Source organism: Phragmites australis, chromosome 10 (assembly GCF_958298935.1).
Source record: "Phragmites australis chromosome 10, lpPhrAust1.1, whole genome shotgun sequence".
Classification (NCBI taxonomy): domain Eukaryota; kingdom Viridiplantae; phylum Streptophyta; class Magnoliopsida; order Poales; family Poaceae; genus Phragmites; species Phragmites australis.
Window position 1 is genome coordinate 7,340,305 of NC_084930.1, and position 71,129 is coordinate 7,411,433.

A 71,129-nucleotide genomic window follows, 5' to 3' on the forward strand; every position below is an offset into this window, starting at 1 on the left:
AGAGGCAGTGCTTTCTATATGCATCAATTTGTTTAATAACAGCAACAGGAACTTTGAGTGTGCACATATAGAAAGTTGGAAGAGCAAAAAGAACAGAGTTCACCATTTGTAATTTTCCAGCCTGACTGAGGAAAATGGAGGTGCTAATTAGTCTTTTTTCAGCTCTCTTGATAATAGGCATGAATTCTGCAAGTTTAGGCTTAGTGAGACCAAGAGGTAGACCAAGATATGTGAAAGGTAGAGATCCCTTTTGACATTGAAAAGTATTTGCAAGAATGTCCATTTTATAATCTGGCACATTAATTGGAACCATGACAGATTTACTATAATTGACTCTCAGCCCAGTACAGTCTGCAAAGGTATTGAGAAGTGCCTTAAGTAAGAATAGCTGCCTGGGACAAGCTTGCATCACAAGAAGGGTATCATCAGCATACTGTACAATTAGAAAATCTTGGTCAGCTGCAATCTGAAGAGGAATGTGAATAAGCCCTTGATCTTTAGCCTTATTGAGAACAGATTGAAGCAGGTCAGCAACAAGGACAAAAAGAAGGGGGGAGAGAGGATCTCCCTGACGAACACCTCTTTTACAATGAAAAACCTTTCCTGCCACTCCATTCAAAAGGACAGCAGAGATTCCAGAACTTAGAATCTGAGAAACCCAAGAAATCCATTTTTGTCCAAAGCCTTTATGTTGGAGAATTTCCAGAATGACCTGATGTTCTACCTTGTCAAAAGCCTTTTCAAAGTCAAGCTTGAGAAGAACTATTTCCTTCTTAGATTGATGACAAAGAAAAAGATATTCAAAAGACCAAGCCAAACAATCTTGAATTGATCTGCTTTTGATGAACCCATACTGATTAGAATGAACTAACTTTGTAATGACCTGCTGAAGCCTATTTGCCAAAAGCTTTGTAATCAGCTTGATAGAAGAATTAAGGAGAGAGATAGGCCTGTAATCTCCCACAAGAGTAGGGCTATCTTTCTTAGGTACTAAAGTGATATAAGACCCATTAATGCTTTGTGTATTGACTGCCCCATCAAAAAAAGCAGCACATAAATCATAGAAATCTTCTCTAATAAATGACCAACATTTCTTTAAAAAATCTCCATTGAATCCATCCGGTCCAGGGGATTTATTGGAAGGAAGGGCAAAGATAACCTTATCAATCTCCTCATTGCTAAAAGCAAGATCAAGCCAATCCAAATCATCTCTAGAAACCAGGAGCTCTGACAGATTAAAGTACATTTCAGTGTACTCAGAAGTTCCCATTCTATTCTTATAGACTTCCCAAAGTAAAGTAGCTTTATCATCATGAGAAGAAAAGGTGTTACCCGAAACATCTTTAATGGTTAAGATAGAGTTCTTGTCACAATTATAACTGCAAACCAAACAATTACTTAAATTGTCAAACCTGTAACAAATGACAAAATGTGGCATTGTGGCTAGCCCTTGCTCTCTTTTTCAAAATGGTGCAAGCGTGGCTCATTACACGACAGGCGACAGGACAAGAAAAGAAGAGATTTTCTTCAGTAAATTTTTTTTGCCTGTTCTACACGGATAACAAGACAATACACAAACAAACCACATGAAATTTATACATATCGAACACGACACCCAACAAAAGGTAAGAGCTTATTATTGGAACATCGATGATTAAGCTAGCTAATCGACGATCTCCTTCAGCCAGCGACGAGGGCTTCGCTCTAAGCCCGGCGAGCCTGCTGGTCGTGCCCGCTCCGCTTCCCCCCGAACATGAAGTAGCCGAGGGCACCGACAACGAGGAGGCCACCGGCGGCCAGGGTCGTCGGGTTGTAGCGCCGCAGCGGGTCGTCGGCCATGGACGCCCACGCCTTCACCTTCTCCGGCCACATGACGCTCGATGCTCCTCCTGATGGTTATCTCCAGTACGGACTTGGAAGCTTTCTGTGTTGCTGCTATGTGCTGAAATGTGTTACGAGGTCCTAGAAGCAGCTTTATGGTGGCATGTTAAGCGGCAAAAAGACATGCATGGAGGGACACGTGACCTCTATTGCCACGTAGCGGTGCTCAGCCTCAGGTCATCCAGAATTCCAGATACAGTCTCAGGAATGAACTACCAGAATGTCATGAGTAGCACTTCCAGTGGAACAGAATTTAACTCCTCTTAAATTATTTTGAACAGAATTTAACTCCTTTTAAAATTATTTTGGTGAAGCCATCCTCTCTTGAAGAACCAGAACTGAACCGGAATGCTAAGAAACAATAGTACAGCAACTTCTTGGAGGTAGAACTGATTAATATTATTTACAGGAATAAGTTCATTTTTCTCTCTAGAATTATCAGGTTTGTCCGGATAACCTCTGAACTTTTAAACCGTTTATTTTACTCTCTCGAACTATCAATACTGTCAATTTTACTTCCAAGTGATTTTTCTCGGTAGTTTTAATAATGTGGTGGCTATTTCACCACGTGATAGTCCTAGTCAGCGTGTCCAGCGTTGTGCAGTAATTCGACTGTTCTAAGGAAAAATAATTCATGAAAATAGATTATTCCGAAAAATAGGTTTTATGTTTAGAAGAAAAATCCAAAAAATATAAATGATTTAGATAAATGTTTTAATATTCCTTTTACTACTCTGTTTTTATTTCTGTAAATAATATTTAATGTTTTTCTAGTATAAAAATTATTCAAAAATGCTAGAATAAATGTTTTAATTTGAAAACTAGTTTTAGAAAATATAGATTAATTCTGATAAAGTTTAAAAATATTTTCTTTGATAAAAAATATTTTTAATATGTTTTGTTGTATATAAAATTAATTTTAATTCTAGAAAAAATAGGTTTAATTTCAAAAAAATAGGTTTCTTCATTTTTAGTCGTAGTTTTCGCGTCGTTTCTAGCCGTTTAAAATTAGTTTAGCCGTACTTTTTGACACATTTGAGCACATTTTGAGCATATTTTGGCACATTTGGACACATTTGGTCATATTTTAATCACATTTGGTACATTTGGGGCACATTTGGCCACATTTTGATATATTTTAGCCATATTTTGTCACATTTGGGTACATTTTGGGCACATTTGGGTCCATTTTAAACACATTTTGAGCACATTTTTGATACATTTTTGCTAAATTTGGGCACATTTTAGGCATATTTGACCACATTTGGGCATATTTTAGCCACATTTGGGCACATTTTGAGCATATTTTAGGCACATTTAGACAAAATATGGCCAAATGTGCCCAAATATACCAAAATGTACCAAATGTGCTCAAATATGTCCAAAATATGGCCAAATGTACCCAAAATATGCCTAAATATGGCCAAATGTGCCAAAATGTGTCTAAATGTGCTAACAATGTACCCAAATATAACCAAAATGTGCCATATGACCAAATGTGATCAAAATATACCCAAATAGGATCAAAATGTGGTAAATGTGCCCAAAATATACCAAAAATGTGCTCAAATGTGCTCAAATATGCCCAAAATATGCACAAAAGTAAGGCTAAACGAATTTTAAACGGCTAGAAATGACGCGAAACTACGACTAAAAATGACGAAAACTATTTTTCTAGATTTAAACCTAATTTTTCTAGAATTAAAACTAATTTCATCTGCAACAAAACATATTAAAAGCATTTATTTTATCAAAGAATATATTTTAAACTTTATCAGAATTAATCTATATTTAAAACTATTTTCCAAATTAAAATATTTATTCTAACATTTTTGGAATAATTTTTACACTAGAAAAATATTAAATATTATTTACAAAAATAAAAACAGAGCTAAAAACACATTAAAACATTTATCTAAATCATTATATATTTTTTGGATTTTTTTCTAAATATAAAACCTATTTTTCGGAATAATATATTTTTATGAATTATTTTTTAAAGAAATATCAAATTACTACGCAATGCAAATGTCAGCATGCTGACCGAACACGCTGAGTAGGACTGTCACGTGACGAAACAGCCACCACGTCAGTAAAACCACCGAGAAAAACCACTTTGAGAGGTAAAATGGACGGTATTTTTAGTTTAGAAAAGTAAAATAGGCGGTTTAAAAGTTCAGAAGGTTATCCAGACAAATGTGATACATGTGATACAGACAAACGTAATAGTTCGAGCAAGTAAAATGAACTTATTCTTTATTTCTATAAACTGTAAAATTCCCTTAAACAGCACATGCATCATATTAGGAAAAATACATTTTCATCCGAATCCTCGGTAGGTATGCCGTAAATCTCTAAAAGAATGGTAAATTTACAGATTATAAGGTTGAGAGACGATCAATTGATTCATTGGTCCTATGGAAGGTATGTACTCTATAGAGGCATCAGTCTCTTGTACTTGAAGAACCAAAGGAAGCAGCAGAAGATGAAAGCACCGACCACTCCAGTAATGATGAGAACCCACTGGAATGCGTTCTGTATCTTGAAAACTGAAGACTCGAAGTTCATCCCAAATATCCCCGCGACCACTCCAAAAATAGCCACAACAAATGTTGCCGTCGTTAGCAGCAACTCAAACTGGATCAGCTGATTCCGCACATTGTCCTGGGAGCACATGAAATTCATGGCAAATCAGTAACCATTGAGCCGAATGTGAGAAACACAAAACTCCAATGTGCCGATATCTTGAATGAGAGTATCAAATATGTTGATGTACCAGCTGAATGTTGATAAAATCTTCAGTGTCGTCAATGTACTCCTTCAGCTGAAAGAAGGAAAATGGATCAGACCCCTTTACGCCTAGTACTGAAAATAACTAGATATATTGAAGGAGTGCAGAGTTTTATATCCAGGTGTCCCAGCGTCTCCATTAACGACTGGGCAATTTGTCTACAGGACACTAAAAAAAAACTCAACCCAAGCGGAGAGACATCTCAAAGGCATTACATTAAGATCAAGAAAAGACCTTGAAAGCCGGCTACAACCTGCACGCTATCGCTAAGCGACCGTGCCACGACCACGGAGAACACAAAGCGAGAGACCTTTTTTTACGAGAACCAAGGTTCGAACTCTGACCGGTAACCTCACACATAGAGATCTTACTACCGTGCTATTCGCACGTTCTCTACAGGACACTAATAAAATGTGGCTTGGTCTGTAGGACACTGTTGGTGTGATAAAAAAACGAGTGTTCTACAGACGAGATAATTTTTAACAGTGTCCTACAGACAAATTCACAAAAAAATAGTGTCCCCCTAGACAAATTTTCCTTAGCGAATTCAGCATGTTGAAATGTTTCGCAAATTCGTCAAAAAATCATGTATGGTGTACCTGTAAAGTTAAGTAAGAATGCAAAAAAATCAATTTCAAATTCATCCTAGATGTCAAAAAACAAAATAGATGAAACCGACGTTGTTCATCATGTGCTAACAGTACCACTGGTCATTTTTGAATCTCAATATCAGAGATGAATCTTAATTGAATTTCTGCACATTTGCTTATGTTTATGTGTACTACATATATGATTTTTTTATGGAACTTTTTAAACATTTCAACATCTTGGATTAGTCGTATTTTTGTGAAAAGGGGACGCCAAATCCCCTGAGCACCAACCAATTTCCCCTATTGAAGATAGGTGGCTCATTACCGAAGTCAGCTTGTTGAGAGTGCTGTCAATAACAACAAAATATGCTTCCAGCAACATCTCCAGCTCTTGAATATGTTCTGTCATTGTGTTATCTGAGCTCTTCACACTGTCATGCCTACTTCTACACAAGCTGAAAGCTTTCTCCAGCTTCCGTGATTCTGTGGGTGACGAGACTGGAGATACAGGAGCCGAAACTGATGTCCCAGCGGCTGCTGAACTGTATCCCAACAAAGACTGATCACCAAAGACAGATGATTCCATCCTCATCTTTTTCTCGGTGAGATACATCTCGGCCATATCGCCATCATCATCCATTAGCTGTTCTATTTCATCCCTGACCTATTGCAGGACACAATGACAATTAGAAACATGATCAAAACTGATGATACGGAACAAGAAAGTAGGGTTCAGATTAGGATGTGATTTACCTTCTGAACTCTTCTTGTCAAAGCTACAAGTCTACTTTTTAATCGCCGGACACGTTCCAAATTTAGAGTACTGATTTTCGATGTCAGCTCATCCAACAATGGATATGCTTCAATTTCCAATTCTGCTGCCTGAAAAGCAGAAAATGCATATTTTACACATACTCCGATTTCAATTACTATCAGCGAGGCCAGCATCATTGTACACAAGACAATTTCAAATAGTTTGATCATGTACGAGTGGCTGCTTCAATCAGTCAGACATTAATGCATAAGATCAATAGCAACATAGCATTTTGATAGCTAAAACTCTATAGCCTATAGCCTAACATCAGTCATGAGTTTTTTCAGACAACATGAACTGAAAAACTACTTGTGACCTGTGTTACTTCGTGCTTGAGAAATAACTGCATGGTATTGACATAGTCATGTCCTGGTGATGTTTCTTGTTCGTAGCTTTTACAAACATAACAATGCCAACAGTAAAAGGCGTGGCTTGCTCGTCGCTGGATTCAGGACAATATTCGGTGCAGTCGACATACCAATGTTTCTTCTTGGCGGTGTCAGGTTTGAACCTTGGAAGCGCTTGTAGGAGACCTGGGCTCCACTACGGTGTAACTTTTTCCTGTGGTTGGAAGTTCAGAACTGATGTTGGACGGCAGACCGCCTAGCTCGTCGTGGTTTGCCGCACCCTGAACGATGCCTTCTTTGCGATCAAGATAATGAGACGGTGCAGCACCTGCTCACCTCGTGTGTCTTCTCTCGCCAAGTGTGGTTCAACATCCTCAACCGGGTGGGTCTTCCTCAAATTTCCCCACAACCGGCAGACGATTGTTTCAGCGAGTGGTGGCGATGAGCTGCTGACATAGTGCCCAAGGAGCGCAAGAGGGGTCTCAACATGATTTGGAAACATCGCAATGGATGTGTGTTCGAGGATGCAAGGCCGGATGTGAGAAGGTTGGAAGATGACATCTGGGATGAGGAAGCACTTTGGGTCACGGTGTGCACCAAGGGCTTGTTGGAGCTATTAGTGTAGTTTCTTTTGTGCTGGTCGTGTTCCTCCATGATGGTGGCGCTTGGGTGTGCTTAGTCTGTTGGACCGTGTGGTCCTTTTCTTTCTTCGGGTTTTTTCTGTGTCGTTTTATTTTTCTTTTGGCATTGTATGGACCTTTTGCTTTGTTTTTCTCTCTTCTTAATATAATGACAGGCAACTCTCCTACCGGTTAGAAAGAAAAAAATAGTAAAAGGCTATTTAAGCCCCTGTTGCCTCCGTGGTTGCTTTTCAAAAGAACTTTTACATCTATCATTGGATACATAACTAATTATGAACTGCTTTTCTCAAATCAAAAGCACAGCGACTAGACGGCAAATACTACACTGCACATAACTCATCCAAAACACAACCGAACACAGCAGACACAACCAGTCACTGTTTAATTGATGTGCTGGGCTATGGAATCAGGTTGTGATGAAAACTAACTACTACCACTTGTAAAATTTCACGGTTATGATTACAAAGGATGTGTTACGAATCAATTAATATGATAAAAATAGTAGGCTGAAAGTCCTACATTTTTTGGTGTTATATATTTATGTTGATTAAATACACTGTTATTTTTACCCACTTCTGAAAGAGTCCCGATCCTGTAAGTGACTCACTAAATGCATAAGTCAAATACCTCATTGCAAAGGGTTGAAACATAAAATAAAAGGTACCACTACATTTTCTGAGCACGAATTTGACTATTGTGCTTAGGATAATTAAAAAGTTAAATATCGATTAAGTAAATCCTATGAAGTTTTATAGAAGAAAGCATCAATTACTCAGTTACCAAGGGGAGAAGGCATCAAAGAAACTGCTTGGGTAAGAAAAGAATCTGCACATAAAAACTAGTTATGTTTTAGAGTAAACCCTTTGTATTTTCCTGTTAATGTTGTGTATGTCTAACTGTCCTTAACAAGTTAACATGCACCAAATTAGTTAAATCTCCTCTTAAAGAAACATCCAGCCTTTACACAGTCAGACAAACTACTTTAGCTCAGCACCAGGACATCAAACCTAAAGTAGCAAAAACCGCCTCAATGTTGCATCATCTAATAAGGCATCTAAATAAACCGTTTTTTGTTCAACATCTACATAATTTTTTCCCCTTTCAAAATCTATGCTGCTCATCTCAATTTCTAGCTTCAGATTCGAAATCAGATAGAACTACTACTACCTGAACTTATAATCATGGAAGAAATAGACTGATGCAACTGTTCATTATAATCTTAGTAGATATCAAAGAGGGGGAAAAACATAGTTGCTTATCTCTGTTAATCAGGAGAAATAACTGAAGAAAAAATGTCTTATTTATTTCATGTATTGACCTCAAATTCAGCCATTCTAATCATCGTACAAAAACTAGAACCAGCAGTGATCTCAGAAATTTTGATCCAACCATACCCAACATGATACCCCCCAAAAGGAAAGAAATAAACCTTTATTATCGCTAGGTACTACTTTATTTTCTAATTATAACCGATGTAACAACAAACAGTCGAGAAGAAAATACGAAACCAAAGAACAAAACCTTCGAACATGCACCTACAGAAGTCACGCCAGAATCATGGCCAAAGCTCAAAAACAGTGACCCAAAGGCGCAGTCACTCACCATGTAAGACTTAATTTGCACTAATCGGGTCAATTGAACCCGCTCTGATTGAACAATCGAACCAAAGCACAATAGTAATGACAATTGACACAGAATGGTATCATCGTACCATGGCCTAATCAATCCTCGCAAGAGTAATTTCGACGAAACCAAACAGCGCAAAATTTAGGAGTTTGATAGTCACCTGGGCGTCGAGGAAGGAGCAAGCAGCCTCGAGGGCGAGCTCGAGCGCGCGAAACTCGAAGGGGAGCTCGTCGCCCTCGGCGCGCTGGAGCAGGCGACGCTGGAGCTCGGCGGCGTACTGGAGGACGTAGCTGTCGAGGGAGTTGAGCAGGAGCACCTCGTCCGCGGTGATCACGCACCGGATCTGCTCCAGGTTGACGACGATGGCGCGCTCGCGGCCCAGGATCGTGGACGGGTACACGAAGAGCGGGTCGAGCAGGCGGAGGTCCCGCGCGGGGAGCTCGCAGCGCCGCATCATGGTGGCCTTGTCGATCTCGAGCGTCTGCACGGACGCCGAGGCGGCCTCGACGCGGATCCAGCTGCGCGTGCCGCCGCCGCGCTTCTTGAGGTTGGGGACGTCGAGGCCGCCCGGGAAGCGGCGGGCCGCGGCACCCCCGGGCGGGGCGGAGGGGAGGGAGGGCGACGAGGCGGAGGCGGCGCGGGACGGGTACGCGCGGTGGAGGAGCGGCTGCTTGACAGAGTCCGCGGCGGTGGCGGCGGCCATGGCGGGAGCGGCGCGCCGGCGAGTGTTGGCCGGCGAGTTGGTCTGTGTGGTCTTTTGCGGATGGCCCCCTCACGAATCTCGAATTTGGAGAGGGGTTGTGTGGGGTTAGTGGATTGATTGGCTATCAGGCTGCGTTCGCGCTGTCGGTTGTGGCCGTGGAGTAGAGGCGAGGAATTGGTCTGTTGGTGACTGTTGAGTGATACGAGCGGCGCAGGGGTACGTCAGGCATTTCGCACCTCTTTCAAGCGCTGCATCGTGCTGAAGTGGTGATCCTGTTAAAATAAAGTAATGTATTACGATCAAGAAAAATTATCGAATATCTAACTCTCTCTCTATATTTGTATAGTGATTATATCATATATTGATATGGCATATCATATATATATTTAACAACTCTAAATATTACAAACCTGAATACGTGGGACTCAGTATACTCGGCGATTTCAAAAACCTATACTAAGAAGGTCTTGATCGGGTTAACCGACTCGAGTACGACTAGTATCTAGATTAAATTTAGTTGCTTTCCCTTGGCCAATAAAACAAAAAACTTTCTATCAACTACGGCGGGACAACGTCAAGACCCTATATAAGATAGGGACTTAGAACCCTAAGAAGGGATCAACGCATATGCAACTCAACTTAAGCGGTAGTAAGACCATAGCCATCGGAGATACTCGACGACTTCAACTCTAAATTAGCTTAGATCTGATCTACTATATTGTAATATATCTAGTCACATTGCTTATACTTGAGACAATCAATATACAACAACATCCACACAGGACGTAGAGTATTACTCCAACCGGAGGCACAAACCTGTATATATCACGTGTCTTATTTCCTGCTCGATTCCTGATCTCGAAGGTACCCCTGTTTACTTACAGATATATTGTTAGCTGCTAATCTTCTACAGTTGATGTGCCAGGTAGGGGGCTTCATCTGTTTTTCAAGATTGATCATGTCTCAAGTGCATGTCCATGTCGGATTCTTCGACACCGGCTTCTATGATCACTTCGAGTCGGCGACAGTTATTGTCGGAGGGTTAACTCCTGTCGCAGGGATCCTGAGGGACCCCTTTTTAGAGATTCGGCCTGGGAGATGATCCTGAATAAGTTTGCCGGAGAAATAAATGGATATGAATGCGATAGCTGGCAGGGTGGAATGATCTAGTGCGGAATGAAGTAAATGCACTGGGGTTTAGACAGGTTCGGGCCACACGGAGGTGTAACACCCTACTCCTGTATGGATGCTATAAATGCCCTGAGAATGTCCCTCAAGAATGTTGCTGGTTACAAGAATGTGTCTATCTAGAGCCTGGGGCTCCTTGTTCTTCGATCTGTGTGTATCTGTTGGCTTTTGGGTGCTCTTGACCTTCTCGATCTTCTCTTATGTCTCGCCTCAACTTCAACTTCCACTTCCACTTGTCTTTGTCCGTGCTGCCGGCTGCTTTAAATACCCGTCGGCAGTAGCGTGCCCTGAATGGGAGGGCACGAGTTCCAAGGCACCATAAATGGAAAGGGCGTCATCATAGCCTCTGTGCGAAGTGACTGGGGGTTGAAAACGCACCCCGCGCCCGGTCATCTGTCGCTATAGTGGCACTGGCAACAGGCGCCGTGGAGAGGGCCCACCAGGCGGCCACAGAGCAGCCCAGCGTGCCCGCCCTGTCTTGTTCTCCTACCACAGCAACGCAGCAGATGGAACACCTCGGCCCTTGCGACGTTATCCCGAGGCGCGCCGGATGGCACGGGATGGGACCCGTGCATTTAATGTCCCCACGCCCTTCTGCCAGAATATGGTAGGAACTGACACCGAGCGTGGCGGGAGTAGTTGGAAGTGACAGGCCACGCGCGCTCTTAAATGCGGCATCGGGCCTTTGACTGGCTGACACCTCATCGCTGGACCCCTGTGGGGGTCACTGTCAGGGGGCTTCCTGGATCGTCGGGGAACCGAGTGCTCGGGGGTTACTGTTCACCTCCCCGAGCACTCTCTCCCGAGAGCGCCATTCCTTGGTCCTCGAGGAACCAAGTGCTCGGGGGCCACTGTTCACGGCCCGAGCACTCTCTCCCGGTCTTGGCTGTACGGATCCTCGGGGAACCGAGTGCTCGGGAGCTGTTGCACGTAGCCCCGAGCACTCTCTCTCGGAACTTCCTTCAGTGGGCCCTCGGGGTACTCAGGTGCCCGGGGGGTTACTGCTCGCAGTCCCGGGCACACCCCTCCCGGTACTTGGTTCTCCTGGTCGTGGGGGACTTGGGTGCTCGGGGGTCACCGTCTACCTCCCCGAGCACTTTCTTCCCGTCACTTAGTCTTCACAGATCATCGGGGAACCTGGGTACTCGGGGACCACTGACTATGGCCCCGAGCGCCCTCTCTAGGGACTTAGTCTTTTTTACCTCGCGGAGGTGACCCCGCGGGACGGCGCCACATGGCGGATTGTTGGCCTGGCCTCGGGATTCGAGGACCCCTGGTTTCTGATTCACCGACAGTTATCTTCACATCATCTCATATTGGCTCTGAGATCACCTTCAAAACTATGGTGTACCGTTGGGACGATCAAGGTGGACTGATCCACATTAGTATCCTTGAGGCCAGCCCATTGGATACAAACCGCGAGGTGGGACGTCTAGACTGGGATCCAAGGAGCCTAACGTTCTTCAGTTCATGGAAACTGACAACGACGGTGAAAGTCACGAGAGTGGCGATGAGGGCTCCATTGATGGCCAGAGTAGCCGAACAGATCGATTTGTAAACTGTTGTGCTGCTAGGCTATTAGGTTTCTGGGAGAAGACCCTTTTTGAGAGTGAAAATGACCTCCTAATTGAGATTGCTTAATGCACCTCATTTGTTTGCTCATTTCTGGTAGAATCTTAATTTGTTTGCTTTGTTGGAGTTATGTACCTCATTTCCCCTTGGTGATAGTCCTAGAAAGTGATCTCACCATTAGAAAAATGAAATGGTAGGGAGTTTGCAAACTGAGAAGATACACTTAAATTGTACATATATTTTCATCTTTCATTCAGCACTTGTGAATGTACTTAAAAGTGCCTAGAGGGGGGGGGGGGTGAATAGGCTTTTCTGAAAATTAAAACTAACCAGCGGATTAAACAGATGCCGGATACTCCGGTGAAGGTCGGATACTCCGGTCTGTCCGGAGTATTCGGTCTAGTCTGGAGTCTCCGGTCTATACAAGAGCTCGAGAACAACTAAAAATAACAAGAACAACTAGAGTCTAAAAGGTGATACTAAATCTAATAACAGCACAAAGCTTAAACAACAATAAACACTAGCAAGATTATCACAAAAACTAATTGTATGGGGGAAAATCCCAAAGCTACACAATTAAAAGAAATTGCACAAAAGATGAGACAAGGGATTATCCCGGAGTTCGGCCACCTCACAAAGAGGTGCCTACATCTCCGTTGAGGAGCTCACAAAGAGTCGGGTCTTCTCCAACCCTATCCTCTTCTAGCGATCACAAAGATCAAGCTAGAATTTCCTTACTCAAGTTGATGTCGATTACAAACTTCCCGTGGTACTCCACAATGATTGGGTGCTCTACGGGCGATGCCTTGCCATCTAGGAGCACAAGGCTCCAAGACAAATGATCACAGCGAATACTTGATGATGAACTCAATGCTCAAGTGTCTTAAATTCATTCCAAACACAATCTCACAAAATTAAAACAAAACTAAGCACTAGAGATGTTTGGAGGGCTTTTAAATGTTCTTGGAAGGCTTTGTGAATGTGGAGCTCAGCAGCAACAGCAAGCCTTTAATGTTTGGTGGTGTGAGAGTATATATATAGCTCACTCTTAAAAACTAGCCGTTACTGTTCTGACACACCTACCCCGGAGTATCCGGTGAACACTGAAGTCTCCAGCCTAAAATCCAAAACGACGTCAGAACGGTCACAAAATTGTGTCAGAACTAACCGTTACAATTCTGTTAAGTTGCCGGAGTCTTCGGTGAACACCGGAGTCTCCGGCCCAGACTTGGCTACCACACAGACAAGGTCCGGAGACTTGACGGACCCTCCGGCTTCTCCAGGTACCGGAGTGTCCGGTGAACACCAGAGACTTCGGTCTCATTTTAATAAAAGAATAAATACTAACCGAGCAACCCTTGGCGGAGTCTCCCTCGAAGACTCCGGCCAAAATATTGCTGAATGGTGAAAGCGCCCAACTCATAATTGGTAACCGCCGGACAGGTCAACCCTTGAGCAGTACTGAGGGGTTGGACTGGAAAGCATACTTTATGTGATTCCTCCTTCCCTACCGGAGTATCCGGTGAACACCGGAGACTCCGGTCTTTTTCTAACAAAAATAAATACTTAACCGAGCGATCTCTGGCGGAGTCTCCTTCGGCTTAAAACCTCACCAACTACCGAAGTGTCCGGTGAACATCGGATACTTCGGACAAATAAAAATTCGGAACCGAGCCTTTTCTGGCGGAGTCTATCTCGGAGACTCCGACCTAAATACTGAGGATCGGGGTATCCGGTGAACACCAGAGACTCCGGACTCAGTAAACTTCTGCCAAACTTCCCGTTGTTCATGGGTGAATGTGTCTCTCAACTTATTGGTTCTAAAGGTTATCTTGAGCATTGAGACACCATGACAGCAAACAAATGCAACCCTCTTAATAGTACGGCTACCCTAGACTCAATTTTAAAGATAAAAAATTTAAATCCTATTGAGTACTACTCATTGCTTCTCTTTTATTTTCGAGGGGCGTCAACCATCGTAAGTCTTCACAATTAAGACTAAGACCTATTCATTACTTCGATAAACATATTAGTTCCTTAATCATTTTGTCATCAATAAGCCAAAACCCACTTAGGGGACATAGATGCACTTTCAACTTGTTCTGAAATTCTTGTGGAGAGTTGTATTTGTTGCTGTTCCTTTTTTTTTCACCGTTGTGACAAGTTTGTGACATGTTCCTTCGGTCTGATGTTGGATCGAACATTAGCTTTTGATGTATGACTTGTTGTTTGAAAAACCGAAGAGTAGTGTCTGTCATGCCAATTATTTTATAGTATGACTTGTTGTTTGGAAAACCGAAGAGTAGTGTCTGTCATTTGATATGTGCCAAATTACTCTTGATAGCTTGAATTGAGGCTGGTCAGTAATGGGATAGATTGATGGCATGTACTGTTCTATTGCATGTTTAGGGTCAGTAGTGTTTGTCATTTGATATGTTCCAAATCTACTGTTCTATTGCATGTTTAGGGGCTGCTAATCTTGCTTATTGTTACCGAATAGATCAATGAGTTTGACAAAGCCGATTGGAATACCATCAACAATAAATCATTTTGTGAAATATGTGTTGAGGAGATTTCGACATGTGTGATCAAGATGAAAATTACATGCTAATACCTTCTCAAGGGAGTGGTGAAAAATAGTGAATTAGGAGATGAAGAGGGAGATATGAATATCTTCCGTGATAACATTGCTAATGCTTTGTATGCCATGAGAGAGTAGATTATTTATAGGAGGATATTGATATGGACAAAAAATAAAGTTTGTTTGAATGATGTATTTTTTGCAATTTAATTATGCATTTTCGTATTTTACAAATAAGCTACGAGTTCGATTGAACGAGAAACGTGTCACGAAATGGTAAACAATGCACCCAAGACAGATGAGGATATTTCAGACTTTTGACATACACAAATAGCAATCCAACCCATCCAGAATCTAGATTACCAAACAGTCCTCAGCTTTTAGACCTCAATTTTTTACAATCCAGAATCCAAAAATTACTTTTCAGAATCCACTGCTGAAACAAATAGCCCCTACCAGAGCACTCGAAAGGAGAAGTGCAAACTTGCTGACTTGTGGGGTACCTGTTGAGTGGGCCCGCCACTGAGCAGTTTACAAGTTTAAAAAATTAGTGCAGAACAAGTGTAGCCAAATGGGATTACTGTTTACTTTTCAATTTCCTACGCTCTCCCTATTCCTACTTTCTAAACACTCGTTTCTGTAAAATTCCTATGTTTTCCATTTTTCTGTTTTGACATTGCATTCCTACCTCTTTTATGTGATTTCTCCTATCCCTCTGTTTGCATTCCTTTTAAACAGTCACTACAGAACAAAACAAAACAAAACAAAACCGGCGGCAGAAATGAATATTTAACTACTGCTTCCGAGAAGATTTGGCTTCAGAAAAGCTGCAAGGCAAAATTGAATAATTTGAGGACATACGTAGGGAGGTATGGACCACTTAAACCATCCCAAGGAGTTCCTTCAAGAACAAGAAGGGCGTTTCAACGGTTTTCTTCACGGTCACGAAAAGATTTTTAAACCTATTTTCTTTAAGATGAGATTCTCTCTATTTTCTCTACACGAATCTCTTCGAAGGGAAATTGTTGAAGATGAGAGAAAATAAAAAGAACTAGAATGGCGAGGGGAATTAGGAAAAGAATAAAATAAAAGAAATACGGTTGGGATGATCTAACCTTATTGGTGAATGAGGACAAATGAGTATGGCAAGATTAACAAAATGCACAAGTGGATAGTATTTCTTTTCTATCTAAATCAAGCTGAGTAATCATCCACCTCATATTCTGTTCATGTAGCAGCATAAGGCGGATTAAACTCTTAGAGCATGAGGTTCTGAACACTAGATGTGTTAGTCAGACCTAAACTTCATTTCACTTTCAAAAAGCAATTTCTGTTACTCAAACCCATTGTTTCTCATTACAGTAAGCGCGAAGCAGTAAATTGGTTTGTTGATCATCGAAACAATAATATACACAGTAATAATTGCCATGCTGACAGAAATTGCATGGACAAAACTGAATCACTTTCAGCTATGAGGGTGTGATTCTGTGTGAATGAACAAAATTGTGCTTTTGGAGGCAAAGTGAGAAAACATGTGACTTGCGGGCAGCTAATCTTCAGCTGGAAGCATGGGTTGAACAAACAAAATTTCTCTTTTATCAGATTAAAATCTTATGTCTGTGATAAAAGCAGTGCTCTGACAATAAGTGAAGCAGAATAACAGTTCCATGGTTAGTACGCTGAAGCAGAACAGATGAGAAGATTAACAGATCTCCAATGGATTTCGTCTCTGACTATCTGCAAGTCGATTGGCTGAATCAAAACCATCATGTTAGATTCCATCATACCATGGTAGCATCTGAATTTGCAACTCGGCATCATCTCAATTTCACATCCCAGATGGTCTGAAGGACAAGGAAAACTGCTAATTTCCTGTCCTCCCATACATAGAACAGAAACAGTACAGGTTCATACAAACTACTCGGTAATGATGAAATCAAGCACGAACAACTCGCAATTTGTAGTAATTAAGATCGGTTAAATGTTTGTGTCCACAAAAGAAATTTTACAAATGTCAGTACCCTTATAGTCTGTCCCTGCCTCTTCCCCACAATAAAATAGGGGAGAAGTGAACAGTGCTACCTTGTATCATGGCAACGAGAATTAATCGACGCTAAGATGAATCGAATGGGGATCAACGAGTTGTGAAGATCATTGTCGATTGACCGGCCTGCTTCTTCACATGTCGAACCAGTCGTCGTCTTGGTCGTTGAGGTAGTACCTGTACTTGTCCAGATCCTCGTCGGTGAGGCCGTATCTGAGCCGCCAGTACTCGAGCCTATCCTCGGCCTCCCTCATGTTGCTCATCAGCATCTGCATTCCAACAACTCAGTCAGCAAACCGAAAACAAAGAAAGGGAAGAAAAAAAACACAACTCAGCCTCTTTTCTTTTTGACTTTGTTCTCTGGTCCATGCACTCTGTTTGACTTTTAATATAAGCCGATATTTTTCTCCCAAAAAAACAAAGAAAGGGAAAAAAACACAACTCAATTATTAGCAGAAGAAAATGCTGGGTAATTTAAATCACCTGATACGCAACGTTGATCCTCTGGAAATGCACGCCGCTGTCGCCGTCGCTCTCCTTGCAAACGTCCGGATGATACTGCACGCGCAGGAAAAAGATGTCAAGAATATTAATGAAAACATCCGGGGAAGAAAAGGAAATAAAAAGGGAAAACTTTGCTCAGAAGGAACCATATTTACTGGAGATTTACTACTGCCACAGTAAAAATAGCGCTAATGAAGATGTGTTAGCAGTAAGTGTCGAATGGTAATAGTAGTTAGTTCGTCGAATGGTTAAGGACGGACGTACCGTGAGCGCGAGGCGTCGGAAGGCCTTCTTGACCTCGCCCCTGGTTGCCCCCGGCCGGAGCCGCAGCGTCCGGTAGTGGTCCTCGGCCAGCCCCCCAGCCGCCCCCGCCCCAGCCTCGCCCACGCAGCTGCACCTGACCGTCGCCGGACCGCGCCGCGGCGCCCCCGTCCTCCTCCCCCACACCTCCACCGACGATGACGAGGTCACGCGCACGCCTCCTCCAACAGCCATGAGAGAACACCACGAGACCACGAGAAGGTGAGGAGGAGCAACGCCACGAAGGCACGAACCAAACGGAGTTTGCGAGTGTTTCCGGATCTGGGTGGGGGCCGCGCGGGGGATGCGCTATATAGGCGAGGCCGAGGAGGAGGAGCAGACGGTTGGGCACCGCACGCCGAGCGAGCTCTCCCCACGTTTGGATCACGGAAATTAACCGGTCGCGCACGACGAAAAACCGTTTCGCGCACGTTTGGGCTTGGGTCCCCGCAAGCGTGGCCGCTACCGGCTAGGATCGACAGCGCGGCTGCTCGCCTGTTCCTATCCGTTTCCCGCGGCGGGCGCACCTGCACGGCTGGTCTTTTCGGGAGCTCGGCGGGGGGAAATAGGAAGCTTCTGGGGTCTGGCCGTGTTCGGGGGGTTCCGAGCCGTGCAAGTAGCCAATGCGGCGGCGTCTGCCAAAATGCTGGCGAGGAGAGAACAGGGGCGGCCAGATGCGTGGGTCGCGGTCGGCGGAAATGTCACGGGACGGAACTGTGTGAATGTACCCAACTCGAGTGACGCACGGTCGCACGCCACCCATCCGAAACTCGAGTGGCTGGGTTCCTACCGCCGCTGTTCTCGTCTCGGTGGTAATTTTGCAATGGATGGACTGGGCGGTGAAAGCCAACATTTCCGAGGGAGCAACGTGGAATTTTGTTAGTGTTTATGTGCATATCACATGTTTCTCTTAGTGTCATTTCTCTTAGTATCATGTGTCAGTCGTTAAATTAGAAAATGATAGTACGTAATTTGTATGGGTCTTTCGGTGAAAGATTCTGTAGAATGTTCTTCCTTTTTAAAGAAAATTTATGAGATTCAGTCTCACAAAAAGATTTTTTTTTCATTTTATGTGTCTCTTTTTTTACTCTCAGTTGTATGTACCCATCGTTAGATTAGAAAAGGACAGTATGGATCTTTCTTTTGAATTGGTTATGTTCATCTTTACTATTTAAAAAATATATAGTGATTCTCGCACTAAACAAGATGTCCTGCTTTCAGTCCTGCAAACTATCCTTAAACTTCGCAGAAATTACTCACCTCGTAACACTCAATCTCTATTACTCTTCTCACATGTGTTCTGTTATAAAAATTCCGCTCTCGCGTTTCGCCTTTGACTCGCGTGCCCGCCTGCACAACGCATTACGTATTTATACACATCGGTCACCTCTCACAGCTCATGACTTATATTCATATATGGACGAATCTAATGACCAGTGTAGATAAAACTATTCCATATGAAACTTCTACGGTTTCAACCTTTCTTCGGATGTCCCAAGACATGTTGTGCCGATTAAACCAAGGCGAGAGGACCACTCCCTTGCGTGAAGAAGACTCCACACGGTAGGTTTGTTCCCACAGGCGCTCTACGGGCACGAGCTTAGGTACAGTCACGTGACCGAATGCTCCTCCTAGTCAACGTCGATTGGGAACCAGTCCTTTTATGTATTGTTGTCGATTGGTGCTTGCTATCCACAGAGCTTGCATGTGAAGACTTTTGTTCGCAATTGCGCTGCTAATCCGGCGCTAGCCCAGAAAAAACACAATTATGCAAGAACTGCAGATCGATTTTACTTTCTTATTTGACAAAAATAGACAGATTTTTTCTGACAGCACATTCCTCTCTTAAAATAATTACTGCTAAACAAACTTGCTGTTGGCTGAGCTTATACTAACAATAGCAAAACAGAATTACCGAATGAAACATGCATAAAAGTACAGTCAGGTCACTCACGTTTCTTTTTCACTTATTATGCGTCTATTGGGGAATTCGGAACGTGTAAAACGCACAACGAACGACACAGCAACTCCGTCGTACGGTACTGCTGCTATGTTTTCTGCACGCTGAGCTTGGCTGCATCAAGAGAACCCAATCTCGCCGCGCAGGCGACGCTGCTATCAAGAATCTCTCCCACCCCGTACTTGTACCTGAAACCCAGCTCCCCCAACTTGTTCCCGTCAGGTTGCACTCTCGCCACCGCCTCCGTCCTGCCGCCGATTCAGTCGATCGCAACAGTTACAAGGAAATCATCTTGTCAGATATCACAAACGAGGTTGTCAATGAATTATGTGGGCATGTTTGTTCATTTCTTAGAGGTCACGCTGCTGTTATGTTCTCGTGCAGATTATGATGCGAAGGCTTACACTTTGAGGACGTCGACGTGAGGGAACTTGTTGGCGTAGTGGTCGACGATGTCGTGGATGGTCGGGTACGCGGCGGCGCAGAGGAACCGGCCGGCGATGGACGGGCGCTCCATGCAGAAGACGAGCGCCTCGCAGACGTCGTCCACGTGCACCAGCGGCACCGAGCCGAGCAGACTCTGCAGAAGGCGCGGGAGTCCGAAGTGGGCTTCGTTCCGGGACACCGGCGACACGGCGTTCTCCAGCGTCTCCGGAGCGCGACGGAGGACCGTGTCGCCCGCGACGAGGCCCAGTGGCAAAGTGACCACCTCGAACGCCGGGCTCTCGCCGTCGTTGTAGCTCAGGAGCTCCTTCTCCGACTGCAGCTTCGACAGTACGTAATTCTGCACATGATCGTCAGTTATGGTCTTCAATGAAATTCTCTGTAGTGAAGGGTTGCAGAAATCGGCGAGAAAATTTCTACATGAATTATAAGCAGCGAAATTATCTGCATGACTTCTGAAGAACCCGTACTACTTACATCGAAGTGTGTGCTACGGAGAGGGTAGTCAATGTTGAGCGAAGTCCAGCAATTTTCGCTGATGAAATCTTTGTACCCGGCGCCGGAGTCCTCCTCCTTCAGCGGCGAAGCGGTCGATACGGAGGCGGTGTGGATCACGCGCTTGACCGTCTTGGACTCCGCGCACAGCCGGAGGATCACTCGCACCGCGTCCACTGCTGCCTCCGCCGTGTTCTTGTACTGCCAATGATAAGGCGACAGCACGATACAATCAATCATATCAACAAAATCGCCGTGGAAATGTATTTGTGCATACAATTCTTCGCTTTCCTCAACGGAACAGGGATAGATTACTCTTTGGAAAAGTAATTTTTAAAAGGTGCTCGATGTCTCTGATCTGCAGCTAGTAATTCGCCTGATCTAATAGTGACTGATCATGACTTGTACAACAGCAATTTAAAGCTCCATGGCTAACTTCACCATGGAGCCGGCGGCTTCGAGCCGGTAGAGCGTAGCGATGTGGAAGACGAACTGGCACCCAGCGATCGCCGGGGCGAAGGTGGCGGCGTCGAAGAGGTCGGCCTCGAACAATCGCAGCCGCTCCGCCGCGCCGGGAACCAGCCGCCGCAGCAGCCCCGCCTTCTCCTCATCTCCTGCGGCCAGCAAGCGAATCCGAACTCAGCGTTCCAATCCCAACCACTGAACCACACAATACCTGATCGGCGATCAGCCTCCGCTCCTTCCGCTTCAGGCCGATCTCCCGGCGCGAGCCGAAGTGAGCTGTTCCGTGAGACGGGCGCGCGCACCGGTGTTCCGCAGGGTGGCGTGGACGGTATGGCCCCTCTCGAGGAGCTTCTTGACGAGCCACGAGCCGATGAAGCTGGCGCCTCCGGTCACGCACACACGCACCCCGCTGCAGCTTCCGACGATGCTCTTCCCCTCTTCCGCCATGGCTGCCTACTGTGAACGGTGATTAGGGGGTGGATGTATGGGCTTGCAGAGAACTGAGATATCGGTCCAGATCGTGAGCATTTTATACATGAATCTGGAGGTAAAGATTCGACTAATATCTGACTTTTGAGGCTCAGAGTGTGGTTGGTGGACCTTTTTATTTTTTATTTTTTAAATTCGTAAATTGTAAATATATATGTTTGTTTTGAATTTTTAACTTTATACTTTTTTCAACAGCCGACAGAAGATATAATTGCAAAATTTCACAATGGACACATTTGCAATTTTTAGATTTAAAAATTAAAAAGATCGAAAAGTAAGAGAGGCCACGCGACGAGCAGCCTATCATGGAAGCAAATTTTATAAACATGTCCACTCTTTCTTCTTCAGCTCGATCATTAAATTACGGGATGGATGGTATATCACAAAGGTCTTTTTGGACTTTGCATCCACCTATCACGGCCAGCCCAACATGTATAGGTTTGGATTTTTTATTTCTATATTTCAAAAATAAAAATATTACAAAATTAGATGAGTATTTAAAAAAATTGCAAAAAATAAGCCTTTGTTACCATTCTGGTATAAAAAAAATAAACATATCGCTTTTTCAACGGGCGATATGTTAAAAAATAAAAAATATTGCAGCCTATTGCTCTCAAAATTTAAAACAATATCAAAATAGTAATGAAAAAATCTAAAAAAAATAGTGGTGTAAGGAAAATATGATCTATGATCTATCTCTAAAAAAGCCAAAATATGATCTGTATAATGAAAATAAAATAGATAAATTTCAGTATATACTTTGTTTGTCGTCTTTCTAATGGGTGACAATAGTATATTTTTACAATTTTTTTCAAACTGACACCTAGTTTTGTAATTTTTTTATTTTCGAAATATAAAAATAAAAAAACTATATAGGTTTGGCACAGTTGGGCCTGGTGTTTAGATATGAGGCCCGCAAAACACTTGGCCCACATCAGAGGCGTGTGTGAGCCCAGAATCAGCTCTCTTTGAGCTGAATTTAGCTTCAACTTTGGGGCGCTTTCGATTAGTACTTTACTGTACACACGTTTTTTCTCAAAAAAAAAAGGTTTCTACACCTTCTGTACTGAAGCTTCATCTAGGTTAAGATTTTTTTTTTGAAACGGAATATAAATAGGTTAAGATAGTATTCAAGGCATTATAAGATTTCTTATTGTTCGTCTAAAAAAAGCTTTCTTGTTGTTGATTAATTAATTAATTCACATCTAAACAACTTAAAGACAACCTGTAGGGATTCTTCATTACATTCCAGTAGCTTGACGCCAGATGTGAAAACGAAAGGGGCAAATTTAGACTTGTCTCATTTTTTTTGGAAATTATGATAGCATCACCTAGTCATATAATTTTTTCAGAACTTTTTGAAAGCTAGATGATGATAGCATCACCTATATCACCTACGACATGAGTTTAAATCTACAATTTTTTAAAATAGACGTATATATTTATAATTTTTATTAAAAAATATTTTTTTAAATCATGAGATCGATGTCTACGACCTCTGACTTCGCAAAGCTTCCAGCTGGACACGTGTGACCCGGCGCGGACACATGGGGACGTGACAAGCAGCAGCATTGGCTTCGCATCGTCCGTACGCTTCTCTTTTGTCTTCTGATCTAGAATTGTAAATTAATTAATTTAAAGATATTCACCGATTCTTTTTAGTTTAATCAATAATGCTAGTTCTCTAAAACACTACTCAATTACAAAAATAATATCATTAGTTAAACTAAAGAGAATCAGCAGGGACCTTAAATTTATCTATTTCCAACCTATTCTGACCACTCTCAAGTAAGCGAGAGAACCTCCGAGAAACTCCATTCGGAACAGAGTGGTCGCGTCGGGGATGGAGGAGGACGGCGGGAGGAAGCATGGGACGACGGCGGCCGGCGTCTCGGTGCACGAGTGGCTGCAGCACGTCAAGGCCACCTTCCTCGGCCTTATAGTTAGCTGAGCTCTTCTTGCTCTCTTTGTTGAGGATAGCTGCGCTGGGAACCTGTCTGCGTCGGTTGACGCGTGACGGGAACTGATTTGGGTTGGTTTGCTTCTGATTTCAGGTGCGGAAGGTGACTGCGAGGAGCGAGCGGGAGGCGGCGGAGGCGGACATGAGGACGGCAGGTGGAGGCGACCGACGAGGCTGAGGCCAAGAAGAAGCAGCTCGCAGACGGATGACTCGTTTAGATTAAGTCCGTGGCAGTCTGGCAGATGATTCAACTGTAGTGCTTCTGTGCTTGCTGAGTTTTCTGGACTTGGCAGTCCGTTAGGTCTTTGTTGTAACATAATCCATCTACCACGTCCATTGCGAGATACTGTGTGTTGGAGTGTTAACTTGGATACGCTAGTTAAGCGCCTAATCCTTTGCATACATCATGAAGCTTTGCGAGTGTCAAACAAGAAAACGAAAACACACCTGATGCCTAAGATTACAATTTACAAGGAAAGATCCCACTCTAAGACACCATTCAGGTTCCTTCCAAAGTTCAAACGCACGCAGAGTTGATGGTACCAGTAAAAATACAGAAAGCCCTGGTCAGCACCGGGGAGCCAGCTGGTCACCACAGGGCATCTAGGCATGGCTCGAAATCTGGACGCAGGTACCACAGACTAGTCTACGGAGGCAATGAAGCTAGGTATATACAGCAACCGACATTTATCATCAGAACTTCAGAAGTCCACTCCATTTCAAAAACATGCCCACATTAGTTCCACTCCGAGATCTATCTATCCAACAGTCTCTTCTGTGAGTCTGTTACCCTCTAACAAGGTCTATGAGCTTTACAGAGTGTAACAGGTTCTAAAAGACAGAATGTTATCATGCAAATCTGCTTGGACACTGATACTAAATCCCTAGAACTACAAGCCATCTATGGCACCATGTACGAAAAAAGCATGTCATATAACTTTTTTACCAGTAGCCAAGCAATTTACCAAGAAGACATTGTCTCTGAGAAAATTGTTAGATCCCAGAATGAAACGGGGCTTGGGCTATGCTTCAGGATAAAGTTATTTTTAAGGAAAAAACACGAACGTAACGTGTTATTCCTCCTTTGGCACAAGTAGTGTCACATCTGTGGTTTCCTTGGACCTATTTTCATTTACCTCCCTGTCCATTTCTGTGCCTTCTTTCTTGATTTCCGCTGGAATTTCAATAGTTCTATTTGTATTTACATCCACAGCCATGTCAGAGCCCTCCTGCTTGATTTCCATAGGAATTTCAATGGGGCCATATTTATTTACTTCACTCGCCATGTCAGTGTCTTCCTTCTTGATTCGCACAGAAATTATATTAGGTACATTCTCATTTACTTCTTCGGCCATGTCAGTGGCTTCCTTCTTGATTTCCACAGGAATTCTAATAGGACCATTTTCATTTAACTCAGTGGCCATGTATGTGCTTCCCTTATCTTCCTCTGGAATTTCAGTAGGGCCATTTTCATTTACCTTTCTCTCGTATGCAGCAGCTGAATCTTCCTTACTTATCTTGTTCATTCTCAAAGTCTTTATCGACATCCAAACCTTATTCAATAAACTGTGCTTCCTGCCCCGCAGATGGCCAGCCATGGTGACGTTGTTGTTGCACCTGACCCTGCAGCGCCCACACCACAGATAATTGCTTTTCTGAACAACTTCATGCATTACTCCATCGACTAGGATGCATATTTTCTTAGGTGCATCGCTAGTGCCGACGCCATTCTTATTCCCGGTTGTTGCCTGCAAGCCACTTTTGTCATCATCGATTGCCTTGCTGGCTCCACATTGAGCCAGATTTGCCTTATGCTTTTTCCCTTGAAGATGTTCATGAAGACCAGCCTCACTAGTTGTGGTCACTTGACACAGAGCACAACTCCAGTCCTGGGCTGCTTTTTGTAATTTTGTTGGTTCAGTGGTTGTATCAATCACATTTGCCCTCCTCTTCATACCAGAAATCTCTGTCTCTGATGAAAGTCTTCGTTCAGTAGTTGCAGCAATCACATCTGCCTTCCTCTTCACACTAGAAATCTTTGTGTCTGATGAAAGTGTTGGTTCAGTAATTGCAGCAATCACAACTGCCTTCCTCTTCACACCAGAAATCTTAGTCTCTGATGGAAGTGCTGATTCAGTAGTTGCAGCAATCACATTTGCCTTCCTCTTCACACCAGAAATCTTTGTCTCTGATGAAAGAACCTGAAGTAAATATTTTAGGGCAGCATTAGCAAAATTGTGCGTGTATATGTAACAACCTTAACATAGAACTCCCTGCTTCCCTGGAACAAGGGCATGCTATGGTAATGTGCCTTATTGAATTATCAAGTGATACCAGCTAAAGGAATGTATGGCACAAAAGAATCGATGGAGAAATGTGTTGGCAACAAATGAAGAGCAGGAAGGATCAGATAAAGCGACAAGGAAATAATTGCAGATTTTTAATATCGCCACAGCTAGAAACTGACATCCATAGGTAATTCCTTAAAAACCCTATTCTGAGCCCTGAATCTTGATTTCCCCAGTAATTGATGCAGGGAACAAGCATGTTCACTAGTGGTACCACCATCCTTTTTGGTCCAAAGGGAATACTCCCTCTGATCCAAAATATAAGTTGTTTAGGACATGGACGCAGACTGCAAGGTGACACTTTAGCTAGCCATTTCTACAAAAAAAAAAAAAGATATTTCAAATAAAAATGATTATATATTATGAATGAATTTGTCATGATGACATTGTCAATCTACGTAAGTTTTTTATATTGATGGTCAAAGCTAAAAAAGTTTGACCGATACGAATCCTAAAATGACTTATATTTTGGATCGGAGGGAGTAATCATCTTTTCTAGTCAAGTTCACCCAATCTATCTAAGTCATATATGTGACTTCAGAGTTCAAGTACTCCTGTGACCCTAAAGTGCATCATTCTTTCTAGATCATATGTTTTACTTCAGCCTGGTACCTAAATGAGCTCTGTGATGACCGCTATCTAGACCTGGGGTTTGGTGTTCCATCGAACCAGCCTAAGCAAATGAGGATTATGAGACATATATTGTATTGCATATATGACATGGATCTGTCAATTACGCATGATTTGACAAACAGTTTCAACTAAATCAAAAGGGCTGCTGATTGAGCCCTAAATGACAAGTAAAACAGACATTGCATCACATTTTTATGCTAGAATGCAACGGATAGTGTAATCAGAACTCTAAATTGACAAAACATGCATATGACAAGGAATTTCAGAACTAGCTAGTGGCAGCAGCCTTTAGTGCCAAATACAGATAAGAATTTGAAGAAGTTCGATTAAATGCCCTTTTCTCCTACTTTAGCAACAACATACACTGGCAATGTAAATAGCAATATTTGTGCGCACAGACCTCGGAGCTCTCGCTGGGCTCGATCTCGCGCAGCTCGAGCTTATGCTTCGGCGGCGACAGGGGCGGCCTCTTCGCCTCACCGAGGAGTTCCCTTTGCCCAAAACCCGCTTGCCGCCGGATCACGAACTGCCCAAACCCCACCCATGCGCTGAACAAAGCCGGCGGCGGCGCGTTCGGGTGCATGCCCACCGGTATCGGCGGCGGCGGCGGCATGAAAGGCCTGTCAAGACCGAAGAAAGGGACCGGTGGTGGTGGCATGGAAGGGCCATCGGGACCGAAGAAAGAGACCGGCGGTGGCGGCACGAAGCGGCCGTCGGATCTGAAGAACGGTCCGGGCTCTAACCCGCCGTGGAGCCGGGCGCGCGCGAGGGCGAGCTCGCGGCGGACCTCCTCCTCGATGAGCCGGCGCTCCACCTCCTCGCGGATGATCCGCTCGCGCCGCGCCGCAGCCTCCCACTCGAACGGCGGCGGCCCTCCATGGAATGGCCCGGCTGCGCGGGAGCGGACACTGTCTGTGCTTACCTCTGTCAGTCGGTGCTTACCTCGCTGCGTGAAGCGTCGGTCGCGGGGACGGGAGAACCGGGCGGATGAGGAGGAGCAGGAGGGGCGGCGCGGCCTGCGGTCGCCAGCGCGGAAGCGGAACTCCATGACTGCGGAGGCAGGGTTTGGGGAGCGAGTGGACCGGTGAGGCTTTTCGAGCGGCGCTGCACAGCACCGTGCTGTGCTGCTGCGGAGGCGGGGCGCATGTGGCAGGGGGAAGTCTCGGCTTTGATGCTGCGGTGGGGACGAGGAGAAAAAGGCTCTTGCTTCGCTCAGCTCCCGATGCAAGTGCTGCCTGCTGCGCCTCCGTGCCGTTACCGGGGCGCGTAAAAGTTGGGAGCTTTCGGAACATTTTATTTTGGAGTAAATTTCACAAACTCAACAATATAAACCTATAATATTTAGTACGAATTTCACAAACCCACCAATAATTAGAGGTCAGTATTCTCACAAAACAATAATTACATTACAACCATCTTCCTGACAATCTGATCCCATATGTCAGCATAATAGAGTTAAATAAGCTGTCATGTCACCCGTGCAAGCCCAAAGAGCTGACAAGATATGGCATAAAGAAATGGTGGGTCTTGGATGCTAGCTTATGTTACCTGCAGTGAGGATTGTGACCGTCGCAACAGGGCGAGCAATCACCAATGACATGTGGGTTCAAGGATGTGAATGTCAATAACATTGGGTACGGAACGGTAGCTTTATGAAAAAATAACTTCAAATATTAGTAGATTTGTAAACTAGGTATAAAAAATTATAGTTCTTTAACTATTAGGATAAGAAAGTAGTAAGTCTGTACAATTTACTCTTTTCATTTCGGGATCCATACCATTTCTGCAAACTTTCCCAGGAATTGTCTGCAAAATTCTGTGACAGTGAAGTTTGCCATGCTCCGTTACTCCAAAATTCCCAAAGTAGTAGGTGCAAATCTGACAGATTGTTCACGACCGAGTGCAGAAACTCTCAAAAGGGAAAGGGCAATTGTCATTCTGCCGCGAGATCTGTCAACCTGTCGATGTCAAAAGGGCGGAGCACAAGATATGGTACACAGCATGAACTTTGTAACATTCAGTTGACCTTACATCATGAAGTTTGTAATATTCATTTCCACCCAAAATGTACAGTTAGGAGATGGCCGATGGTCAAAATCATAGCCGGAAGAAAACAGCAGGTTGGGTTACAGACAACAATGGAACAAAGAAAGGCGTTGTCGCCAATTTAACACACGGTTGATATGTACATTGCACCGTCACAATCCTGTTTAAGCCGGGTACAACATCAGGCCATGCCTCAAGAGTCATTTCTTCGATATACCTGTTCATCAGACACCAACATCACAGGCCATTCTCCTCGGCCACACTGGTCAGAAAAGCTTGGGTTAACGCGCACAGAAGAACGGAAGATTAGCAACGAGGAAAGAGAATAGCAACACCATCAAATGTCGCTCACCTAGGCTCAGAGCGTTCTGCGTCTCCAGCTGATTTTTCTGCACCATTGGCCTCCTTGTTCCGAGTAATTGGCTTCTCGAACTGGACTAGGATCAACGTCATGGTATTGCATCCCTCTCCACCTAATGGTGATGGAGCCAGGCATTTATCAAGCACTCTTTCACGTACTGCAGAAAGGCTCTCCTCCTGCAGTTTGTTTCATCCCATGAGTACTGCCACAGACCAAGACATCTGAAGTTTAGCTTAGTATTTTCGTACTCACCATGTTTATATGCTCATGGATGAAATCGACCAGCCGTTGGCTTGACATGGTTGGATATGTGTCGAGGAGTTGGTTACATATATGATGTGAAGTTGTATTATGTCACGGAATTGGGCTTGGGCTTGGGCTCGGGCTCGGGCTCGGGCTCGGGCTCGGGCTTGGGCTTAACTATAGACTGGGCTACATTGGGTCGGTGTGGCCCACTTGGCTGGAGGGGCGTATATGAGCAAGTCTGCCGTCCAGCACGGAGGCCATGGAACAACATTTACGAGAATATTATCTTCGTCCTCCTCGACTCCGCTCCGATCCTTCCCCTGCTGCTCTCCTTTCCCAGTCCCCTCTCATTCTACCTAATCCAGTTGATGTTCCTCTCTATGCTTCCATTCCTTCCCCAATTTGTATTCTTATCACAGTGATTGACTTGTGTTGGCAGTAAAGCTCACTGAATTGGATACAAATTGGTGTTCTGGTGTGAATTTGGGGTGTTCGATCGAGTGGGTTGCTAACGATTCGTTGCGGCGGAGTCATCCACCCTGTTCGAGGCCTCGTCCGCCGTTGCACCTGCTTCCACCACTGCAGCCGTATCCTCGGCTACGTCCACCTCACCCCTCTTCGGCGCATACTCCACAGACTCTGTGTCGACCACCCCGGGCATGTTCGAAGCCACCTCCACCCCTGCGTTTGGCGCTCCGTCGTCCACACTCGCAATCGAGACGCCCTCGTTGACACTAGCTTTCGGCGCATCGCCGTCGCCGTCACCCTTCGGATTTCAGCAGCAAACGACGCCGTCTCCACCGTCATTCGGGCTGACCGGCGGTGGGCAGATCACCACGCACGTCACGGCCACCGACCTCCTCGAGCCAACGCCCACTGACTGCTCGACGAAGGACCAGGAGCTCGTGAACACCGCGTTCACTGACCTCACGCGGTGCCTGGGCACCTGCAGGGCACGGGCGGACTGCGACATCGACCACGTCCCTGCGCTCTGCTCCTGGGCTGCCAATCGCTACTACCAGAACCACCAGGCCAACAGCGCCACCTGGTGTGATGGCACCGACGCTTCTATCCTCACCCCTGGAGTCACCAGCTCTCGGTTTGTGGCTGGGAATCACGTGTACCGACCGCCACTGTGGCCACCATGGTTGGGTCCAGCCATGTGGTGTGAGGTGAGGATGTTCGTGGGCACTTCAACCGATGCTAGGGTGATCGCTGACTCTCCACCGCCACCATTGTGTCCTCCAGATACCTCACCAACCATTGGAGAGCTGCGCATGGAGAGCAGTTATGGGCACCTAGAAGAGGGAGAGTGAGGCCGAGAGCCATTTAGGTATGTCACTGGATCACCCAACAGAGTATGGAGGGAATTGGTGTGGGGAGGAATTGCAAGCACATTTGGAGAAGGCATATATCAGCGCTGCGCCTTTTCACTTGAGGATATAGTTGGTGCATATGTCAGAGCAAAGGGCAATGCCAACAATGAATAATTCTGAACTGAGCTTCAACCTTCGATTCCTCGGCGCAATAGCAGTGTGGTAGTGATGTGTGCATCTCCAGCCCGACTGAAAAGCAGGTGTGTGCATATTGAACTTGTAGAGTTTGGGGAATACATGTTGAAAATGTCAGTGAGATCAGTTGATAGATCATCTATTATGGGGTTGCTTGGTATATCACTGCTTGGTCAGATAGTGATGAATTCAGATATGCTAGTTAAAGCAGATGAGCTGAGTTGTTGTGCTCTTAACAATGCTATATGGGCTTCCATTCCTTGGACACAGATTAATTTTCTGGGTCATCCAAATGCTCTACTAGTTGTTGTGATGTATTACAGCAAGCAGGATTAGAGTCAAGTAGTGTTCCACTGAAGACCACTATTAGATATGAGCCAGCTGCACTATTTCTCATCCAGGCAAAGTGGATGCTTCTTGGGCCATCTCCTCCTCAAGGAAAATTCAGAAGCATGCTCTGGAATACTCACTTGATGTTACTTATGGCTTGTGAGAAAGAGCTCTACTGCAACCAATTATATGCAGAATCTGGGGCTCAAGGTGATAGCAATTGGGCTGGAACAATGAAAGGGGATGCTATTCCAGTCACGGGGGAAAATGAATTTGTGCAAGTGATGCTTCAGGGCAAGCTAATTCCAAGCAGCATATTGATGATCTATCAACTTACTAGTGTTGTAACATGGTGCATGTCCAAGCTTAGTCATTTCCTTGGAAGGCTATACATGGATGCATTCAGAGTTGGAGTTCTTCTGTGGGATGGTGAGTTTCTGGTATGCATCAAGGAGTTCAATGAGCGATGTGTTCAGTCAACAATTGAGCAGACTGAGCTGGAGCCTTAGCCTAATAGGCATGAGAACTTGAGCAGCAGAAGCATGGTGGTAGGTTTTGGGTGCTGTGAGGTTGTGAGATCATTGAAAGAAGATGGTGAAGTTGTTGCTATGACTAGAGTGGGAGTCAATGATGCCCCTGCTCTTAAACTGGCTGACATTGGTGTTACAATGGTATTATAGGAACCGAGGTTGCCAAAGAGGCCACTGACATGGTGCTAGCTGATGACAATTTTTGTATGATAGTTGATGCAGTTGGTGAAGGAAAATCAATTTACAACAATGTTGGATTGTGATCCGAATTCTTGTTGGGTCATATAAGGAACGTATTCGGCCTATATTCCGGAACAGTCCGTATTAGACTCGAGTCGTATGTGTCCACCCCTATAAATATATCTTGTAAGCTGCAAGGAGAGCTGAGAGGCTCATTGTAATCCCCTGCATTATACACATCCTTTATATAGTGAAGATCGCCGATTGATGCACGTGGTTTTTTCTCGTAAGGATTTTTCACGTAAAAATCGTATCTCGTGTTCGATCCTGTCGTACTTGATTTCTAACAAGTGGTACCAGAGCCAGATCGGGGATACACGAGGAACGAAAAAATAGATCTGTTTGCCGCCGATCTCCTTCGCTTTCTCTGTTGCGTCAAGATTTGTCGCCACAGCGCACCGCCAGATCCTGCGGATTTCGTGCCGCACTTCTCGCCTGATCTTCTACAACTCCGTTGCACACGCTCGCGCCACCGGCATCCATCAGGTTGTGTCGCTCCTCGTAGGGATGAAAACGAACGGGAACAGTCGGGAAAACCCCCTAACCGTTTTCATTTTCACATTTTCTCTCGAAAACGGAATCGAAAACGGGAAAGCCGGAAACGGGTACGAACTCGGGAATATCGGGATATCAAAAACGAACCAATCCAAACATAAATATGCGGGTATCAGGAACCGATAATTTAAAATGAGAACACCGATCCGTAGAACAATGATTTCAAGCATCGGCGCAACACATAATTAATTCATACCAACAAAAGTAATTTATATCATACACAGATGAACCACGTAATGACATAAGTATCAACTGAAAAACAACTATTATGTCGTAACTCGAGTACTCGGCATAACATACAATCATACAAAGACTAAGATTGTAGGTGGTGCAAGAGCTTGAACAACATCGGTAGGTCAGCAGCCGACCGAGACTGGACCACTAGGATCTGGTTGAACTTTGGGATAGATGTCATGTTTGGACTGGCCGGCCGGGCTTGGTATGTAGACTACATTGTGATTTGTGAAGTTTGATCTCAATTAGAAAAACGGGAAATTCTAGATTAAAAACGGAAAATCCGAAAACGGTCGGAAAAACCCCATAACCATTTTTATTTTCACATTTTCTCTCGAAAACGGAATCGAAAACGGACAAAAAAAAATATAGAAAACGGATCGGAACGGAACGGGATTTATCCCGTCCGTTTTCATCCCTAGCTCCTCGCACGTCAGTACAGATCAAAAGAAAAAAGGTTGTTCCGTGCCGGCTGCTCTCACGTGAAGAAAAGTGTGCGTGTGCTGTCGTGTTGTCCTGAGGAGAAGAAAAGAAAAAAGAATATGGATCAAATCCCAAGGAGAATAAAGAAAGGAGATTCTCTGCTTCCAATTGGTTCCTTGCTTCGCGCACATCAGAATTTGTACTAGGAGATTGGTTTTGGCTTCATTGCTAAGCGTACACGAAGCGTACCAGAACTTCCTCAGTTTATTGCTTAGTGCACACATGCTATACTAGAAGTGCTGCAGATTATTTTATGCTGATTACTCTTTGCTATGACTTCTATGAAATATGATATTCCGCTGCTAGATCGAGATACAAGGTTTTCTCTATGGCAAGTCAAGATACGAGCTGTTCTTGCGCATACTGATCTGGATGATGCACTTAATAATTTTGGAAACAAAGATCAAAAGTCTTGGTCTGATGAAGAAAAGAGAAATGATCGTAAGGCTTTGTCACAAATTCATCTTCATTTATCAAATAATATTTTGCAGGAGGTTTTGCAGGAGAAAACCGCTGCTGCTTTATGGCTAAAGCTGGAATCGATCTGCATGTCCAAAGATCTAACTAGTAAAATGTATCTGAAGATGAAGTTGTTCACGCACAAATTACAGGAGGGTGGTTCTGTGTTAAATAATCTTTCGGTCTTTAAGGAGATCGTTGCTGAACTACAGTCTATGTAGGTAAAATATGATGATGAGGATTTAAGTCTTATTCTTTTGTGCTCATTACTCAGTTCTTTTGCAAACTTCAAAGATACCATATTATACAGTCATGATACACTAACTTTGAAAGAAGTCTATGAGACCTTGTATGCTAAGGAAAAGATGAAACAGATGGTGTCTACTGATAGCTCGACTTCCAATGGAGAATGTTTGATTGTGCGTGGCAGGACAAAGGACAAGAATTCGCATAATAGCCAAAGAGATAAAAGTTCGAACGATTACAGGGGTCGTTCAAAGTCCAGAGGTAAAGAAAAATTCTGCAGGTATTGCAAGAAAAATAATCATGACATATCTGAATGTTACAAGTTGAAGAATAAAGAAAAGAGGAAAGATAAATCTAATGAAGAAGGTAAAGCATCTGTTGTTGCTTCCGATAATAGTTCTGATGGAGAGACTCTTGTTGCTTTTGCTGGATGTGCTAGTAGTGGTGATGAATGAATTATTGACTCCGCTGCGTCTTTTCATATATGCATACATAGAGATTAGTTCACCACTTATAATTCTATTCAAGATGCTGGTTCTGTTAGGATGGATGATGACAACCCACGTCCAATTGTTAGAATTGGATCAATTATGATAAAGATGCATAATGGCATTGTTAAAACCTTGACAAATGTGAGGCACGTTCCAGGTATGAAAATGAATCTTATATCTTTGAGTACTCTTGATAATAAAGGGTATGATTGGTCAGGTGGAGATGGTATTTTGAAGGTGAGAAAATGTTCCCTTATTGTAATGAAAGGTGATTTAAAGTCTGCCAATTTATATCATCTCCGAGGCACTACAATCACAGGTGATACCGCTGTAAGTTCACATTCATTATCAGATTCTGATGCTACTAATCTATGGCATATGCGTCTTGTGCATATAAGTGAACTTGGTTTGACATAATTGAGCAAGAGATGTCTTCTTGATGGACATAGTATCGGCAAGCTAAAATTTTGTGAGCATTGTATTTTTGGCAAGGATAAGAAGGTGAAATTCAACACTTCGGTTTATACAACAGAAGGTATTCTTGATTATGTGTATTCTGATTTATGGGGAACATCTCGTAGGTCTTTACTAGGTGGTTCTCATTATATGTTAACTATTATTGATGATTACTCGAGAAGAGTTTGGCCTTATTTCTTGAAGCATAAATCAGAAGCATTTAAAGCATTTAAAGAGTGGAAGGTTATGGTTGAAAGACAAACCGAAAAGAAGGTAAAGAAGCTTCGCACTGATAATGGGATGAAATTCTGTTTTGATGAATTTGATCCATATTGTAAGTCTGAAGGCATTATGAGGCACTACATTGTTCCTGGTACTTCACAACAAAATAGTGTAGCTGAGCGTATGAACAGAACTATCATCTCGAGGGCCCATTGCATGTTGTCTAATGCAGGTATGCATAGGCGTTTTTGGGCTGAAGCCATTTTCACTGCTTGCTATCTTATTAATCGATCACCTAACATTGCCATTGATAAGAAAACTCCAATTGAGGTATGATCTGGTTCTCCAGCTGATTATTCAGAATTGAGAGTTTTTGTTGTCTTGCTTATGCTCACGTTGATAATGGTAAATTGAAGCCTAGAGCTATTAAGTGCAGCTTTCTTGGTTATAAATCTAGTGTTAAAGGTTATAAATTGTGGAATCTTGCAACACAAAAGGTGGTGATTAGCAAGAATATTGTCTTTAATGAACCTGCTATATTGCCAAATGCTTCTGTTCAGAGTCAGCAGAGTTCTAGCGTGCAGGTGTAGTATTTTATTAATGCAGAAAGTACACCAGATACCATTGGCCAAGATACACCTATTGCTGAAAATTTATCTATTGATCATGATTCATCTAGTGTTCCACATTCTTCATTTGTTGTGCAGCCTACACAACATTTTATTGCAGTTGATAGGCCTAGAAGGCAAATTAATCCACCCAAGAGGTTAATTGAGGAGTGTAATATTGTTGCTTATGCTTTGAGTTATGCAAAAGAAGTTGAAGGTAATGCAGAATCTTCTAATTACAATGAGGCTATTACTTCTGCTGATTGAAATAATTGGATGACTGCAATGCAAGATGAGATGGAGTCACTTGAAAATAATGGTACTTGAGATTTAGTCAAATTGCCAAAAGAGAAAAAACTTATTCGTTGCAAGTGGATTTTCAAAAGAAAAGAGGGTATTTCTACTAATGAAGCAGCAAGGTATAAGACAAGGTTGGTTGCTAAAGGCTATAGCCAGATTCCAGATATTGATTATAATGATGTCTTCTCCCCTGTTATGAAGCATAATTCTATTCGCATTTTACTCAGTATTGTTGCTATGCGTGATTATGAACTTGAGCAATTAGATGTTAAAACTGTATTTTTACATGGGGAGTTAGATGAAGATATTTATATGGATCAACCTGAATGTTTTGTTATTCCTGAAAAAGAAGACTTTATTTGTAAATTAAAGAAATCTCTTTATGGTTTGAAGAAGTCTCCTAGACAGTGGTACAAGAGGTTTGACTCCTTTATGCTCTCTAATGATTTTAAACGTTCTGATTATGATAACTGTGTCTATTTGAAGACTGTTAATGGTTCAACTATTTATTTGCTTCTCTATGTCGATGATATGTTGATTGCTGCAAAGGATAAATCAGAAATAGCCAAATTGAAATCACAGTTGAGTAATGAATTTGAGATGAAGGATTTAGGTGCGACAAAGAAAATTCTTGGTATGGATATCATTAGAGATAGGAAAGCTGACAAGTTATATCTTAATTAGTAAGGTTATATTGAGAAGGTCCTTCATCGTTTCAATATGCATGATGCAAAACCAGTGAGTACTCCATTAGTTGCACATTTTAAATTATCTTCAACGTTATGTCCTGAGTCAGATTATGATGTTGAGTACATATCTAGAGTTCCATATTCAAGTGCAGTTGGTTCACTAATGTATGCCATGGTCTATTCTCGTCCTGATTTATCTCATTCACTAAGTGTTGTTAGTAGATTTATGGCTAATCCTGGCAAAGAGCATTGAAAAGCTGTTCAGTGGATTTTCAAATATCTGTGTGGTACTTCTAATGCTTGTTTGTAATTTGGAAAATCTGGAGATGGACTTGTTGGTTATGTTGACTCAAATTATGCTGGTAATTTGGATTAGAGGAGATCTCTCACAGGTTATATTTTCACCGTTGGTGGTTGTGCTGTTAGTTGGAAAGCGTGTTTGCAGGCTACTGTTGCTTTATCAACTACTGAAACTGAATATATGGCTATTTCTGAAGCATGCAAAGAAGCTGTTTGGTTGAGAGGTTTGTACACTGAGCTTTGTGGAGATAATTCTTGCATTAATATATTCTGTGATAGTCAGAGAGCTATTTGCCTTACAAAAGATTAGATGTTTCATGAATGAGCAAAGCACATTGATGTGAGGTATCGTTATATTTGAGATATCGTTGCTCAAGATGATATTAAAATATGCAAGATAAGCACTCATGATAATTCTGCTGATATGATGATAAAACCAGTTCCTGCTACTAAATTTGAGCTATGCTCAAGTTTACTTGGTGTTACAGTTTAAGTCCTAGAGACTTTTGGCGTCGGTGATATTTATTATTGAAAGGAGTTTATTGATGATTCTTTATTTGCTACAAGATGGAATTCGTCTCAAGGTGAAGTTTGTTAGATTGTGATCCGAATTTTTGTTGGGTCATACAAGAGACTCTAGGTAAAATCTTAGTATGACTCCTACAATCAGACTTCTTCATAAATATGAGAGGAGGACCGCTATTATAATTATGATAGTATAGCGACATGTTCGCAGGGGCGGTAGCGATTCTGCTGGAACCGCAGGAAATGGTCGGTGTTTCTAGTTGGGGAGAAGCGCCCGTAATCATGCCCCATGAATGTAGACTTCGGCTAAACCTTGTTAACAAACATCGTGTTTCTGGTGTCATCTGTGATCGTATGTGTCGTCTCGGTAGATCGATCTGTTACTTCCGCTCATGGCTAATTTACTAACAGACATGTAGTCTCTAATAGGCATCCGAGTATATGTAGTTACTTCTGACTGGAGCAATCGCCAATTTGAAGCTAGCAACTTACATAAACTAGGAGAACAAGCTCAAATAGCCTGCAGCTTTGCCAGAATGAGGCGGAGTAAATAAAAACATTGCTATACAAAACCTATCAATAGAGAGGAATTTACCAAATGCCATCACATGCCAAAACAAGAATGTCATCATCATCACAAAGCTCCACCTGTAGGAAAGAACATAATTCTAAGAACTACCAAAGAGAAGGAAATGGTAACTCAGATTGCATGGCAGGCTATGGTTATCCTAAAAAAGGAATTTGCATATGTAAGCCATCATGTAAGGTGCCAGGTATTAACAAAAAGGAAAGTAAAAAACGTACCGATTGCACTTGACAAGTTTAAAGTTCAATTTACACGACCCATTTGGATGTACCCCCCTGCACTTTGTATCCTCTCTCTCTCCGCATCAAACTCTGGTTTGTGGTCTCTGGACAAATTGTATGCCTGTACTCTATTATGTGGAGGAACAACAAAATGAGATAATTACACACAAATCTTCATGTCAAAATATACCACAAGGGATAACAAAAGCAATCGACCTGGCCATTCCTTGAGATAACACAGCGGGAATCACCAGCATTTGCCACAACGAGTTGCCTATTTCTGACTATTGCTACACAGGCTGTAAACCCACAGGTTGGCCCAGTAAAATCAGAATGTGGTCCTTGATAAAAGAAATTGCCGTAAGGCTGCCTGAGTGGCCGGAATGTTCAATTGTAACAAACTAACACTAAAGAGAAATGATAAAACGACAAAGTTGCTGCCAGAACAACACCAAAAAAGAGACATTGTAATTCAGGGAATGGTAACTCATTTCTTCAACTGTTACCATTGACGGCAACACAGACATCAACTTTAAATGATAAAAAGTAAATCTTACTTCTTATGCATAGGTATCCTTTTCAGGCCTTAAACAATCAGTGAAGGACTGAAGGTTGTCTGTTGCATGTCTACTCATGAAACTTAGAAGTCTACTCTTACACACGCTTAAGCCACAAATGATTTTTGCAAGAGAAAAACTTCATACGATAAACCAGTCATGCAAGACTTTAAGAAAGAAATTTAACGACCGTGCCAAATTAATAAAAAAATACAGATTACATTCACCTATATTTTAGGGAAAAGAGTAATTCATGCCCGTTGCACTAGTACCTCCTTGAAAGCCCAATCATCATGTTCATCATTTGAATCACTTCCTTTAGGAAACCAAATCAAGCCTTCTACCATGCCAGTAAACTGGTTTATCTCATCTCCAAGTGCCTGTAGTTCCCGCCAGCCTCTTTGACCCCGCATCATCTCATCCATTCTGAAACAACGGAATCACAATTTCTGTTCACATCATCTAGCTTCGAAAAATGACAATGGAGTATAAGGGAAAAGACAGTCATGCTGACAACCCAGAAGTTTGCCATACCTGAAGTAAGCTCTGTGGACAGCAGCGCCCAGGTCACCAGTTGCATAGGCTTCACTTCTGCGAACTTCTTTGTGTAGATATTTTGCACAGAATTTGGCAACCACTTTTCCTGAGACAAGGCAGTATAAAGGTGCAAACAGGCCATTTTGGTATGATGTGGAAAAGATCATAGACATTGAAAAAAAATATTGTTTACTGTATCTAAGTTACCTCCATGTCCATAAAAAACACCAAAGAATGTTGTGTCATTGTCAAGATCTAGCAAAGCCGAGTGCTGGAAAATCGCACACAGGCTTAGAGGTTACACAATAGACTTAGCCGTCATAATCATAATTATTAATTAATTGCAAATTGATAAGATTCTTCTTCCCATAAGATGCCAATAAATCATGTCATGCTTGTATTAGTACTATGCTAAAACACTAACTCATCACGTTTTAATTATAGCTTATCCTTTGATGATACTAAACAAGGCCTATCATGCATATTCATATTGTGTTTTGTCAGTTGGTTCCAGGCTGGCTATCATTCAGTATAATGTCAAACAAGTTCTATGAAGTAGGAAGCATTATCAATCCAGCATCTGGGGTGTTACAGCAAAAAAAATCCAGCATCCGGGGAATTTGGCGAGGTCAACAAAAGAACACTTGATCATTTTTTTTGTGATGATTACCTGAACATCAAGCCTGGACAACAAGGAGAGAAACTAACACTCACCATTCAACTCATGAATTCTCTACGTTTCTAATTTCAGAAAGGAAAAAAAAGTTTTTTAAGGGCAAATAACAAGTGGAGACATTCAGTCCTTTTTAGGTCAAATGTCAACAATCGACACAGATATAACACACCACTTCTCCTATGTGCATAGCTCCACTAACCATAGCAGTTAATAACCAAGTAGGCAAACTCCTCAGCTATCTTTTCAATAACATGTGCTGCCCCCAGTTCTCCCCACTAACTTCAAAGACAGCATTAGTCTTGAAGAAAATACACACTCATCATGTGAATATTTGGGATATCATTTTTTTTTAGAAAGTCGGCAGGAGGGCTGCCGTTTTATTAGACCAGGAGCAAATGGAATACAGAAACGAAAAAAGGGAAACGGAAAGAACGAAAAAGGCCCGCAACGACAAAACCGCACTGGAGTTCACCTAAACTCCAGTGAAGTTACGGCCAGACTAAAAACCGCACTGGAGTTCACCTAAACTCCAGTGAAGTTACGGCAAGCCACAAGGAAGGAGCAAAAGAAAAAAGGCTACAACCAGACGGAAAGACTATGAAGAGAAAGGCAAGGCCACCAGGAGGTCATTGACATGCTCTTTGATTAACAAAGCAACCCTGAGCGCCACTTCATTTTTGTGTTGAAATGTTCTTCGATTCCGCTCCTTCCATATATTCCACCAAAAGGTAATCACAATTCCATTGAAGTCACGCCGAAGCTCACGATCGATCACTCTTGAGGATGCTTTCCACCAACCGGAGATGGTTCGGAACTGGCTGAAAGGCGGCAAGTTTTCAAAATGCAACCAATGTGAAATATGCATCCAAACCTCTCTAGTGTAGACGCAGTCCTTACACAAATGCACAACCGTCTCATTTGCTTGATCACATAATTGGCATAATTGGTTGTGCGGCCAATTTCTCTTCGCCAAATTGTCCGCGGTCAGAATTTTGTTTTGCAAAAGGATCCAAGCAAACATTTTGCTTTTTTGCTCTGCTTTGGCCCTCCAGATATTTTGCATATGATATCTTTTAAAGCTTCCTGCAAATTGGATCTCATAAGCACTTTTAGTGGAGTATTGGCCATTAGCTGTCCATTTCCAAGAGATGGAATCCTGCACATTATCCTGTAGGGGAAAATTACGCACTAGACACCATAAGGTGATTAGCTGATGGAGCTCTTCATCAGTTTCTAGGTTTTGAATATACCGCAGCCATCTATGTTGGGTAAGACCGGCTTTCACATTGAATTTTTTCCTCCCGGATTTGTTGAAAATGAGAGGCGCGATGTTGCGCGGAGCACTACCATTTAACCAACTAGAGAACCAGAAGGATGCCCTCTCTCCATTTCCCACTGAAACAAAGGTTGACGCGTTGAAAAGAGCCTTGTCCTTTGCATTACAAGGAACCTGCATGCCCTTCCAGGGCCTCTCTTGGTCTTGCCAGTCAAACCAAAGCCAGCGGAGTCTCAGCGCCCTTGCGAACTTTTCCAACTCTAAAGTGCCCAAACCGCCTAGATGCTTTGGCTTGGTGACTGAGGTCCAGTTTACTAGACAATGGCCTCCATTCACATTTTCTGGTATTTCTCCTTTCCAAAGGAAACTCCGCCTTATTCTGTCAATTCTCTTTTGGAGCCATTTCTGAAGGGGCAAAACAGTTAAGTGGTAGATTGGTTGAGATGACAGAACGGACTTGACGAGAGTATCTCGGCCTGCAAGGGAGAAGAATCTACCTTGCCATCCAGGAAGCTTGTTGCTAATTTTGTCAATGATTGGCTGAACATCAACCTTGCGAAGCCGTCTTGTGTGTAGTGATATGCCTAAGTATTTGCAAGGAAAGACTCCAACCTTTCCAGGGAAATCACGAAGGATTGAATGCATCGGCAAATCTTGACAGCTAATGGGATACACCTCAGTCTTAGACAGATTAGTCACCAAACCTGTACACATGCCGAAAGCCCTAAGGATTTGCTGGAGTGCTTGGAGTTCTTCTCTGTCAGGGTTAGCAAAAATGGCTGCGTCATCTGCATACAAGGAACATCTTAATTGCACCGAACCAAGTAACATAGGCTTTAGGATGTTTTGAGCTGCGGCCCGGCAGATGATCTTTTGGAGGGGGTCAATGGCAAGAATAAAAAGCATCGGCGATAGCGGGTCCCCCTGCCTTAGCCCCCGAGCATGTCTGAAAGGTTTGCCCGGAGAGCCGTTCAATAACACTTGCGAGGATGAGGTGGCTAGAAGAGAGGAGATCCAATCTCTCCATCTTTGACCGAAACCAAGATGTTGGAGCAGCTCAAGCAAATATGGCCAACTTATGCAATCAAAAGCTTTTGAGATATCGAGTTTGATGAACAAAGCTGGGTGCTTGTTTTTATGCAGATCCTTGATCACATTTTGCACATATAGGAAATTATCGTGGATAGACCGTTTCTTTATAAAGGCACTTTGCCCTTTCTGCACAAGGTCATCAAGGAGAGGTGCCAACCGATTTGCAAGTGCTTTTGTGATAATTTTTGCCAAGCTGCTAATGAGACTTATAGGACGGAAATCAGTGACCGCCACTGCATCCACCTTTTTGGGAAGGAGAATAATGTTTGCAGTGTTGACCAAATGGAATTTATCAGATCCAAGCCGATAGAAGGTCTGAACTGCTTCTAATAAATCCTCCTTGATGATTTCCCAACATTTTCTAAAGAACAAACCTATGAACCCGTCAGGACCTGGGGCCTTTTCAGGATGCAAAGAATTGATTGTGTCTCTGAGTTCTTGTTCATCGAAAGGGGCTTCCAAGGTAGATAGGTCTCTCTGAAGGTATCCGAGGTTGTCCCAGTTGAGGGTAAGTTGACGCCGGACATTAGTACCCAAATGCACTTGGAAGTATCTGTGCAGCTCAGCCTCTTTCTCCTGATGTGAGGAGATGGTGCCATGAGCGGTTTGGAGGGTTTGGATGAAAGTTTTGCGCTTTCTACCATTTGCTTTGATATGGAAGAACTTAGTATTTGCATCGGACTGCTTGATGTGCACACATCTGGAATGTTGTCTGGCACGCATTTTTTCCAAAACCGCCAATGCCTTTACTCTTTGCTTCAAATGCTTTCTGAGTTCAAATTCCTCTCGAGAAAGTGTACGTGCTTCTTGAGCCGCATCAAGCAACAGAATCACCTCACGAGCTATAGCCAAGCGGAGCTTAAGGTCGCCTACGTTTGTTGATTTCCAAATTTTGATAGCCTTTGCCGTCCTATTGAGCTTAACAAAAAACCGCAAGATTGCATCTGAAACCAAGACAGGCTGCGCCCATGCCTTTTGGACGGTATCCATGAACCCTGGCATGGAAGTCCAGAAGGATTCGAAACGAAAGGAGGTGCAGACCGGTTGCAAAGCTTCACCGATAAGGAGTAATGGCGCATGATCTGATTCTCCTGATGATAGAGCCTGAAGGTAAGACGCCGGGAAGAGGGTGTCCCAATCCGGGGATGCAAGAAAGCGATCGATTCTTGAAAAAGTTGGTTCGGTCTGCTCGTTACTCCAAGTGAATTGGCGACCATGTAACTTGATGTCTTTAAGCTCCAGGTCATCAATAAGATTTTTAAAACGGCACATCATTGGAAGGTTCAGGCGGGAGTTGCTCTTGTCCGCCGCACTGGAGATGAGATTAAAATCACCCACTAGAAGCCACTCCTGTTTCATCACTGGTTTGAGGGATCGAATTTCTTGGATGAAAGATGTCTTCTCAGCATCACCCTGAGGGCCGTATACCGAAGTGAGCGACCAAGATTTTTTGTCCGCTAACATTGTGATCGTCGCCGACACCGAATGCTGAGAAAGGTGAGGCTCGGACAGAGAGAAAAAGTTCCTGTTGCAAGAAATTAGCACTCCTCCGCTGGCGCCAACTGAAGGCAGCTCAACGAACTCTTCAGAGAAATCAGGGCCCAATGTTTCCGTCAACAGTAGAGGGGACCATGCTTGAATTTTAGTTTCTTGTAGACATACAATTGTGGCACCATAGGAGAGGACAAGATTTCTGATGGCCGAACGCTTCGCCGGTGCGTTGAGGCCACGCACATTCCAACATAAGATTTTACACAGTCGCTGCGACATGAGAAAAAGACCGAACAACATGGCATGCCATTAAGGGGGTGGGATGGAAACGGAAGACCATCCTAAACACCCAAACAGAAGCTGGCAGGCGCAGGTATAGGCCTTCAAGAGCAGACACTGGAAGACACACATCAAGTGTCGTGCTGGGGACACCATCATACAGCAAGCACACATAGTCCTGGAGGCCTAACCGAATAGGCCACCCCTGCTGACGGACCACCGCTGCTGAAAAAACTAACTGAACAGACCAGGTACTGACCAACAAACACATAGCAACTTGAACTCTTCTATAGTTGTGAGAAACTTGGAGGCTATGCATGTAGCATAGACACAAACTACTAGTATCCTTGTCGACGAGCATCGTTTACGTCGTGTTGGATCCCTCCGCTTGACGCGGCCCTGGCGCAATTCTCTTCCAGCCGCTCTTCCTTATGTGTTGATTTCCGCTGTCCACCAAGGCCTTGATCACCTCGATGGCTTCTTTGGAGAGCGGCTGTGCGAAACGTTGCAAATAAGAGTCAATGGGATCAGAGACACATCTTGTGGAAGGGGACAGATCCCCCAATTTCTTTGATAACACAGCTTGAGCCATCTTGATCGGATCCTTGCCCAAAGTCACACGCTTAGCTAGCCTGACACTCCTTCTAGGAGTGCTGGTGCAGTTCGGCTCGTTTGAAGGTGTCCCAAGGGAAATGGGCGTCGGAGAGCATTGGAAAATGGGCATCACGATGGGATTGGTGACTGATGCAATGAATTCATGAATGTCATTTCCTTGCGTTTGACTGCTCGTGTTTGGAAGGTCAGAGTGGTCGCCGTTGGACTGTAGACCCTCTGGCATGGCCCTCGGGACCCCGCCAGATTGGGGCAGCTGAGCATCAGCTAGAGGGGCGAAATCCGGTGATATTGCGGGGCTTGGTGCCGCGCCGTCTTGTGGTAGCATGGAAATGTTGGGGCCAGCAGAACCCACATTTGTTACTGCCTCTACTCTCCGGGGACCGGAGTGTTCACACTGTAACTCAATGATGTCTCTAAAGTGGTCCTCATTGGAGATGGCTGCTGTTGCAGCATTGTCTGATGGTGTGATGGTGCCTGCAGATTGGAAGTTTGCTCTCCTTTCGTGCTCAATAGGCTCAGCAACAACAGCCGGCGACAGTATCTGCATTTGTTTGACCGCGATCAAAGGAGCTTGAACAGTTGTTCCTTCTTCTGCCGGTATCTCCCCTTCAATGGAAGCGTCAGAAATGAAAGGCACATCCGCTAGAGAAGTAAAACCAGAGCTGATTGGCACGTCTGCCAGTTGAGTTGGCAGAGAGGGCTGAGAGAGGGCGCAGTCATGGATGAGGTGCAGCGATGTCATCGTTTGAACGGAGGGGTTGTCGGCCGTGGGAGGCGCAGATGCAGGCTTTGTGTTGGACTGCCGCGGGCGTCGGGAATATATCTTTATCCCAGCCACTGGAAGACACCTAATGGAAAATGCGTGACCTCTCATAGACTTGCAGGGAGGTGGTCGTGGCCCCGAAGGCTCAGGAGCATCATCCTCTTTGGCATGACCTCGATCCTTTGCAGGCTTCTGGAAAGCAGCCTCAAGCATCATAGGGTCACAGGAAACTCTAAGGAACTGTAATCCGCTATTTTCCTCAGATTGAGCAACTTCGAACCTGTAGTCTTCATAGGATTTCCTAATATGCACCAGCCATTGATCATCTAACTTCATACCCGGTTTCGGAGAACAAGCTCCCATCAGAGACTTCGGCAAGGAACTCTCAAGCACCATAGGGTCATGAATAACTTCCAAAAACCGACCTGCGTCAGGCGTACGATTCACCATGTCGAAAACTTCTACACTCTGGTCAGAAACCATCTTCCGCCTTCTATCCTTGTGAAACTCTGCCTGCAGATTGTTTTTGGTCTGTCTCAGCTTGGTCACATGGGAGGCCACTACTCGCTGCTCTGGCATAGGTTCTGACTTGTAGTTGCACTTGATGGAGTCTTCCATCACAGTCGCCACTGGCGAGGCAAAGGTGACACGCCTCTGATCACGGCGAGTGACACGCCTCCAGGCTGATGAACTTCTGCACCAACGCGCCCATCTCTCATCATCTTCTATGTCTGCATGGGCTTTGTGCCAAACTCGGCGCACCTCCGGCTGGCAGTCAAAAAGGAGAGCAGATGGAATAAGTGCACGGTCGCCGCCGACCGGCGCCATAACCTTCTTGTTCGCTGTTGATGGATCTCCCTGGAACGGCATCATCTCCATGCTCTCGAAGGAGGCTTTCTTTGAAATTTCTCTGCAGGACTTGGGCTCGTGCAAGTTGCTCATTAGCACCTGAAGATACGGCCGAGATGCCGAAACAGAGTTGCTGCTGGCAGGAGTTGAGTGCAAGTGAGGATTCCGGGGTGGTGAAACTTTGGGGATTCTTAGGGAAGCAGTGCACTGGAGGGCCCTATGGCCAGAGTTCCAACACCTCCAACAACGGGTGGGATCCCTGCAATTCGCAACCTTGTGATCTTTAGCTAGACAATTGAAACATTTACCTTGCAATTTCCTAATGTAGCTCGCTCTTCTTTGCTGGGCCTTCTGATCTTCTGAATGCTTAGCTATTGGCATGCTCAAGGGGGAAGTTTTCTCTTTACGCCACCAGAACTTCGATTTCACTGTCTGCCAGCCTTCATCCATCTTGGCCATGGGTTCTCCTACAGGCGTGAAAATGTTCACCGCAGAGTGAACTGGACGCGGCGGACTCTGATGAAAGCTTGCGAGGGAGATCTCCTTGTCGAGAGCTGAGCCGCCGCCCAAAGCAACCCGGGCAGGAGGCCTGGAAGAGAGAGCAGCTTGCACGGCATTCGTCGAATGCAGCCTTGAGGGCTCGGAGAAGACCTGCGGCGAAGAGCAAAGGAGCTCCAAACATTGTAGATCAGGAGAGCCCACCGGAATCGGGCCTCGAATAGCAGCAGATAAAGCTTGCGCCGACTCCTGAGCCAGATCTACGGAGACAATCTGGCAGGAAGGTCCACAAGCGAACGGATCCGCTGGCGAGGACGCGGGGAGAACACCGGGGCAGACGGATCCAATGGCGGGGAAAGGATTCTGTGACGAAATTGATTCGATTAGCGGGATTTGGTGGTGGGATTTGGCCGGAGAGGATTGGATCGAGGTGGGGGTGGGGGCGTCGGGGTCGCCAGAGGGGGGGCTGTTGGCCTTCATCGTTTATTTGGGATATCATATTTTTGCTTCTTGGAATATTCTGGAAATCCATAAGTAAATGTGACCAGGGAGAGAAATGATAATCGATAAATAGAAACTCACAGCATCTTCCATAGTTGCACGCCACCCTTGCGTAGATGAGAGTCCAAATTTGAGTTTATCATTTTCCTGATCTTCAGATAGCTTATCAATTTTTGGATTACTAAGGTAAATCCCCATTTTTACAAATGTACCTGATAACATGATACGTCAGTAGAAAAAGAAATCTAGCACTCACTAAAAGCTTATGGCGATTTAACAGAAGTAGAAGATACCGGAAACTAATCACACTTCACGAAGTTGACAACAGACCGTATACATAAGTTCAGCAACACCACATCAAATGGAAGATCACATCGTAAATAACTGTATTCATAAACAGATTGTCAAAACAATCATACACATATATTGCCATTCACATGTACCTTCCTTGACATTACATACAGTGGTGGAGCTTTGCACAGGCCAGAGGGGACCATAGTCCCTCCAACGCTTAGCTCAAGACCTCAAGTGTTAAACTTGAGTGAAGTCATCAAATTAAAACTAGATTAGCAACACTGGCTTAAAAATCACACTACTAATCTAAAACCATGAAATCATCACAATTTGCAAAATCCACACCAATACGTTACAAGCCGTACGAACAATGCGATAGCACAATACGAACCAAGGGCCCTAGGGCTGAGGCGGTGTGGCGGCGGAAGGGGGAAGCCATGCGTGCATCTCGACTATGAGGCGCACGCGAAGGCCACCGCTCCCACTGCCACTGACGGACACGCCAATGAAGGTGTTGGCGTACGTGTTGGATATGTGTCAAATAAATGTACGAAGTTGGTTACGTATAGGATTTGAAGTTGTATTAGCGGTACATGGTGGAGTTAGAGTATGACTCCAGGTGAAATTCTAGTATGACTCATGTAACCGGCCTCCTCATAAATATGAGAGGAGGGCCGTTGTTGTAACAATGACGGCATAACGATAGGTTCGCATGGGGGAGACTATGGTTCTGTCGGAACCCAGATGCGGTTAGTGTTGCTAGATCGGGAGGAGCGTCCGTAGTCATGCCCCGGGATATAGGCTTCGGCTAAACCTCGTTAACAAATATTGTGCTTCTAGAATCGTCTGTGATAATGTGCATCATCTCGGTAAATTGATTCATTGCTTCCGCTGATGGCTAATTTCCTAACAAGTGGTATCAAAGCCATAGTTGGATTAAATCTAGAGGCGGGGTGTGGAAGATCACGTGGAGGCGTGAGCATTATGCATCTACAAGGCGTCGTGTAATGCATGGGCAGTGTGTAACACCCCAGGGACCACCACAAGCCTGGAATACCACTCAAAACTACCTACGGGTCCACCGAACAATAAAAATTTCGGCAGCACCTCCCCTAAAAAGGGGTATAACGAAAGCAAACAAAAACAGGAAAACATATATGGATATCAACACACTAACATAATCCAATATCCTAGCAAACTAGGAACATTCATCTAATGAACTTTCACATCATGACAAAACCAGCAAACAACGAAAAAACTAAGAGTCACCAATTAGCATCACAACCAGACTAAACATCAAGTGGAGGTGTTTGTGCATATGTCGTGCTGCTACCCATCCTGCATGCTCGCCATCACCTCACGGTGTACCTGAAAAGATAGCAAGGGTGAGATTCGAAAATCTCAGCAATTGAATTACTTTAACATGCTATTTAACTGTAGTTGATTAAACATCATCTTTAACAAAGATAATAAGCTGAACAAGTTAACAATAACTGAAAAACATAATTAAGCCTGACAAAGCAACAACAACCACATACCTCCATCCACTACCTATGATTCACCATATCAACTCAATCCAATATGGTATTAACGATTTCTTTGCAATATAAGTACAACGTTGAAGCAATTAAAATAAAGACTTACATGCGAATGCATATGTATGCATATGACATGCTCTTCCACACCTTTACCCCTCCACGAGCAACGTAAGAATGTGCGTCATACCCCTCCACGGATAACGTACGGTGCTGTACAGGTAAGGTCATGGCCAGAAGACAATGACATGGCTTCCAATGCATGAGATGCATATGTACGACATGCTTCATGTATAACCAACAACATAACTTCCAATATATGTGTAAAACTTCGAGAATTGCATACTATAATGAATGAACAATTGCAAAGCAGCAAACCTCACTTATTTCACTTCTTACTTCAAGAAATTCAAGTAAATGTCAGAAAATAAATATTAAAACATCATGCATAATCAAAAGACATGAATTCAACATAGGTCTATACGTCATGCTTCACTTTCGATGAACATAAATAGTTGCAAGAGAGAAGACATATCTCACTTCCTTTACCTCATAATCCAGAGAAAACAACAATTCTTCAGAAGGCAGAAAGTAAATCACATGCTCATATTTAATTTAATAAGTTATTAGTAAGTGCGGAAATTAAAAGATGGAGATAACCAAATAACAAATTAAAACATAGCCATCCGGCATATTTACTTGCCTTTACTGATGACAAGGACGGGAACTAGCTGCATCTCGAAGCGGCACCACCTGAACAAGTGCATAAATTAGCACCAAAACACCGCAACAACAAAAGCAAAAGAAGACATGCTCCTACGCTGGAAAACCCCGCATACAAGGCGATATAAAAAAATGACGGAGAGACATCTACCGCTTTGCTTGCAAGATGTCGAGTGAGAACTTCCTCTAACGAGGTCGGAGACCGAAGAACAAAACACCACGTGAACTAACTTTCGACAGATGACATCATCGTTTTATCAATTACTCCTATACCACTCCTCCAAAACAAACAAGACTAGCGCCATCAGAAAGATAGCGACTATATCTACAACTTTCATTTTTAGCTTATGTCGCATTCGACGCTGATTAAACCTCAATTTCAAATTAACCCACTGCACACTAAATGGACCATCGAAACACTGGTCCGACGACAGATTGATCACAAATATCTACAAGCATCTAAGGACTACGAAGAGATCACCTTTGCAATGAGGTCTCGAGTCAATGGCGAAAACCCGTGAACTCGTAGAAACTCCCCTTCTTCTCCCTGCTTCTCCCTTATTCTTCTCCTTCTTCTTATTCTTCTTCTCTCTTTCCTTCTTTCTTTTCTTTCTTTCTTTCTCCTCCTCCTTTTTCTTCCCTGGCCAGCCAGCCCTTCCTCTCTGCTCCCCCCTTCTTGCACCCCTGCCTCGCCCCCAACTGGTCGAAGCTGGCCAGTGGTGCACAGTAGCCGACCGACGATGCGTAGCGACGGCCAGGCATGATGCGGCTTGGCGCAGCAGCAATGGCTAGGCACAACGCGGCAGTCAAGGTGGCGAGAGGCGGCGATGGGTGACGGTGGCAAGGCAACACAAGTGGAGGCGGAGCCTAGGGTTTGGCATAGGCAGGCGAGCCATCGGGGCTGTCGGGCGGCTCTGGGTGGGGATTGGGGTGGTGACCAATCCCACCCGGCCTTATCCTTTTTTTTCTCATCCAACGGTCTAAATTTATTGTACTTCCTATGACTTCACCGAGCGTCCAAATAGGATGTTAGATAGCAAAATAGAAACGTCTCGACGAGATCTACACATCAGTGGTCTCTCATCATCCATCCGATCATTGATTCAAAAGGTCAAATTTTCTACTCCTCGCAGGTCCCACGGTTAACGGTTGAATTTCACAATTTCGGGTGTTACACATTGCGAGGCAAATGCGACGCAAGGAGGAGCATGGTGACAGTCGATGAGCACAGATGATGCACATACGGTCACGACAAGTCGACTGAGAATTGGCGGTGGCTAGGATTGCTAGCTAGACACCATCGGAGAGTGACACGGATGCCAACGTCAGAGTTGCGAGAAGACGTGCAGGATGCGCGCTCGTGGTGGCCGACATGGGTTGCACAGAGGCGTCGTGTGGTCTGTGGGTAGCGTAAGATGGCAAGCGCAGATTGGAATGGTGCGGGTTCATGGAAGGATGGTTCATGGAAGCACGGAGACACACAGATGTGTGGGAGTTGGAGCGAATTAGTCACATGTGGGACTGAAGTGACTCAGGTGATAGGTGGATGCGACGTGCGCACAGATCACCTTGACGCGAGGCGAGCCTTTGTGCGCGTGACAGAGATCGAGCAGGATGCGTGCACGACTATGCAGGCTGGCAGGCAGAGCACACGTGGGTTGGAGCAGCCAGGCGCTGGAGAGCCTAACCGAGTGGGAATTGGCCAGGAGCATGGGAAACCTGCACGGAGGGCACAACAATCAAGATACGGGCGGCTCAGTTTATGGGGCGCACAGGAGGTCAATTGGATTCCTGCTAAAGTTCAATTCGTTGGTGCCTAAGATCGAGTGTACCGGAGAATTGACAGGCTGGGACTCGATCTGGAGTTGGAGGCGGCTCAGCTAGGATGGCGTGTATGACACGATGGCTGGCTCGTGGGCTCAACAGCGCTTCACGAGGCCGTGCAGTTAAGGCGGCATGTGGTCTATGCGAAGAGTTGCTGATGTCGTGGGGGCGCATCAGAGCCCAGGTGCAGCAGACCAGAGCAGTGCGGCTTGTGGCCCGTGCGGTCCAAATGGGCCGGTGGCGTGCGTGTGTGTGGCCCCTGGTGCTTCAATCTACTTGCTGGTGGGTGGCAGGCTGTGGCTGGTACACATGGACTGGCAGGTTAGCCTACAACCGAGCGCAAGTGGGCTCAGCTGCGCTGGCAACTTGCTAGGCTGCTAGCAGGCACTGGCGTGCTTGGGCCACCCGAGCAGGATGATCGAGAGCACAATATAGAGGTAGGGCGTGCGGTACCTAGTGGTTGGGCCGTGGGAGCAGCGCACATGGAGTTGATCCAGGTGGTGTGAGGCCCGCGGATGAAACAGGCTGGAATGCTGCTAAGGTCCACATGCAGGAGTTCATCTCACGAAGCCAGTGTAGGAATTTTATATATATATATATTTATTTCTTTAATATTTTCAAAATACACGTTTGTTTCAAAAAATCGTAGGTCTAACCTTCCATCACCTGTTCAACGGGCAAGAACAAGGTCTCGCCTGTTGAATGGGCGAGATCTTGTGGGCCCTAGTGGTCTGCGAATTAAATAACTGGAGAGAGGAAGATCTCGCCCGTTTAGCCGGTGAGACCTTGTTCTCGCCCGTTCAACAGGCGAGACATTCATGTCGCTCGTTCAGCGGGCGAGAACTTGATCTCACCTGCTGAATGGACGATATGTGCATATATAAAATCTTATTTTTCTTAATTTAATATTTTGTATACAACAATTTGAAAATAGTGCACATTTATTCGACGAGAAATGTTAGTTATGTAAATAGTTATCGACATTGGTTATTATTTTGAAAATTATGGTTCGATGTAAATTTGTCGACATTTGTTTAGTTATTTGATTTTTTAGTGAAGTTATATTGGGAGGATACAAAATCTATTTTTTTGAACAATTGTAGTTTTGAAGCACTATTAGCATAGAACTTGGCACGGAGGTTACATACGCTGACAAACATTACATGTAACATAGGGTTTAACGTCATTGCGCGAAAGGACTATAACCATAAAGAGATGACGACAACAAATGTTGGCATGTACGGTACGCCTAAATACTAACCTAATAACGTATCGCTGCTAATCCTAACATGCCTTAGGGAATAAAAAATGTCGGGTTACAATAGATGCTCTCTACTGAGTGCACCTAGGATATTTGCTCTTTCGCGGGGCTTCAGGGCCGTGCGCCTTAGTGCAACGGGCCCTCTCCCGCTTCCTTTCTCTCTCTAATTCACCTGCTTCAGCCGCAGCGTGCTCATTCATTGTCTTCCTCATGAGCTTCTCCTCCTAACACTTTAGTCATAGTTCCTCCTAATGTTGCTCGTACTCCTGGCGTTTGTATGCTTCCCTCCTCCACCATATGCTCATATCGACCCACTGCTTCTAGTGCTCATTTTGCTCCATGTAGAGTCATTCTATGAAGTCACAGATAGGTGAGGGAGACTGAACAAATGAAACAAGATGGGATATTAGTAAGACAGTGCATGAAATAATATGGAAAGTGCCACATAAGTGATCTATATCGCTATACTGGTGGGTACTCATATGATACATGTCGACACTTGTCGTATTGGTAGTTGGCACACATGAAGAAGTGTAGGCCATATGTGTAGGAGATGTTCTATCACTCGCGAAGCCTACAAGGGTCACCACAGAAGCACATCGGTGGCTTGACCCCCTAGGGGATAAAAATCCCCAATGTTTCTTGGGTAGACTTGGTGGAGCTAAGAAAGATATTGCAGATGAGAGGGCTGAGGAAGGAGTGGTGTATCAATGGATGAGAGTGGAGTTATTTATAATAGCTGGGGTTGGTACATGGACTGAGTGCATGGGCTTGCATGGGGGCTGGAGCATAGGATTCACTGTGAAAGCTGAAAAAGTTATGACATTGATGCTTGGCAGAGATTTCCCGTGAAAATTATTGCTTGGTGTGGTCATTTCATTATGTAAAAATTCAGCAAGGAGTTATTATTGTCTCTCCATGGAAGGCAAGGAATCCTATGAAAGTATTGGACTTAGAAAAAACGTATTGGTACAATGATAAAATCCGACCATTTTATTGAAGAAAGTAAAATACATCATAAATAAGGGTCATCGTAAGCATTAATTGCATGTTTGTGGGTACAATACATAAGGCAATATGCACCGACTCGTACACATTCTACGATAAGTTACAATGGCATGTAGTACTCTATCGCTAAACGAAGCATGCCTTATGGAAAGATAGATTGCTGGGTGCAAGAAAATATCTACTGGGTATGTGAAAAAAAACGGAGGCTTATCATCCATATATTCCCAGCGGATCTCTTAGAAGTTGCATCCATGGGTGTAGGGCTTGCTGCACACGTACCCTTATGCCATTCTGTGTGCCACAGGCCTCGGCACAGCCGATACGCCACACACACATTGTGAAGGACCTGCATGTTACCGTATGTAGTGATGTACCACTCTTCATTGAGCTCATGTAGCTTCATCTTCGGCCGTTCAACATCCACGCACTTCATTGCCTCAGCCTCATCATAGCCGTAGTTGATGTTTGCATACTCTTCTTCATTCGCGTACCATTCGTACTTGCACCTGGGCTTGTCATACTGTTAGAGGGAAGCAGGTGAATTAGATAAAATTCATAGCATGGTAGGATGTCATTCACACTTACCCCACAACAGAACCAAGCAACCGTGGCAAGCGAGAATAGTTTCAGGCTTGTTATTATACCACAGTCGTACCGTGGCATGCATGCCTCGTGCTTTTCTATCTCCAACTCCAACTCCCTCTTCTACTACTCTTGGTCTTCATTTCTCCTTCGCTCTTCATCTTCACGCTTGCATCTGTCAAGGATGTCGTGGCATAACTCGTAAGAGCCCATCTTACCCATACCCTTGTTGGACCCAGAGCTGGACCCAAAAGTCATGGAAGGAATTGTGTTGGACTGTGTTGGAGAAGAAGTAGCTTTGGATGAGTTACCCTTATATACATAAGGGGGGTATAATGCCAGGAACTGTTGAGTGTGTTGGAGGGAGAGTTATTGCGATACCAGGGTGGGTCTCAGGGATTCCTTTCGTGCGGATGTTGAAAGCGTCCGCCGATAGAGAAAGAAATATGTGTGGTACTATAGAGGAATGGATAAGGTCACTGGCGAGTGTTTTTTTCATCATTTTACTGTGAGTAGTCAGGATGTGTCCAAGCTATAGGATAGGATGTTTAAAGCTCTGTCGTGTGGTCACTTCATGTGTAAAGCCCGAGTCATGATAGAGATGTTGTCATTTCATGATTAAAGATAAGTCATATGGTCACTTCGTGTCTAAAGTGTGAGTCACAACAGAGATGCTGTGCTGCAGAAGGTGTTGTCATTTCATGCTAAAAGCTAAGACGTGTGGTAACTTCATGTCTAAAGTATCATGTTCTTGTTTGGAGTCTTTAATGATGATGTCTTTTTACTCAATGATAAATGATATTTACAGAAAGTTGAGTATATATATAATTGCATCTATTTTGCAAAACAATGTAAAGAAAGAACATGTGTTGTCGCATCTATCCACTACCATCGGGACGTCTTGTATATAAACACAACCCAATCGATTCTCTACCCACACATCTCCTGACCTCGAATTGAAAAGAGAGAATGGTGTATCCTCATCCTCTAGATGGCCCCATCGATCCACCACCTCCACACCCCCATTTAGACGTCTATGGTAGAGATTTTTATGGAAATCATAATGCTCTTCCTTGCTCGTTTTGGCCACCATGTCGACATGGAGATGATATTGTAGTCTAAGTTTATAAGTATTTCGGTGACGTGGGACGTCGATTTTTCTGTTGTCCACATTTCAGAGCACGAAAAAATAATACTCACCTTCTTTCCTATTTTCTCAACACCATGTACTTATCTCATCTATAATTTTTTTCCCAACGGATGATTGTGGGTTCCAGTATTGGATGGACCCACGCATAGAATCACACATACAAGAATATATCCGTCACCTTCATGTCATCATCGAGGAACTACAGGAACAATTACGACAAAAGAGAGCCAGAAATATCAGAAGAAGCTATATCCCACCTCGCATGGCGGGTGGAGGAACTGTAGCATCCCAAAATCATAAGCTGTAGTTTTTGAGATAATTAATCATTGTTAATGCGAGACTACGGGTTTAATTTCTAAGAGATCGAGTTTCTTTAAAATTTTAGAGTATAAATTTGATTCTTTCAGAATTCGTTTGGTGTGTTCAATTTGTGATGGTTGATTTGTTTGGTGTTAATGTATTTATGAGATTTTCTTTCTTTTATTTTCTTGAGTTTTTCTATGCAGCAAAATTCATGTTTCTTTATGCCTAGTATCTTGTTTTGAATTTTCAGAAAATTTGGTTTAGCCAAAAGTTATAAAAATTTAAGCTGATACACTTTACGGTCTGTAGTATTTTGGTAGAAATTTTAGAGCGCATCTAAATAGATTTCAAAAATCAAAGTACTCTTAATTAAAAATAGATTCGTACCTTAGGGCCACATTCTCTCTCTTTGCCCATTTACTCTCTTTTGGCCTAACTCAAATCAACCAAAGAATCAACTGTCAGACACGGGAAGCTTCGGCACCACCGTTCTCCTTCCATGCCGCATCCTGTGCTAATCGTCAGCCACGGACGACGACCATGCTGCCTCCCATACGATGTCCCCCTCATCCTTATCCTTTCTCTCCCTCAGATATCTTTCTTGACAACAAAGCTGCCCTCTCTTCTTGCTCGGACTCTCGCTCAACTGAGCTCCTCCGGAGTAGCAGCAGCATTCCGGCTCCTGCTCTCTCTCTCTCTCTCTCATCGTTCCCTCAGCCAAACGAGCAGCAAGTCGAGCTCACCGCTACCTTGCTCAGCCTCTCTGTCACCGAGCTACTGCATGGAGCACCCCATGGAGCCCCTCCATCATCACATAAGCCCCATTGTCAGTTCCCTCGCCCGCGAGCTCGTGCAGCCTGTTCCAGTTCCGGCCGTTAGACGATGCGCACCGCCGCCACGATTCTTCCTCCTCCGGTGAGCCCACGTCGATTCCTCCTGGCCATGACTCCTTCACTACCTTGTGCCCCTCCTTGACTGATCCTCGCCGCAAATCCGCAGTTGCACGCGCTGTCGTGGCCATTTTTTCCTCTGCCGATCACCGTGGCCACCACCGAAGCATCTCATCGACGACCAACCGCTCCACAGCTTCTCTAAGCCAACTTGCACCATGGAGAGCCCAACTGTGATCCCCTGGACGTAAAACGTGCACCCCCTTGGCCCTGGCCCATCGCCGGCGCGGTGCTCCCGGAGGACCGAGCGCCCCGTGCGGCCTTACCCGTCGCCGCCCGTGCTTTGGTCGGGCTCTCCGGCCAAGAAGCACATGGACCAGTTCGCCTTCGTGTGCTCGATGAGTTGGTGCAATTCTCCGGCCGAACCACGCCGTCTCCCGCAGCCGGCGATGCCTCCGGCAAGCCCATGGTCTAACCACTGCTCCCATCTAGCCTCCGTAGTACTGTTCAATTTTTGCTCAAAATAACTGGAACTTGTATAATTGTATAATTTGTAGTAAAATAAATACAACTTAGAAAAATATGAAACCAAGTTTGTTAGTTTCGTTTTGTCGTGCTCTGCATGTTAAAAATGTTAAAACTCATGCAATACTTTCCGAAAATTAATTAATAAATTAAATTTGTTTCAGCTTATTTAAATTACAGTAATTAATACAATATCCTAAAAATGTGAAACCACTTTTATTAGCTTTATCATGTCGATAACTAAAGTATAAATATGCAAGTTCTCGTGAAAATTTCAAATTAAGTTTTGTGATGATTTAAATGTGCTCAATCTTTTTTAATTCATCATTTAAATCTTGGAATGTCTAAATTTTGTGAATCCAATTCTAATGATATTTATAAATAGATTATTTTGTAGGAAAAATGTTGTCCAGCATGTTAAATGAGTTTGGTCATTGTTTTAGCACATGTTTTGGTCTCACATTGTTAACTTCTAACAATCTTTGTTGGTGTAACCTTATACAAGAAAAATACATTTCACTCATACTCCGATTAACAAGATTCTTATTGCAAAACTCATCTAAAACCATATTCTTTATTTTCATGCAGAAATATTTTGTGTTCATTGCCGTGGATTTTATTAGACGAATTTATGTGTGCTTCTGGTATTTATCGATCGAGTATTTGGCGTGTAACATGAGTGCGATCGGTGATGAATAATAGAGAGCAGAAATACCACAAAGGTGAGAGGCAAGCAATCCCTTGATCATTTTGGATCCAGTATTCAAATTTATTTTATGCATTGATTATGAAACTTTATTATGCTTGTGTAGATGTTTTATAAAACTGCTGATTGGGATAGTAGTCTTGACCTAATGTCAACTCTCTTTGAACTTGTTAACCTTACCATTGTTACCCTAGGCTGTGGATTGACATGAAAATGTCACTTGGGTAGAATCGGACCAAGGTGCGATAGAAATGCTTAGCCCGTTGTCTACGGTAATTTATTTTGTTGTCATACTGTCACTTGGGATATGGAAAGATTTGTTAAAATAGTTAAGTCGTTGTTTGAGAAACTTGAGTTGTTCAGATTCGAGCAAGTTTATGTCAATGTGTGTCAGAAGGTGAGCGTCGTCTCACAGAAGAATGTATAGGTGGAGACCTACTCGTGTTGTATAAGGACCAGTATCTTGTACCCAAAACTAAGGGATCAGTACAACCACATGTGCCGGTATGGATGACGGCCCTAGCTTATTAACTCGGGTAATTCTACCCTTACTTCTTCGGAGTTTGGTGTGTATGTGCGGGTAATCCACGAGGTGGGTGCATCTGAAGGGACTCCCATGGCTATATGCGTGGGACCAAAGTTTGCCTACACAACGATTAATACCCTCCAGACTAGTGGGACCGCCTCTGGGGTACTTAGTTTAAAAAGTAAAGGAGGAATTAATATTAATCGGGAAGAGCAAGGGTTAGGATATGCTTTCAGCATTTATCCTCTCCGCACTTGGCTACCCAGCATTAAACGGTGTAATGGCTTTGTCATGACACCTTATGTACACCCAACATGTAGAGTGTACGGTATCGACGGGTACCACCAAAGGGAAGTTCATGTCGTGTGGGTAAAGTGTACAAACTCTGCAGAGTAATAAATCTATTTGAATAGCTGAGCTTACGGTCAAGAGCCCCTTAGGAAAGGTTGCACAATTTAGATTATTTGTTTTGGGATGTCGGGTTTCACTTGTAGGCGCTAGTATGAGTTTTGCGTATGTCTAGATGGAGAAACGATCTTCATGGTGTGTGGTAGACATGAAGCTATTGTTGTTCATTTATTTGCTTTGTTATTTATTTTATGCTCTTTAAATTATGTTGCGAATCTATTATTATGTGTACTTTCCAAATTGTCACTGCATTTATGCAAAACTATACATGTTGATCATCCTTCAATTCAACCTTCATCTATTGTATCACTGCAATACATATAGCTTGCCTCCTGAAGTTGTTTATTCAGAAATAATGCTAGGAAATTATGGGAATGTCGACACCGGGTCTTTCTTGGATTCAACTCCCAGTCATTTGCCTGTGGGCAGCATTGTGGCACACTTCTAGATATTTGGATCTATTTCATAGTATTTTTCCGCTGCATATCCTTTTATATTGTAGATCGGTTAGTCGTAATGTTGTAAATTTAATCCAATTAAACATATTCACCTTGTAAAATGTATGGATGTGATATTGCTATTGTAACCGTGTGTACTTGCTACTGATCATGAGACAAGTACAGTGGAAACACAGAGTTTCGGGTAATCTAATTACCCTGGGCGTTACAGGAACAACATGGAGTAATATCGATATGATCTTGCGGTAGGCAGAGGATTTAATTTCGTATTTGATGTGTACTGTTTTTCATTCCCTAAGACATGTCAGGTGAAGCGCCAGTACAACACAAAGGGTATCGTATATGCCATCGTGCGTTCAGTCGACATGTTTTTCATGCCACTGTTATAAAATGGTCGTTGTACGAGTACTTTGAAGGAAGATATTATGACAGTAACAATAACATAATACTTTGAAGAAAGATAATTACATGACACCATGAAAATAACAATGAGGTAGCTACCTACAAGTTACGTCCCCTCTTAGGGACGAGGTCCCTAGTCGCATCCATCCTCGGGACCCTGTGCCTCCTCGCTCTCACCTGGTTAGCTGAGTACGAGAGGTGGTATGGTGGAACGATCTGCTGCACAGGACGTCTAGCTAGTGGTGCAGTACATTAGGATCTGTCCCGTGAACTTGCAAGGAAGAAAAGTGTCGTCTATGCACAAGATATGACGACAATGCTCGAAAGCTTTGATACATGCCCCTATTGCAAAGAAACATTGCTTCAGGACGTACTTGTCAGGTTTGGACATCAATGAGTACTTATAAATGTCATAATACGTCATCGGATTCCTTCGAGCAATGGTCTGCAGTAAATGTGGTAGATTCTCGTATGACGCTTCGTAGGTCTCGAACCTCATCTCGATTGCCTTCCTCTTCACCCTCCATTCTTTGTTGTAGCTGATAGTGTACTTGTACTCATCCTCAATTTGTCTGATTTTTTACCCTGGTTCGTAGTTCAAAATTGTTCACAATATGGGCCTACATCACATTGGAGACAAAGGATGACGTTATGTTCATGTGGCTGGGCTCAAGTTTGTCCATCATGCAAGTGTGCTTGACCACAATTAACGCCTCCTAATAGTTAACCCACTTCCCCTTGAAGCCGTGCACCCGCCACGGGCAACCCTCATTCGCATACTTGACATCATATTCCTTCTTGGTTGACTTTACAACATAAAACTGCCGTCGAAAGCGATGTCGCCTATTGAGTCACAGTAGCCTTCATACCTGACTAGTAGGATACCTAGCACCTTGAGTCATCTCATTCTGCGTATACTCCTAGGTCACTTGATTCCCCTCATTCACCACAAGATTGTTGAAGTTGGGATTATCCCAGTCCGCGGGAAATGGAGCATCGTCCTCATCATCTGAGATGTCATACTTAGGTGATTCGTTAGCCTCACGATAATCCCGCTCCATTTGTTCAATTAGAGAAGTAATTCGTTCTCCCTCATCTACCTCACAGGTAGGTTCATTCGAATAATCCGGTGAATGTGCACTACCTGGATCGACATCCTCTTCATACTCTTCCTCAGTACCCTCCTCCTCCACATACCCCCCACCCTACATCTCCCCAATTGCCTCCTTATTCTTCCATTGCACAAGCAACATAAGAGGCTAACCTCTGTGCATAACATACTGCAAGTACCTCTTTCACACTTCATCTTTTCGAAGCAGGAACACCTCCTAGTACACACCTTCTCTGTAATGGTTGCCCACAATATTAATGGTCATTTCTTGAATCTCGGAGTCTATTTTGAAACCCTGCATCAGACATACAGGTATCTGATACTTTTATGCATAAGTCTGGAGATACCCTTGTCCATTGACTGAAATACGGACAGTACTACCCCTTCCGAACCGTATAATATTTCTCTGTCCCCATAAAAAATCCTAAACTACTACATATCTGACATACCTGACAACCATCGATAAAACCCCTAACATTATTGCAACATAACATAAATAATTATGTAAAACTACATCTACAATGGAAATTCATTATAAACATAGCACATCATATAATCTATACTGCAACAAAATATTTCCAAACTGTACATCAAACGGCTCTAAATCCTACATCTACCGCATCAGTTATAACTGCACTACATCTAAAACCTACATTTAATACCTAACATATTTCTAAATATTACATCTAATTGCTAAAATATACATATAAACATGATCTAATTGCTAAACTATATCAAACCCTAATTCTAAAATTAGATCTACACTCTAACCTATGTCTAGTGGCTATCCTACCAGATTTATAAAAAAATTCTAGATCTAGCATCTAACCTATATCAAAACCCAGCATTAGTGACTATCCTACCGGGTTTATAAATAAATAAATAAAAGCATGCCTTTTTCCTCCAGCAGGACTTCGTCACATAATTTCCCCTCTCCCCTCCCCTCCTCTCCTCTCCTCTCGGCTTAGTGGGAAACAAATGAGGTGTGACATCGTTAGGGCCGGCGTGCCAATTTAAATACCCAAAAGGTCTCGCCCCCTCAACGGGCGAGACCTTTTGGGTCGGCCCGCGCGGTGGAAACGCCACTAAGGTCTTGCCTATTTAGCGGGTGAGAACTTGATCTCGCTCGCTAAACGGGTGAGATCTTCTTCTCTCCGGTTATTTAATTCGTTGATCGCCAGGGCCCGCAAGATTTCGCCCGTTCAACGGACGACGGTATGTTAGACCTGCGCTTTTTTGAAACGGTTGTGTATTCTTGAAAATATTAAAGAAATAAAATATATAAAAAAATCGCCAGTGTAGTCCATGTAAAGGCGCTCGGACAGGAGATGGGTCGGTCAAGGTGCAGATAGGTGATGGTAGCCAAGATTGGACGACAACAAGCGGATTTAATGATGACCCGGGTAGATAGTTAGCAGCGAGGGCAAATAATCTGGTATTCAGCAAGGCTAGACCGAAGTTTCGATCAGGCGTCGGATGTATTGGCATACATGTGACAAGACGTGTCGTGTGGGCACGTGTACGAGGTGTGCAAGTGTTAGAGTATGACAGAAGGTCGCAGACACGAGGTGTGTAGGTGATGGAGTGCAAAAGGGTGTCACAGACGCTGATAAAATATTACAACAAGCGAAGGATGAGAGGCAGTCGACCGATTGATCAGATCTTAAACCGGTATAGCTAAATAGGAAAGAGCACCCGTAGTTATATGATGGGAATATAGAGTTCAGCTTAACCTTATTAACAAAGGTCATATCTCTAGTGCTGTCTGTAATAGTATGTATCCTCTCGGTTGATCATGTGCTATTTTCACTGATAATTAATTTCCAAACAGTATGTGTTCTTGACGGCGAGAAGCACTGCGAGGTAGATCCAATGGTACGGGACAGCGAGTCACTCCACGGCGACAGGGACGCACGCACGCATAACATCGTAAGCGTGCAACTCTGATCCAGATCTGCATCCGGAAGCTTCCACAAAAACTTCAAATTGCCACACTTTGCCTGTGACCTAGAGTTAAACTCCAGCAGCTATCTTAAATTTTTCATCCTCAAAAACACTATTACAGCATCCCCTATCACTATTACAGCATCCCTTATTTTTTTCATCTCCAGCAGCTACCCTATTTTCTACCTTCTACTCCTCTTTTTCTCTCTCCGGGCCTGCTGTCAGCCTCTGTAAACAGTACAGCTACAGTACAGACGTGTCCTAATCTCAGTGCAGATCTCAAAAAACCATGATGTAATTCACGAGTCGTCGTTCATTCTGTTAGGGGGCGCCGTAGATTAGGTGAAGACGTGAGGCAGCAGCAATATGGCGATTTGTTAAACAGCAGGTAATCGTGTGCGCTAAAAAGGCTGTCTAAATCGAAATATATATTTATTTGCTTATGAGAGAGTCACAGATAGAGGGATAATAATCTGGCGTCTCGGGCAGAGAAGCTGGGAATATTCTGAAGCGGAAATTCAGAGGCAGCAAAAATGCCTTCACCCAATTATGGAGAGCCCGTTGGCCCTTTCTTATAAAAGGTTTGACTTTCGCGGAAGGAACAAAAAAGAGATAAACCCAATTCTTATGAACCATATTCTCACTAATGACCGCACAGTTTGATTCTATCTTTCCACAAATTCATGATTAATCGGAATGTAATTTGTAAGGCACGGTGTAAAACACGGTGATCTCGAAAGAACTCCACAACAGATTTTTCGGGAATCACCAAATTTTTTCCTTTTTTTAAGCGACAACGAATCGGCAAAATTGTATACACTCCAAGTTGGACCTGAAACGAGCAGAGCTAATTGCCTACCGCCTAACCTGATCCCGACCCGTTAGCGCGCCCGCCCGCCAAAGCCCGGAGCCGTGGCTGACCTGGCCGCATGTGTGTTGTGTGCCGGCACGCTCACGACTCCCACTTTTTTTAACGTGTTTGGTTAGATGCACCATCCCATCTAAATACAGATGGATCTGGAATGGAAGACTATTTATCTGTTTGGATTGATGGATTGTATCGATACAAAACGAGGTTATTTAGATTCGAATGATACTCTTTTAATACGTTGTATCGGATGGTTCGGTGAATTTGATTCGGCTAAGCCATCTAGGTCCGAGTCGTACCATACAATGATCCGTACTCAAAATTCCCCAAACTGTGAACAGTAAAATCGCATATGAACTGTACCCAAAATTTCCAAAAATCAAATAGTGGTTCTCTGTTGCATAAAAATTAAAAAAGAAATTACATGTTTTATAATCTATTTTAATTGGATTTATAAAAAAACTGTCTAGAATTGAAACTAATTCTGAGAAAAGTTACTTTTATAACTTTTAACAATTGTTAGACCCTAAAATAAATTCTTAAAAAATTGAAAAAAAAATCACAATATTCTTTCTCATATGATTAATTTTTAAAATTATTTTTAGCTAGTGAAAAAGTAAGTTTATTTATAATATTTTATTTATATACATTTTTATCATACTATATAGTGCATTCAACATCTCCCTATTCAATCAATCAAACAGAATCTTATACAAATCATTCTATTTCATACAACCAACCAAACACATTCTTATACCATTCTATACATCCAAACAAATAACCTACTTATACCACCTTATCCAGCACTGTCCCGTTTAGCACCATCACATACTATTCAACTTCATTTAACCAACCAAACCCTACATAAGTAATCCCTCCCGTCCAAAATAAATATAGTTTTGATATCAATATAGTCTCTAAAATACAACTTTAACTATTTTTTTATTATAATATATTGATAAAACATAGTAAAAATATACTATTATAAAGTAATTTTTGAGACAAATATATCTATGTTATTTTTAAATATTCAAACTTAATAAAAATAATAATTTATAATTAAAATTTAAAAGAATTAACTGTATCTATACCCATTTGAAATGGAGGAAGTAACACGACTCTCACTTGAGTCATGGTCTCTGTAGACTTGTGAAATGTAGCATCGGCATCTTCCCCGGCAGGCAGCGTCCGATTCCGCATTATTCCCCTCGGCCCCCTGGCCGTGGTTGGTACAAAGAAGACCCCGGCCAGCCCACACCAAACCTCGCACGCGAGCTCGGTTCCAGCCTTGTAAGTCGAACGGGCAGGATGAGCTCCGGCGGCTGCTCGACGTGCCTCGAGGTCATCTTCGCCGTCGTCCTCCCGCCGCTCGGCGTCTTCTTCCGCTACGGCTGCTGCAGCGTAAGAGCCCACCTCCGCACACCATGCACGCATTTGAGATGGACGACACGGCTGGTCGCTGCTTAATTATCTCTTGTGCCGCTGTTCCTTAACTTACAGCCGGAGTTCTTCATCTCCCTGGTGCTGACGGTCCTCGGCTACGTCCCCGGCATCATCTACTCCCTCTGGGTCATCCTCCGGACGCCGCCGGAGCCGCCGGGCATCGACGGGGACCGGCCGTACGACATGCTCGCCTGACGCGCTTGTACATCTCGATTGCCCCCTCCAGCTCGGTACTCTGGCTCGGGAACACGTAGTCTATACAAACACGCTGCTGTAGTTGCTGTACTTCGTCGCGATTTCTGATGAGCTGTAGGTAGGAGGTAGTTGTTCAGAACACCATTGATTGCATTTTTTCTCTCTTTTTTTTGCGTCTTTGCTCTTTCCAAATGATTGATTGCTTGGATTGGTGGCATGCTGTGTAATTGGTATAGTTCGGTTGCTAATTCTTTGAGGTATGAATCTGTCGACAGCAAAGGAGCTGGTAGTCCATTTGTCGATAATGCAACAGTTGCTAATTGGCAACTGATAAGATGCATCGATGTATTCGTGTACAAACCTGGATTATAAAAATGCAGTTGGAAAAGAAATTTACGGAGTTATGAAGTTACAAATTCAGCTTCCAATTTCTGAGTCTAGTGTGCAGTTTCTTAGCTTTTCTTTCAGGTGTTGACTGTTGAGTTGCTGACTTTTACGAGTTCAGACTTCTTCTTTTAACTTACGAGTTCAGACTTCAGAGTTCTAGCCACGTACGGTTGTAAAATACATAAGCCATGTACTACACAAATAGTGCTAGGAAATTGGCTTATGCCTGGACTTAATGTGCCTGATCAGTATTATTGAGGAACTGTTGCAGAGCATAAGCCTTCTTGAAAAAGAGACAGAAGACTGAAGAATACTCTGCACAGAAATGCATCAGAAAATATCATAGACTGCATGGTAGATGGAAGGTGGCAGTAGGTCGGGTCGGGTTGGGGCCCACGGGTTTCAGACCTGACAAGAGCAGGTTCGGGTGTACCCCATAGAGTTATCGGGTCGGGGCCTGACCTGGTCGGGTTCGGGTTCTTTTTTGCACCCGCGTGTAAGAAACCGTTCAGATAATATTTCAATTAGTCACTAAGTCGATCATTTGTGTAATCACGACTCTCATGACTAACCAAAATATCACCCCGGTAGTCACATCATGTGTTTTCTTACAGGGTTGGAACACATGTCTTTACAACAAGCACATCATCATGGAATATAATAAAAAGTGAGTAATTAAAAATAAGTTACAAGTCTTTAGGTAATTCAAGCTTTACAGCAAAATACATGATTCGAACATATGTAGAGTAATTAAGCAACAGAAAGTACACAACTACAAAAGATGGGTAGTACCAGTTGCACTAAGGCGTCACCCCTAAAATATCCACATACGAATAGTAGGCACTACTCCTACCCGTCGTCAACATTGACGGACGTAAAGTAGCCAAATACAAGTTCTTCCCCATATGGAAAGCAAAATAAATATGTGAGTATGAAGGTACTCGTAAGACTTAATTCATAGTGGGCACTTATAAATAACTCGACTCCAAGGAGAATGTATTTTTGGGTAAAGTAGCAAGGACTCGACCACAAAGGGTTAAATGACATTTACTATGCGAAAGCGATTTGGACTCAAGTGTAAGCACCTACGCCTAAATTAACATACTTGTACCAACATAACATAGTTGTACTTGAATCGTAGCAAGTTATCATTAATATCACCATCCACTAACCATCATACCACAATAACATCCCAATATTGAATCTCTACGATTGATGCGGATGGATAATAGCTTGTTCATAACCGAGAGCGCGATAATTTGAATTAATTTTACACCCTGCAGGGAGTACCTCTTTACCCATACAACACGAGGACCATTCGACTTGCGCCACCCGCTAAAATGCACACAAGAGGGTACTCATGACAACTTTTCCCAATTGAGCCCTGACCGTTTGAACATATACATATAGGTGCGGAGGTTCACTAGGGCTACTCTCGGAGCACCCCAGTTATGCCTAAAGGTGTGGAGATAACTAGAACTACTCCCAAGCAAACGATGGCTCACTCGGATCTTGTCTCATCCTCACTGACTCACACATCCCATCATCATCTTTGTGCAATAGAAGTAAGCCCTAAGCTCGCGAACGATAGTTGAATCATCGCTCGACTTACACTGATGACCTAAGACTTGCTAAGCATAACGTATTCGTTTTAGGTTAGACCTTTTAGAGCTATGCCCTTGGTTACAAAGGATCAAGGGACAACAATACCAAGGAAAGGAAATGCAACAAATATGATCTACTCACAAAACTAACGTACGTCTTATTGACAATGCAATATACATAAAGCATAATTTATCACTTGACACAATATAGAATCCAAAATAATGGGATGAAAATGCTTATATGCTTGCCTTAGTGCTCAGCTTGATCGCAATCCACAACAACGAAATTCGGATCGCCCTCGATCACACCCACGTTACCCTCCCGTCTTATGTTCACTAAAGAAGAACGTGGGCAATGTGATGAGCATGAATGATGTGTTAAGATATATGTTACAAGATGCACAATGAATGATGATATGGTACAACAAGTTAAGAATATAATGACACGAATGAACAAAAAAGTTTTGCAATTCGGGTAACATCGGAACTTCTGACTTAGTGTCAGAACTTCCAACTTAGATCAGAACTTCCGACCTAGAAGTTGAAACTTCCGGTCCATCGGACCTTTGGAACATTTGAAATTATGGACACTCAGTTAGAAAAATGTTTAATCGAAAGTTCCGGTACTAGGGTCGAAACTTCCGATCTGGTCGGAACATCCGACACTTTACGAAAATGGGGTTCTCGGCTAGAAAAAGGTTTAATCGGAAGTTCCGATACTAAGGTCGGAACTTCCGATGTTGGCCGGAACATCTGGCACTCTTAAAAAATGGGCTCTCGGGTTGCAAATCTATTCAATCGGAAGTTCCGATCCCAAGGTCATAACTTCTAATTTGGTCAAAAACTTCGGCTTAGACGAGCCTTTTGGGTTAGGTTAACTTGAGTTTAAACCGGAACTTTCGATATGAAAATCGGAACTTCCGATACCTTCCATAATACAAAGTTTTGCGAATAACTTAGGTCGTTTTGATTTGCATGTTGAATCCTAATCCCTATAAACATGTATTGGCACTAAAACATTGGTTCTAGACCTACCACACTCACTCTAGCAACACGATTTACAAACTTCACCTCATTCAACATCCTTTTAGCTCTAACACCCCAAGAACTTGACATTACTCTGCCATTCATCGTTCACAGATGCGAAACGCAAATCCTACCAACCAAACCCGCATTCTTACTAAAGGAAACCCTAAGGACTTACCCAAGTCCTCATTGGGGAATGATGACCTTTGGTTGGAGAAGAAATCCACGGGGGGAAGCTTGGAGAGGAGATGAACAACGCAGTGAAATTTTCAGGGAACAAGGTGATGACGAAATTGATTGCAAAACCTTCAAATCCTCATGCATGTGAGAATTTCTTAGGTGGATAGGAAGCTTAGGAGATGGGGAAATAGTGAGATAACATGCACACCTTGATTCCTTGATCTTGAGGGAGATTTTTGGTGGAGAGTGTTTCCTTGCTGTCTTGGCTGTTAGAACGTGAGTGAGGGAGAGAGGGTGCGGGTGGGGGAGGGAAGGGGTGCTGCTGCAGCTGAGGAGGAGAAGTGAGGTGGTGGGCCAGCCAAGGTGGGTCCCACTTGCAACAGAGACAGGACCAAATAGCTACAAAACTATTTCTCTCTCTTTCTATTTGTTTTCCAAAATGAGGTACTCTAATGCCCAAGAATACTCGGAACATATGTGCTACGATAACAAAATGTGACGAATCCAATTTAAATGGATTCACCACGCCTACGCGAGACTTAAAATAGAAAAAACTCTAACATTGGTTATTTTCAAAATACATAGCAAAGATCAAACCACTATTAGAAATAACAAGTACTCAACCATGCTTAACAATTAAACCTGATGCTTATGATGTTCATGATACATGATTATGCTTAATGACATGATTACGGAATTTGGGATATGATAAACCTCTCCCCTTAAAAGAATCTCGTCTCGAGATTCAGGTAAGCTTAGGGGAGAGTACGACGCATCTAGGAACTTCATGATTCCGCGACAACCTCACTGTGGGGATGGAAACTAAAGCGACACTCACATGTTGGAGAAGAACTCGGGGTAATCAGCACGAAGTTGATCTTCACGTTCCCACATTGCTTCATCTTTGGTATGATTGCTCCACTGAACCTTGAGAAACTTGAAAGCGTTGTGTCGTGTCTTCCATTCGGCTTCATCAAGGATGAAACTAGGATGCTCACAATAAGAAAGATCGGGTTGAAGTTCTTGGTCTTCCACGGTTACAACTTCGGTTGGAACACGGTGACATTTCTTCAATTGCGAGATATGGAAAACATTGTGCACAACAGAGAGAGATGAAGGTAACTCCAGCTGATAGGCCACCTCATCACGTCAGGCAATAATTTGGAAAGGGTCAACATACTGTGGCGCCAACTTTCCCTTGATTTGAAAACGTTGTGTCCCCTTTAGAGGAGAGACTTTGAGATAGACAAAATCTCCAATCTTAAACATGAGCTCACGCTGACAACGGTCAACATAGCTTTTCTGATGAGATTGAGCCATGAGGAGATTTTTGTGAATTGTTAGGATATGCTCTTTTGCCTCTTTGATCAAATCCGGGCCAAAAAAAACTCTGTCATCGAACTTGGACCAATTTAGAGGCGTTCGACACCTCCTTTCATAGAGAGCTTCGAAAAGCAACATCTTGATGCTAGATTGGAAGCTATTGTTGTAGGAGAATTCCGCAGATGGTAAGCATATTTCCCACCTCTTCCCATATGTGAGAGCACAAGCCCTTAGCATATCTTCAAGTATTTGATTCACCCTCTTGGTTTGTCCACCAGTCTGAGGATGGTAGACAGTGCTATGGAATAACTCGGTACCCATGATTTTATGTAGGCTTTTCCAAAAATGAGAGGTGAACTGGGTACCCCGATAAAAAATGATCGTCTTCGGAATCCCATGAAGGCATACAATCGTCAAGAGATATAACTCCGCATGCTCCTTGACACTATAACGGGTCTCGACGAGAAGGAAATGTGCAGACTTGGTAAATCGATCAATGATTACCCATATTGAGTCGTAGCCTTGAGAGGTCCTAGGAAGTTCAGTAATGAAATCTATACTGATCTCCTCTCATTTTCATGATGGAACCAGCAAAGGTTGGAGTGAACCAGCCAGCTTGATATGCTCGGCTTTCACTCTCCGGCAAATATCACACTCAGTGACATATCGAGCGATCTCACGTTTCTTGCAGGTCCACCAAAATCTTTGTTTGAGGTCTTGATACATTTTGGTGCTCTCAGGATGAATGGACAACAGCGAGTCATGAGCTTCATCCAATATCTTCTTCCCCAACTCATGGACCTTAGGGACCACAAGTCGCTTTCTAAACCGCAAAGTGCCTTGATCATCCTCCAAAAAATCCACAGCTTTGCCTTCCTTCATCTTGTCATGAATTCAGGCCATACCCTTGTCATTCTTATGTGCTTCTTTGATTTGATTGAGGAGGGTATATTTGACCTCAAGATTTGCACGGAAGCCCTCTGAGACCAAATTGAGTCCAAGTCTCCAAAATGCATCATAGAGTGTGGTATTTTCGGGCTTGACCATAAGACGATTGCACCGAGCCTTTCGACTCAGGGCATTGGCAACGTTATTCGCCTTGCTGGGACGATAATGAACCTCCAATTCATAGTCCTTGATCAATTCAAGCCATCTTCTTTGCCTCATGTTGAGGTCGGCTTGAGTAAATATGTATTTGAGGCTCCTGTGATCGGTGTAGATATTACAAAGATTGCCAAGAAGGTAATGGCGCCAGATTTTTAGAGCATGCACAATGGCGGCAAGCTCTAAATCGTGTGTTGGAA

At 43.6% G+C, this 71,129-nt stretch overlaps 5 protein-coding genes, 1 long non-coding RNA gene and 1 pseudogene across 7 annotated transcripts; 2 read left to right on the forward strand and 5 right to left on the reverse strand.

The window, feature by feature from the left end:
* Window positions 1-4,107: 4,107 nt before the first annotated feature.
* Window positions 4,108-9,595, reverse strand: LOC133883396 (magnesium transporter MRS2-B). Its single transcript, XM_062322712.1, has 5 exons — window positions 8,851-9,595; window positions 6,016-6,144; window positions 5,588-5,926; window positions 4,658-4,705; window positions 4,108-4,545 (listed from the first exon to the last, which is right to left on the reverse strand). Exons 1-5 carry the CDS (start codon window positions 9,391-9,393, stop codon window positions 4,315-4,317), a joined length of 1,290 nt encoding a protein of 429 aa, XP_062178696.1. The 5' UTR covers window positions 9,394-9,595; the 3' UTR covers window positions 4,108-4,314.
* A 7,067-nt stretch (window positions 9,596-16,662) lies between these two features.
* LOC133883398 (chaperone protein dnaJ 8, chloroplastic-like) lies at window positions 16,663-18,059 on the reverse strand. The gene is made up of 3 exons (XM_062322714.1): window positions 17,547-18,059; window positions 17,262-17,336; window positions 16,663-17,047 (listed from the first exon to the last, which is right to left on the reverse strand). Exons 1-3 carry the CDS (start codon window positions 17,775-17,777, stop codon window positions 16,913-16,915), a joined length of 441 nt encoding a protein of 146 aa, XP_062178698.1. The 5' UTR covers window positions 17,778-18,059; the 3' UTR covers window positions 16,663-16,912.
* A 1,301-nt stretch (window positions 18,060-19,360) lies between these two features.
* On the reverse strand, window positions 19,361-21,526 carry LOC133883399 (NADPH HC-toxin reductase 1-like). The gene is made up of 5 exons (XM_062322715.1): window positions 21,249-21,526; window positions 20,923-21,095; window positions 20,464-20,682; window positions 19,947-20,326; window positions 19,361-19,790 (listed from the first exon to the last, which is right to left on the reverse strand). Exons 1-5 carry the CDS (start codon window positions 21,391-21,393, stop codon window positions 19,631-19,633), a joined length of 1,077 nt encoding a protein of 358 aa, XP_062178699.1. The 5' UTR covers window positions 21,394-21,526; the 3' UTR covers window positions 19,361-19,630.
* Window positions 21,527-24,067: 2,541 nt separating this feature from the next.
* Window positions 24,068-27,613, reverse strand: LOC133883400 (uncharacterized). The gene is made up of 2 exons (XM_062322716.1): window positions 26,777-27,613; window positions 24,068-25,596 (listed from the first exon to the last, which is right to left on the reverse strand). The coding sequence occupies exons 1-2, from the start codon at window positions 27,422-27,424 to the stop codon at window positions 24,469-24,471; spliced, it is 1,776 nt and encodes a 591-aa protein (XP_062178700.1). The 5' UTR covers window positions 27,425-27,613; the 3' UTR covers window positions 24,068-24,468.
* A 1,046-nt stretch (window positions 27,614-28,659) lies between these two features.
* LOC133930057 (probable protein phosphatase 2C 58) lies at window positions 28,660-47,347 on the reverse strand (annotated as a pseudogene).
* Window positions 47,348-56,393: 9,046 nt separating this feature from the next.
* On the forward strand, window positions 56,394-59,471 carry LOC133930743 (uncharacterized). Of its 2 annotated transcripts, XR_009911794.1 has the most exons (4): window positions 56,394-56,744; window positions 56,829-57,188; window positions 57,833-57,966; window positions 59,247-59,471. It is a non-coding gene; the product is annotated as an uncharacterized LOC133930743 (long non-coding RNA). The 2 variants fall into 2 exon arrangements; XR_009911795.1 differs by having other exon boundaries at window positions 56,394-57,188.
* A 5,326-nt stretch (window positions 59,472-64,797) lies between these two features.
* LOC133931274 (hydrophobic protein LTI6A-like) lies at window positions 64,798-65,801 on the forward strand. Its single transcript, XM_062378125.1, has 2 exons — window positions 64,798-65,068; window positions 65,168-65,801. The coding sequence occupies exons 1-2, from the start codon at window positions 64,976-64,978 to the stop codon at window positions 65,303-65,305; spliced, it is 231 nt and encodes a 76-aa protein (XP_062234109.1). The 5' UTR covers window positions 64,798-64,975; the 3' UTR covers window positions 65,306-65,801.
* The last annotated feature ends 5,328 nt before the right edge of the window (window positions 65,802-71,129 follow it).

Coding starts and splice junctions, on each gene's coding strand:
- LOC133883399 (XM_062322715.1), bottom strand. CDS start 21,393: ATGGCGGAAGAGGGGAAGAGCATCGTCGGAAGCTGCAGCGGGGTGCGT. Junction 20,683..20,922: donor TCGAAGCCGCCGGCTCCATG/GTGAAGTTAGCC, acceptor TATCATTGGCAG/TACAAGAACACGGCGGAGGC. Junction 19,791..19,946: donor CACGTCGACGTCCTCAAAGT/GTAAGCCTTCGC, acceptor AATCGGCGGCAG/GACGGAGGCGGTGGCGAGAG.
- LOC133883396 (XM_062322712.1), bottom strand. CDS start 9,393: ATGGCCGCCGCCACCGCCGCGGACTCTGTCAAGCAGCCGCTCCTCCAC. Junction 5,927..6,015: donor TGACAAGAAGAGTTCAGAAG/GTAAATCACATC, acceptor GTCCTGCAATAG/GTCAGGGATGAAATAGAACA. Junction 4,546..4,657: donor ATTTTATCAACATTCAGCTG/GTACATCAACAT, acceptor ATGTGCTCCCAG/GACAATGTGCGGAATCAGCT.
- LOC133883400 (XM_062322716.1), bottom strand. CDS start 27,424: ATGGAGTTCCGCTTCCGCGCTGGCGACCGCAGGCCGCGCCGCCCCTCC. Junction 25,597..26,776: donor AGCCCAGCGAGAGCTCCGAG/GTCTGTGCGCAC, acceptor TATTTACTTCAG/GTTCTTTCATCAGAGACAAA.
- LOC133883398 (XM_062322714.1), bottom strand. CDS start 17,777: ATGGCTGTTGGAGGAGGCGTGCGCGTGACCTCGTCATCGTCGGTGGAG. Junction 17,337..17,546: donor TCCGACGCCTCGCGCTCACG/GTACGTCCGTCC, acceptor CTGCGCGTGCAG/TATCATCCGGACGTTTGCAA. Junction 17,048..17,261: donor GGATCAACGTTGCGTATCAG/GTGATTTAAATT, acceptor GTTGGAATGCAG/ATGCTGATGAGCAACATGAG.
- LOC133931274 (XM_062378125.1), top strand. CDS start 64,976: ATGAGCTCCGGCGGCTGCTCGACGTGCCTCGAGGTCATCTTCGCCGTC. Junction 65,069..65,167: donor TCCGCTACGGCTGCTGCAGC/GTAAGAGCCCAC, acceptor CTTAACTTACAG/CCGGAGTTCTTCATCTCCCT.